We start from the raw sequence: 69,102 nt of genomic DNA on the forward strand, positions 1-69,102 counted from the left end.
TGATTTCAGCAGCTCCCATGGGGACATCCATGGGTGTCCCCAGCACCGGTCCCTGATCCCAAATCCCTCCGTGGAGCGCAGTCACTCAGCTGTGATGGGTTTTTATAGGGCTGAGCTGTGGGGGAGGAGTGTTTTTGGGAAGGAGGAGACCTCCGGGTGCCGGCTGATCCCGGGGAGGCTCTGGGAGAGCCGGGAAGCAGCAGCAGCAGGAGGAGGAGGAGGAGCGGCGAACGAGCCTTGATTGCTCGCTCCAGGCGTGTTGGCTCCGCATGCATAAAAACAATAATTAAACCTAAGATGTGGGAGGATTATTAAAGGTTTTATGGCATCTAATCCTTTTTGAAACCTTTCTGTAGGCTGGAATCTGGGGCTGGAGCAATAAAAATGCAAACTACACCCAGATTCATTCCGGGCACCGTCATTTTCCCTCGGCAGCCCCTGCCCTCGGTGGTTGCGGGCTGTGGGAGCCGGCAGCGGCGTCACCTCGTGCTGCTGGGAGCAGGAGAATGCTGGGTCCCGGTGGGGTCCGAGCTTTGGGAGCCTCGGGGCTCGCATCACACCCAGCAGGATGCGGGACCGCGTGTGTGTGTGTGGAAATGGATCCATGGATGTCCCAATCCCACCTCCCAGCAGAGCCCCTCAGGTGCTCCCATCCCTCCGCAAACTGAACTGAGCGATTCTGGTGCCCCACGAGCCAGAGAGAAAGAAATAATTTTTTTTTTTTTTTTTTTTTTTTTTTTTAAAGCAGGCTTTAGTGCACTACAACAAGGCGCCTTTCGCGGTTCAAAGCCGGGAGGAATTTTTTTTCCTTTCCTTGTTTTTTTCTACCTCCCCTCCTTCGGGATGGCTTATCTCCATGAAATTAGTAATTGGCATTTCTCTCTGAAGCCGGGGAGAGCGCCAGCAGCCAGTAACACCCACGCCACACTCCGCTCTCTGAGCGAGGCCCCGCAGCCAGAGAAGCGAGGCTAATAAAAGTAATAACAAGGAATTAAACGGGAGGGAAAGGGAAAAAAAAAAAAAAAAAATTAAAAAAATAAAAAAAGAGTCAGAAAGCGCTGGAATCAGATTGAACTTTCCCTTTTGCTCCCCGGCCGTGTTTGGGGTGGGTGAGGCCGTGCCAGGGAGGGGCGGCGGGCGGGTTTCGGGCGCCCTTTGGGGAGCAGGGTGAGTCAGGGCGCTGGGCGCTCCCTCCCCTGCCCCAGCCCCGGCTGCAGACGCGGATTTACAAACCCCGTTTCATCGCCGCACAGCCCCGAGGGCGGCAGCCGCAGCCTTCGCCACCATCGCCGCCTCCTCCTCCTCCTCCTCCCCCGGAGCTCCCGGCTCGTCTGGCACGTCGGGGCGGCACCCGCAGCCAAAACAGGTTTGGGTCGATGGTTTCCAGCTGCTCATTAACGCTCCTTGCCTTCATTAGGGGTTTTTTCCATGCGTGCCAGCTCATCCTGTGCGGTGCTCGGAGAGCGCGGAGCCCTCGCAGGGCCTGAAGGGGCTCCAGGAGAGGGACTGGGGACAAGGGATGGAAGGACAGGACACAGGGAATGGCCTCAGAGTGACACAGGGAGTGTTGGGAAGGAACTCCTGGCTGGCAGGGCGGGCAGGCCCTAGCACAGGTGCCCAGAGCAGCCCCTGGATCCCTGGAATGCCCAAGGCCAGGCTGGGCACTGGGGCTGAGAGCACCTGGGACAGTGGGAGCTGTCCCTGTCCATGGGATGCTCTCTGAGGTCCCTTCCAATCCGTACCACGCTGGGATCCCCTGAAATCGGCCTCCTGTGCTTATCCCGGGTTATCCCGGGTGGGTTTGGGGACAGGGACAGCCCCGGGAGCTGAGAGGGGCACAGGGGCCGATACGGGCAGGGTGCGCCCGGTGCCTCATGGGGGTTGCGGCCAATCCCTATCGGGATCCCAAAATCTGGAAAAGCCCCGGGCTCCCAGGGGCCGATCCCTATCGGGAATCCCAAACTCTGGAGAACCCTCGGGGCTGGCGGGGGCCGATCCCTATCGAGAATCCCAAACTCTGGAAAACCCCCGGGCTCCCAGGGGCCGATCCTTATCGAGAATCCCAAACTCTGGAAAACCCTCGGGGCTGCTGGGGGGATGTCGCAGACATTTCTCCACAGAAATCCTTTCTTTCAGATTTCTGTGGAGAAATGTCTGCGACAGGGGGCAATCCTTATCGAGAATCCCAAACTCTGGAGAACCCTCGGGGCTGCTGGGGGGCGATCCTTATCGAGAATCCCAAACTCTGGAAAAGCCCCGGGGCTGCTGGGGGGCGATCCTTATCGAGAATCCCAAACTCTGGAGAACCCCCGGGCTCCCAGGGGCCGATCCTTATCGAGAATCCCAAACTCTGGAGAACCCCCGGGCTCCCAGGGGCCGATCCCTATCGAGAATCCCAAACTCTGGAGAACCCTCGGGGCTGGCGGGACGGGCTCGGTGGTCCCGGACAAGGCTGCCCATCCCCGCCGGCCCCGGAGCCGCGCTGCGGGACACGCCCGCCCGTGGGATCGGTGTGGGAGGTGCAGCCCGGCCCGGCCCGGCCTCCCGAGCCGTCCCCAGCGGACCGAGGCTGCTGCAATCCCGGGATCAGCCCGTCCCGCTCGGTCTGGCTCCGCTGGGTGTCCCAGCAGGGACACTGGGGCAGAATGGGGGGTGCAGAAGGGGCTGGGGGGCTGCGGGGCCGCTCCCGACCCTTCACGGGCTCCTGCTCTGCCCCCGGACCGGTGATTCACGGATCGGTGATTTAGGTGCTTCCCGCACAGCTCCCGGGGCGCGGTCAGTCCCAGGAGAAACAGGAATTCCAGTGGGGATGGAGCACACTGTGGTTTCCAGTAACTCCCAGTAATGGAGCCCCAGCAACTCCCAGTAACTCCCAGTACTGGGGCCCCAGTAACTCCCAGTAACTCCCAGTACTGGGGCCCCAGTAACTCCCAGTAAGCGCTGCTGGCTCTGCAGGGATGGAGGAGGCTGAGCCCTGGGAAGCAGCTGGAGATGCCCCATGCCCTGACCCCATAGTGACACTCCTTCCCGTCCCTTTCCCATCCCTTTCCATCTCTCCCCCAGCCACACAGCAGAGCAGGAGCATCCATGAGAATCCCTCAGGAACTCAGGATTAGTGTGGCTGAGCCCCAGCTCAGGAGCGCAGGCTGTTCCTGGGGTTCCCTGAATCAGGGAGTGGCTGAACAGGTCTGGGTAGAGCCCGGGCTAAAATCCCTCTGGATTTGGGCACAGGCTCGGCACCATCCCAGCTCCCTCCTCCTCCATCCCCGCTTCCCACAGCAGTCAGGCCCAGCAAATCGCTGTAATTTTTACATTTTTATCTTTCCTTTCCCAGCAAAGCCCAGAAATTGCCGTGGATGGATCGGGGGCCCGGCAGTTTGGACAGGTCCCATTTGCAGAGCTCCTCCTGCCCGGTGTCCCCGGCTGCAGCTTCCATCGTCCCATTACACGGCTGCCAGCGGAAGGGAGGAACAAATTACCCCATAAATCAGCTCCTGCCAGGGCAGGGACAGAGCCATTAGGGAGAGGGACGGCACACAGGGGGATGGAGGCGGGATGGGAAGGCTGGAGAGGGCTGGGCTGCACCCCGAGTGTGTGCTGGGCTGGGTCAGTGCAGGGATTGGGCTGGGATAGTCCATGGATTTGGCCTGGAGGTTCCTTGGATCGTGCCTGGATATTCCATGGGCTGGGCCTGGATCCGTGACTTTGCCTGGACACTCTGTGAGCTGTGCTGGGGTTTTCCATGGGCTGAGCCCGGACATTCCATGGATTGTGCCTGGATATTCCTTGGATTGTGCCTGAACACTCCATGGGCCATGCCTGGATGTTCCATGGGCCAACTTTTCCTGGATGTTCCATAATTTTGCCTGGACACTCCATGCCTTTGCCTGGATGTTCCTTGCATTGTGCCTGAACACTCCATGGCTGTGCCTGGGTGCCTGGATATTCCTTGGACTGTGTCTGGACACTCTATGGGCCATGCCTGGATGTTCCATGGGCCAACTTTTCCTGGATTCTCCAAAACTTTGCCTGGATACTCCTTGGATTGTGCCTGGACACTCCACAGGCCATGCCTGGACACTCCATGGGTTGTGCCTGGACATTCCATGTGTTCTGCACCATCTCCTTAGCACTGATCCCACCAGAAGCTCCATGGAGCAACCCCTGGGCACTGGGGCTGGGAGGAAGGCAATGGGGTTGGGGTTCATCCTCCTCTCCCTTTCCCTGAACCCTCCCTGGAGCTCTCCTGACTTCCCTGAGGAATTCCTTGGGCTCAGGGCTGATCCTGCTCCAAATTCAGCTCCTTGCGGCCGGCCCTGATCTCATTGTGGGATCCTAATTAGCCACTACAATGCCATAATTACACACCACTTAACTCCTGGGCTTTAATATCTGCGGGAGGGAGGCAGCACGAGAGGCAGGAGCAGATCCTGGTGATCAGTGAGGGGGATTGGAGAGGGAGGAAGGCCTTCCCAAGGGAGTCATCCTCACATATGGGGATTGGAGAGGGAGGAAGGCCTTCCCAGGGGTGTCATCCTCACATGTGGGGATTGGAGAGGGAGGAAGGCCTTCCCAAGGGAGTCATCCTCACATGTGGGGGTTGGAGAGGGAGGAAGGCCTTCCCAGGGGTGTCATCCTCACATGTGGGTGTTGGAGAGGGAGGAAGGCCTTCCCAAGGGTGTCATCCTCACATGTGGGGGTTGGAGAGGGAGGAAGGCCTTCCCAAGGGAGTCATCCTCACACGTGGCTCCTCCTGCCCTCTCCCAGAGCCGTTCCCATTGTTCCCCGGCCCAGGGCGATGGGCAGGGGAACAAAGGAGGGTGCAGGAAGGAAATGCTTCCCAGCCTTCCGAAGGCTCCTCTCAGCGGCAGGGAGGCTTTTGATTTTATCACTTTTGTCCTTTGAAGTAACCTGCCCTTCACCTCCTGGCTTTTCCCTTGCTGGGACGGGCGACAGGGCTGGCAGTGCTGGCAATCCTGGGCTCCAGGGGCTGCTGGAGAAGCCTGGGGTCTCTTTTGGCATTCCCAGCCCTGTGGCCCATCCGTGTCCTCACCCACAGCAGGAACACCCAAACATTCTGAGGAGCTGCGGGGCTGGGACCATCCCAGGAGAGCCCCGTGCCCTTCCCAGCCCCTGGAATAACCCAAATTTAGGGGTTCTCCTCTGAGTCCACCCCCGTGTCACTCCACGCCCGGAGAGCTGCCCCGCCGCTCGTTATTGTGGATGAATTAAATTGTTGGTAATTGATAAATTATGCACGAGCGCCTGCCAATTCCGAGTGCAGAGCTGATATCAAGCCACCCAGGGGGACTGGCTCTGGTTTTATCTGAGCCCTGCATTGTGCTGGGCCTGCCTGACTGTGTGTTGTATTGATTTAACAAGGCCCCTGGGAATCGGGCTGATTTGCTAATTTTATCCCTGGGCGAGATGGATCAGATTTCCACACAATGGGGGCATTGTGCGCCGGGGGCAGCGGTGACCCCGGCCTGAGAGGGGGCTGTGGTCACCAAGGGGACCTGAAGGCTCATCCCAGCCCCTTCCCCGAGGCTCAGCCCCGCCCTGGCGTCCCCTGAGCTGCTGTCACCGCTCTGGGCTGGTGGCACTTGCTGGAGGTGCTGCCAGGGCTTTTCCTGCCCAATTCCCCCAGCCTGTTCCCAGCAGGAAATGGGAGGTTTGGCTCAGAATCAGAGAATCCTGGAATGGTTCCTGCCATGGCAGGGACACCTCCCACTGTCCCAGGCTGCTCCAACCTGGCCTTGGATGCCTCCAGGGATCCAGGGCCAGCCTCAGGGCCTCACCTCCTTCACAGGGAGGGATTTCTTCCCCAAATCCCACCTAAATCCACCTTCCTGTGGCCTGGTTTGGTAGCAGGGAGCGCTGCTGGAGCTGCACTGGCAGGAGCAGCAATGCCAGGATGGAAAGGAAGCTCAGGAGATTTACAAAGCTGTGTTCTCTCAATGCCTGTTCAGTCCCACACGGAAACAGCCCAGAGAGGGGATAATGGCACAACCTGAGCTGTAGATCTGGTTCATTCTTGCAGCGTCTGTCACAGAAATTCTCATTTTGGAGAACCCAGGGGTGTTCCCGGTTCCCTGGAGCCCCCTGGGTCTCATCTCCCCGTGGGAGGAATTTCCAAAAGCAGCAGCAGCTGGAGCTGGGCACAGCTGTGCCCTGCCAGGACCTCCCTGCCCCACCCTGTCCCCCTCACCTATCAGATAACCGGCACAATTAGGAGCTCATGACCATAAATAATGCAGATTATGCAAGGAAAAGCAGCGGTTGGGATCACACATCCCCACGAGCTGCATCCAGGAGGCTGGGAGAGACCTTTGGCTTCTGGAAGAGGCTCAAAGCCCTGGTTTGGAGGCTGCAGCACCAGCTGGGGCTTTGCTTTATCCCTGCTTTCCTGCCGTGCTTGTGGCTGGATCTCTCCAGGGAGGGATTTTTGTGGAGATTTACCGGAGCTGGTGGAAAACCTCTCAGGATTTCTGGGTGTGGGGTTCCCATCTGTGCTGGGCCCAGCATTCCTCTGGGTCTGGGACCGTTCCCAAACATTCCCCTGGGTGTGGGACCATCTCCATGGGTGTGGGACCATTCCCACCCATTCCTCTGGATGTGGGACCATTCCCCTGAGTGTGGGACCATTCCCAGGCTGCTCCAAGCTCTGTCCATTGCTCTGGAGCATTCCCAGGGATGTGACACCAGTGGAGGAGTGTCTGGAATTGCCAGTCGGGAGCACCAGGAGGGAAGAGCCTGGCATGGGGAGCACCTGACCCACGGGCCAGCAGGGCTCTGCTCCCTCCCACTGCCACCTCTGGGAGTGGTGACACTGCAGGACAGCCCTCCAGGGAGGGGAGAGCCCGGCAGATTTTCCTGGATGAGATGATAAACCCGGAGGAGCCAGCCAGCCCATTGCCATGCAGGAATTCTGCATAACTTGTCTGTGCATATGTTCCAGCGGCCCCCAGGCAGCCAAAAGAAAATTAAAATTAATATACATATATTTTCTTCTAGCTCCTGTTTGAAATGAATGCGCCTGCTTTGCTTACAGCCCTTCCCCCTCCTGCCCTGCAGACCTTCAGGGCTCACGGTGGATTTCCAGAATATGGGAATATGCTAAAGCCATAAATGCATGTTTGGGAGCTGATTTGGCTGCTTGGAAAGGGGTTGGCAGTGGGAGGAAAACGGGTTTGGTGCCTGGGTGGGGAAGTCTCTGCTGGAGCTCCGGTTGGAGCCTCACGAGGGTTTAACTCAGATGGAATTCTGGCTCCCCTTCCCCATGGGAATGTCTGCTGAGGGTCTGCTCCCAGGGATCTGGACAGGGCACGGAGCTCCCTGTGCCCTGGGACCCCAGAATTGTGCTGGGATCCCCTCTCCCCCAGTTCTGGGTCCCTTTCTGCCCCCATTCCTGGAGCCCTTCTCCCCCCAGTTTTGGGTCCTTTCTCCCCCAGTTCTGGACCCTTTCTTCCTCCAGTTTTGGGTCTCTTCTCCCCCCATTCCTGAGGCCCTTCTCCCCCCAGTTTTGGATCCCTTCTCCCCCCAGTTTTGGGTCCCTGCTCCCCCTAATTCTGGATCCTTTCTCCTCCAATTTTGGGTCCCTTCTCCCCCAGTTCTGGATCTCTTCCCCAGTTTTGGGTCCCTTCTCCCCCCATTCCTGAGGCCCCTTCTCCCTCCAGTTCTGAATCCCTTCTCCCCCAGTTCTGGGTCCTTTCTCCCCCAATTTTGGGTCCCTTCTTCCCCCATTCCTGGGGCCCTTCTCCCCCCAATTTTGGGTCCCTCCTCCCCCAGTTCTGGATCCTTTCTCCTCCAGTTTTGGGTCCCTTTTCCCCCCAGTTTTGGATCCCTTCTGCCCCCAGTCCTGGATCCCTTCTTCCCCCAGTTTTGAGTCCCTTCTCTTTTGGGTCCCCTCTCCCCCAGTTTTGGGTCCCTTCTCCCCATCCCTCCCAGACCAGGGAATCTCTTCTCTCTCCCCAATCCATCCCTGCCATTCCTGCCACGGAGCTCATTGGGAAAACAAAAGTGCTTTTCCCACTCGCTGGCTGCCCTTTTATTTTTGGAAGCCACACATGCAATCAGAGGCACATGGCCTCAGCAATTAGGGAGAAAAGCACTTTTCTTCTGCAGGCCCAATTACCCATCCTCTAATTGACGTAATTATTATCTTGCGCTTTTCTAATAATATTTATTGAACGCCACAAATCCTCGCTGGCAGCGGAGCTCGGCAATTTTCCCTCCTGACAGGGGCCGGGCTGGAAGGGGAGATCAATAGGGTGAGGAACAGGGGAGGAATTCCTCAGGCCCTGGCACGGGATTTCCATGGAATTGGCTGCTCCTGCATCCCGGGAGTGTCCAAGGCGGTTGGATGGGGTTGAAGGAGCCTGGAATGGGGAGAGGCGCCCGTGCCACCTCAGGGCTGGATCTGGATGGGCTTTGGGCTCCTTTCCAACCCAGCCATTCCCTGATTCCATGGATGCTCCCGGTGATTCCCAGCAGGGCCAGCCAGGGTGGCCACCACCATCACCATCCCTCACGGTCCCCTGGCGCTCCCCTGGGGCTTTTGTTTTCACTCAGTGGTAAATAAAAGTATAAAAGCGGCTGTGATCCCGGCGGGAGGATGGATGGGGTGGAGGAGGCTCGGCGGGAAGGCAGCGCTGATTTATTTTCTCCTTGCCGGAGCCGCCGCTGGGGCTGTTTGGGTGAATGTGTCTGCTCCGAGCCCTCCGGAGCCGCCTGGAGCTCGGCACGGCCCCACGGCTCGGGCTGGATCCTGCTGGGAGCCCAGAGCGGGGGCACTGTGCCAGGGGTGGGTTTGGGGGGCTCTGCTGATCCACCCTATGGTTTTCCCCATGGGATGGAGGCTTTGCCCGGTGCCAGGAGGAGCTGGGAGTGCTCAGCCTGTGGTTTGGGCCGTGGGACAATGCCAGGGCTGGGGACCCTGCCCTTGGGCTGCCATGGATCCGGGCTGTCCCAGGCCTCCAGGTCATGGATCCAGGGTATCCGAGACCTCCGGGCTGTCCCAGACCACCAGCACACCCCGATATCCTCCCTGGCAGCTCCAGGGCACCCTCAGGCTGCTGAGCCCCCTCAGGGTGCCTGGCAGAGGTGCCCCGGATCTCGGGGACACCTCCCAAAAACCCTCCGGAGCTCCCTATCCCGGTTCCCTTCCCGCATCCAGGGGCACAGCAAGGTTGGCAGCCTGAGCTCGGGGCGAGGCCCAGCCCGTCCCGGGGGCTGCAGGGGTGGCACCGAGGGCACAGCACGCCCCGGGGTGCCCAAGCCTGCCCGCAGCCATCCTCTGGGAGCAGGTCCCAGGGTGTTCTCCAGCCCCCGGGACATGCCCAGCTCCCGGAATGTTCCTCAGCTCCCGGGATGTGCCCGGTTCGGGGATGTTCCCATCTCCCGGGGTGTGCCCTGTTCCCATCCCCTCGGCGCTCCTCTCCCCGAACCCGTCTGCCGCCGAGCCCATCTGTTTGCCTGGAGAAGGCGAGGTTTATTTTCCTCCCCCTGCACTATAAATAGACATTTCAGCACCGCTCCCGCTGCCAGCTCTCCGTCGGCACATCCCCATTTCCATAATTACCGCCGCGAATCCCCAGTCCCGGCAGGAGCCGCGCAGGTTCGAGCAGCGGAGCCGGCTCCTAAACGGGTGTAATTTGGGTCTTTAGTCAAGTGACAGATCTGCGGGCGAATCGCAGCGGCGAGCCGGGACCCTCCCGGAATTCTCAGCCCCGACCGCTCCGGAGCGCGGCGGTGACAGGCGAGGTGGGAACGATGAATTATCCGAGCCACGAATCCCAGGGGAGCGGCTGGATGCGCTGCCGGGAGAGCCGGGCATCAATCTTTCATCTTGCCTGGTTTGTTTGCAAATGGCCCTGAAGGACGGCGCTGGAGCCGCGCCAGGACTGGCACTGGGGTTGTTCCGGAGCCTTTCCAGCTGCCGGCTCTGACAGCTTTCCGGGGAGCTGCTCATCCTGGGGGTGATGCCCGACCCTGCCGTGTCCCCAGGATGTGCCACAGCGGGCTTGGCACGGCTCGGCCCTGTCCCCGTGTCACCTTCCTTGGGCTGGAGCCACGGGCACAGCAGCGAAGGCACAGAGAGCCACAGCTCTGCCCTGAATCCATGGGATGGCACAGAGAGCCACAGCTCTGCCCTGAATCCATGGGATGGCACAGAGAGCCACAGCTCTGCCCTGAATCCATGGGATCCATGGGATGGCACAGAGAGACACAGCTCTGCCCTGGATCCATGGGATGGCACAGAGAGACACAGCTCTGCCCTGGATCCATGGGATCCATGGGATGGCACAGAGAGACACAGCTCTGCCCTGGATCCATGGGATCCATGGGATGGCACAGAGAGACACAGCTCTGCCCTGAATCCATGGGATCCATGGGATGGCACAGAGAGCCACAGCTCTGCCATGCCATGGGATGGCACAGAGAGACACAGCTCTGCCCTGGATCCATGGGATGGCACAGAGAGACACAGCTCTGCCCTGGATCCATGGGATCCATGGGATGGCACAGAGAGACACAGCTCTGCCCTGGATCCATGGGATGGCACAGAGAGCCACACTTGGGCACTGCCATGGGGTCCATGGAATCAGGCCAGGATCCATGGGATGGCACAGAGAGCCACACCTGTGCCCTGCCCATCCATGGGCTGGAACAGCCCTGTGAACATCACTGAGCCCTGCGCTGCCGTGGTCACCCCCAAACCATGTCCCAAGCGCCACATCCCCATGTTTTTCAGAATGTGTCCCTGTGTCCCTGTGTCCCTGTGTCCCTCCTCAGTGTTCCTGTCACACTGTGCATGGGGACAGGAGCTCCTGAGTGTTCCTGTCACACTGTCCATGGGGACAGGATCTCCTCAGTGTTCCTGTCACACCGTGCATGGGGACAGGAGCTCCTCAGTGTTCCTGTCACACTGTGCATGGGGACAGGAGCTCCTGAGTGTTCCTGTCACACCTTCCATGGGGACAGGAGCTCCTGAGTGTTCCTGGGAGCCACACAAGCCCTCAGCTGCAGCATTTCCAGGCCTCACAGCCCCATCCCACTGCAATTCCAGCTGCAGCCCGGTGGCTCCATGCCTGGGGATCAGGATGGGGCAGAGGGACTGCAGAGTGTGTGGGGAGGCTGGGCTGGGCTTGGTTTGTTTTCCTGAGGAAGAAGACAGGAGGGAGCCTTCAAAATGCTGCTGGGATGCTCCCTGGGGATGTTCCTGCTCCCAGCATCCCTCCCATCCCTCGCTGTGCCAGCTGTGGTCCCCCTGGCACGCAGGAGCAGCAGGAGCCTTATCTCCTGTCCCCAGCACCCCAAATCCCGAGGGGATGGAGCTGGAGCCGCCTTTGCCGCACGTTTGGTGGGGATGCCTGGCAGAAACCCGCTCAAATCTTCATCACTTTGATTCCCAACAAAGGCAAGGAGCCGGCTGAGCTAAATGCCTTCCCTCTGATGTGCTGTTTAGTTGTTTTGCTTTCAAGAGAAATAAATCCCCCCTCGGCGTGTTTGCAGAGCTGATTTGGGGCCGCAAACACGCCGCGATTGGAGGGCGAGAAAGGGGCAGGAAAACAGGGATGGAGAGGGCACTGGGGGCTGGAATGGGGCTGGAATGGGGCTGGAATGGGGCAGGAGGGGCCCTGGGGGTTGTTCTTGGGGAGGGAAACCCCAGCTAGGCTTGGAGATCCCTGCGTCCCTCTGTGTACCCCTGTCCCCCTGGTGTCCCCTGTGACCCCGGTGTCCCCCAGGCCCCCCTGCAGCCCTCTGCCTGCCCGAGGCTCCCCATTTGCATTGGTTTGCATCCGCCCTTGGCTCCATTTGGGTTTGGTTTACATCCAGCCCCGGCTCCCCCCGGGTGTGGCTGCCCCTCCCCGTGCAGATGTGCCAGATGTGCCAGATGTGCCAGATGTTGGTCCCCAGGGATGGGGCAGGGATGGGGTAAGGATGGAGCAGGGATGGAGTAAGGATGGGCCAGGAATGGAGCAGGGATGGGGCAGGGATGGAGCAGGGATGGAGTAAGGATGGAGCAGGGATGGAGTAAGGATGGGGCAGGGATGGAGCAAAGACAGAACAGGGATGGAGCAGAGACACAACAGTGATGACAATCACGGAGCTCTCCGGGGTTTGAGGGTTGTTTTCCTTCCCCAGGGCTCCCGAGGCTGCGCCAGCGGCTCTGACAGCGGAATCTCCTGCCTGGTGTCATCGCTATGGAAAGGAGCTGTAAATCTTCCCTCGGTGCAGCCCCGGGATGCCTCGGGAGCAGCCGGGCTGGGGAACACCGGCATTGAGACACGGCAAGGGCTCATTTATGGAAGGAGCTGCCCGGGCCGGGGGCTGCCGACCCCTCATGGTCACCTTTTGTATTTTTCTATTTTCCCCCTCGGTTGCTGAGCCGCGGGAGGAAGTGGATGCTGTCCCCAGGAAAAGCCGCTGTTTGGGTATTTCCAGCACGGCTCTGCTGACCCGCAGACACCTTTGCTGGCCGCAGCTCCCAGACCTGTCATCTTCCCACCTGCTCCCGTTTAATGCTGCTCGGGGGGAGCGCTCCGAGGCGCCCCTGCTCCCCTCCGCCAGCCCTTTAATCTCGGCGAGGAGGGGAATTTTCCTCTCCCTCCGACATGCCTGCCTCTCCTGTGAAATGCAAATTAATTAGATTCTAATTACTCGCTGCGCGCCGGAGCTGTTTCCCGCTCGTGTTAGGTTTAGCGGAACATCTTTGTTGTCAGCTGCGCCTTGTAGGTACCGAGCCCATGAAAGCCGAGCCTCGTTGGGCGGGGACGGGCAGAGCAGCAGCGCTTCCCCTGTCGCTGTGCCCTGCCGGCCTTGCCAGCGCTGCCCGGGAAAACTCCCCGCGGTTATTGCTCCCTTTTCCTCCTGGGTCTGGGGAAACACTGGGGAAACACTGGCGAGACACTGGGGAAACATTGGGGAAACACTGGCGAGACATTAGGGAAACATGGAGGAAATATTGAGGGAACATTGAGGAAACGTTGAGGAAACACAGAAGAAACATTGGGGAAACATTGAGGAAATATTGAGGAAATATTGAGGAAACATTGAGGAAACATTGGGGAAACACTGAGGAAACATTGAGGAAGCATTGGGGAAACATTGAGGAAATGTTGAAGAAATATTGAGGAAACATTGGGGAAACATTGAGGAAACATTGAGGAAATATTGGGGAGACATTGGGAAACACCGGGGAAACATTGGGCAAACATTGGGGAAATGTTGAGGGAACATTGAGGAAACACTGAGGAAACATTGGGGAAACATTGAGGAAACATTGAGGAAACATTAGGGGAACATTGAGGGAACATTAAGGAATCATTGGGGAAACATTGAGGGAACATTGGGGGAACATTGGGGGAACATTGGGGGAACATTGGGGAAACATTGGGGAAACATTAAGGAATCATTGAGGAAACACTGAGGAAACATTGAGGAAACATTGAGGGAAGATTGAGGAAACATTGGGGAAACATTGGGGGAACATTGAGGGAACATCGAGGGAACATTGAGGGAACATCGAGGGAACATTGAGGGAACATCGAGGGAACATTGAGGGAACATTGAGGAAACATTGAGGGAACATTGAGGAAACATTGAGGGAACACTGAGGAAACATTGAGGGAACACTGAGGAAACATTGAGGAAACATTGAGGGAACACTGAGGAAACATTGAGGGAACACTGAGGAAACATTGAGGGAACACTGAGGAAACATTGAGGAAACATTGAGGGAACATTGAGGAAACATTGAGGGAACACTGAGGAAACATTGAGGGAACACTGAGGAAACATTGAGGGAACATTGAGGAAACATTGAGGGAACACTGAGGACCCCCAGCTGGCCCTGCTGGGCTTTGCTCCACATGGGGTCTGTGGGGTCCTGGGCATGGGGAGAGCCCCTGGGACCCCAAAGTGAGACAGGGGCTCCTGCCTGGGACCTGGGACCCCTGACAGGGACCCCGATTCAGGACCTTGGACCCCTGTCCAGGACATGGAGTCTCCAGCTGGGATCCCGTTCAGGACCTGGCACCTCTCCATGTCCCCCCATCCCACACCTGGTCCCCTCCATCTCTGCCCGGGGTGTTTGGGGGGGATGCTGCTGTTTGGGGATGGTGCTGGTGCTGGGGCTGGTGCTGATATTTGGGAATGATGTCAGTGTTCGGGGGTGATGCTGATATTTGGAAATGATATCAGTGTTTGAGGTGATGCTGCTGTTTGGGGTGGTGCTGCTGTTTGGAGATCTCGCTGGTATTTAGGGATGGTGCTGATATTTCAGGGTGTTGGTGGATTTGGAGGATGATGCAGATATTTTGGGATGATGACAGTGTTTGGGAGGGATGATATTTGGGGATGACACTGATGTTTAGAGATGATGCTGATATTTAGGATTGATGCTGGTATTTAGAGATGATGGTGGTGTTTGGGGGTGATGCTGATATTTGGGAATGATGCTGATATTTGGGGGTGATACAGATGCTTGGGAATGATGCTGATGTTTGGGGATTATGCTGAAATTTGGGAATGATGAAGATGTTTGGGATGATACTGATATTTGGGGGTGATGCTAATATTGGGGGTGATGCTGATATTTGGGGGTGATGCAGATGTTGGGGATGATGCAGATGTTTGGGAATTATTCTGATATTTGGGGTGATGCTGATATTTGGGATTGATGCTGATATTTCAGGATGATGCTGATATTTGGGATTGATGCTGGTATTTGGGAATGACACTGATATTTGGGGATGATGCTGATGTTTGGGAATGACACTGATATTTGGGATTGATGCTGGTATTTGGGGATGATGCTGGTATTTGGGAATGACACTGATATTTGGGGGTGACGCTGATGTTTGGGGGTGACACCGCCGTGGCCACAGCTCTCTGGCAATGCCCACAGCACCCACCACCCCTGGGGGAATTTGGGAACCATCCCAGTGGGAGAAACCTCAGTGGGAAGTTGGGATGAGCCCCCAGAACCAGCATTTATCCCCTGCCCCGGGATCCCTGCTGCTGTGGGAGGGCTGGGGACAGGCAGAGCTCCCTCCTGCCCCACACCTGGCACCCCACATCCCTCTGTTCCCACAGCTCCGGGTTCTTCCCTGTGATGTGGGGCTGGGCTGGGAGCGCTCCCGTTCCCGCAGCTCCTCCCGCCCTGCCCTCGGCTCGGGAACTCTGCTGAGAATTTGCATGGGGCCGTCATTAGGCTGTAAGTCTCATTTCAGGCAATAGAGGTGCTTAATTTCACAGGGAAAAACCTAATGGAGCCCTCGGTTCCCAGGCGCTGCTCCCCTGACATTTCACAGCCTTTGGAATCGGCGCTTAATGACGGCCACAATCCCGGATCCCGCGTTCTCCCGACCCTCAGGAAACAAAATAAATCTGCTTGGAGGGGGAAAAACACAACCCAACAGCAAAAAACAACGGAGCAGGTGTTGTGGAAAAGTCGGGAGATGCAAATTCCTCCTCCTCATTAATGAGTGTATTTATTCCACGATTCCACCTGTCCGGGTGACGTCTCTCCCTCCCGGAGCCTTCTCACAGCAGATTAAAGCGCGCTTTTATCACCATCCTGAAAGGCATTTCAGGAGGGAACATTAGTTCTCCTACATTATTCCCGCATGTTAGAAAAAGTGTCTTTTTAAAATATTAGACAGCGATCGAGGTTAATTTAAACCACATCAAACACGCGCGGCTGCTCTGCCGGAATCCTCCCCCTGTGCCGGCAGCTCCGGGATGCTCCGGCCGCAGGCACCGGGAGAGGCAGGACAGGGGAGGGGGAACCCAAAATCCGCACAGGGGAGTGCGGAGAGGGCCCGGAGCATCGGGGCAAAATCCTTCGGGTGCCGATGGAAAATGCATGCGGCGCCTTGGCAGCTCATCCAGGTGTCTGCCCATCCAGGGGTGCCCTTCATCCAGGTGTCTGCTCATCCAGGTGTCCCTCATCCAGGTGTCTGTTCATCCAGGTGTCCCCTCATCCAGGTGTGCCTTCATCGAAGTGTCTCTTCATCCAGGTGTCCCCTCATCCAGGTGTCTTTTCATCCAGATGTCCACTCATCCAGGTGTGCCCTCATCCAGGTGTCTCCTCATCCAGGTGTCTGCTCATCCAGGTGTCTGCTCATCCAGGTGTCTGCTCATCCAGGTGTTCCCTCATCCAGGTGTGCCTTCATCCAGGTGTACCTTCATCGAAGTGTCTCTTCATCCAGGTGTCCCCTCATCCAGGTGTCCCCTCATCCAGATGTCCATCCGTCCAGGTGTCCCCTCATCCCGAGGGCAGGGCTGGATGGGATTTTGGCCAGGAATTCCTGCCTGGGAGGGGATGAGGCCCTGGCACAGGTGCCCAGAGCAGCTGGGGCTGCCCCTGGATCCCTGGCAGTGGCCCAGGCCAGGCTGGAGCAGCCTGGGACAGTGGGAGCTCTCCTTTTCCATGGAACAGGACAAGATTTAATGTCCCGTTCCAGCACAACCCATGTCTCCCATCCCATCCCATCCCATCCCATCCCATCCATGGGGATGTGAAGCTGCTCTGCCACCAAAGTTTTCAGGGCAGCCCTTTCATCTGGTGAATAATTCCTTGTGGATTTGCATGAGGGCTCAGCTCCTGAGCCGGGCCTGCTTCAAAGGCTCAGAGTGGGAACTCTGCATCCTCGGAGCAGCCCGTAACCAGTCTGCCCTGTTTGGGAATGCCAGCACCTTCCGAGCTGCTTATTTAAGGCTTTAAAAAGCACCCGACTTCCTTGAAGTCATTAAAGCCTAACCTTTAAACTCCAGGAGTCTAATGGTTCAAGCCAAGCATAATGTTGAGGCACATCTGTGATAAATCTGCTTTTAATCTGCACGGAGTGCTTTCCGTGGGTTCCGAGGTGAACGTATGAGGTGTTGGCTGAGCACACTGAGTGCCAGTAAAGCCCCCCCGATCGTAATCTATTACCTTTTACACAAAGCAGCATTTAGTTTTATTAACTACTGAAATATACTGAAAACTGTTAAGAAAGCAGCGTGTAAATCTCGGAGATTCATGCTGCTTGATTTTATGGAGGCCTAATTCCTCGCCGGAGCAGCAGCCAAGCGCTGGGGCCAATGGCTTAATGGTTTGTAGCTGATTAACAGCGACCTCCCGCCTCATCCCGGGGGTGCTGCTGCCTAAGCAGGGGTGGAGGGGGCTCTGGTGGGACCCCCCTGCACCCCAAAATCCTCCCTGCAGAGCCTCAGGTGCGGCCGTACAGGTGGGGATTGGAAACGGGGTGTGCCCGGCTGCAGGTGAGGGCTGGAATTTGGGATGATGCTGATATTTGGGGTGATGCTGATATTTGGGAGGGCTGGAATCCTGGGATGGTCGGGGTGGGAAGGGGCCTGAATGTCACCCAGTGCCACCCCTGGCGTGGCAGGGACACCTCGCAGTGTCCCAGGGTGATCACAGCAGAGAGGTTTGGGCTGCGGTGCTGAGCTCCATCCCTGATCCCTGATTCTCAGCTAATTGTCAGGGAAAAACAGGGGGAAAACAGGCAGCAAACCCCAAGCATGGGAATAATTAACAGATAGAGAAAGTCAGCACAGGGGTGGGTGATGGCGGGACGTGCCCGGGGCTCTCTCAGGGGCAGGGGTGTCACTCGGGGTGCCAGCAGCAGAGCAGGAGCTGCAGAGCCGGGCACGGCCCTGGCAGGAGGAGGCAGCTCCGCACGGATTTGCCAGGGCACGGCTTGATTTTAATAAAAAGCTAAATTGAAAGGGGGTTGTTGGGAAAGCTGCTCCAGATCCAGAGGGAAATAACTCCGGCTCAGGGCTGAGGAAGCCAAAATGTGTTTTGGTTCTTTCCGCTTTTGGAAGAACTGTCGAGTGTTGTCGGGTTTTGGGGTTTTTTTTTCTTTTTTCTCTCGCTCTCTCCCCGTTCCTCCCCCTCCTGTGATTATTCAATTTGCCATGAAAGCTGGGACCAAACCAAACCCTCGGTGCCAAAACCTCCGCGCTTGGAGAACATTTGGGCCCGGAGCTGGAGCTTAAATTACACCTCGCACATGGCCCCAGCCGCAGCGGCTTCCCGTCCAAGACACACACGGGTCCCTGGTTGCTGGAACCCGGCTCTGAAGGAGCCGCTCTCCGCCCGGGGGGGTCACTGCCTTCCCAAAGCCAGGGCAAAAATAAAATCTTTTGCATCAAGCTGGGGCTCCCATCGCCCGCAGCCCCAGCGGCGTGTGCGGGCACGCTGCGGGCTCCGGGCCCGGCTCTGGGCCAGCAGCGATCCCGGGCCGGGCCGGGCCGAGCCGTGCCAGCCCCGCTCGCCTTTGAACGCGCTCGTCCCAGTTATCCCCGATCCCCAGGAGCCAGACAGCTTTGAACCTGCGGGAGGATTTGTGCCGGTTCCAGGCGGGAGCAGCCCCAGCCACATGAAAAAAAAAAAAAAAAAAAAAAAAAAAAAAAAAAAAAAAAAAAAGGTATTTCTGGAGCTATTAAAGAAGTGCCTTTTAATGGTTTAATGAAATAACAGTGCGGGAACGAGGCCTCTCTGATGTCCAGAGCGGATTCCTCCAGAGCATCGTCCGGGAAGGATTTTCCAAGCCTGGGATGTCCCTAACGAGGGAGCTGAAAGGGACCCGGGAGGCTCCTCACGGTCACTCTGAGCCCGCCCAGAAGGACGAGGTGAGGGAGCATCCGAAGGTGGAACAGCAGGGCTGTAATCCCTTTTATTTTGGGATTTATCTGGGGCTGTCTGGTGCCCCTTTGCAGGCGCCCCTGATAAATGCTGGCTCGGACAGCTTTCATTGCTCTCTCAAAGCAAGAAATAGGAACATTCATCATCCAAGCAGGAATTTCTCGTGCTCCAGAGGCATCATTCGGTGTTTTACCCTTTCCCTCGGGTTTGGGGGCCATGCAGGTTGGGTTCCAAACCTCCTCAATGAGCTGGAACTGAGGAGACAGAGCTGTTGGAGGGGCTGACGGTGCCACAGCACGAGGGTGATGGGACCTAAAGGGAGACCCCAAAGAGCCCAGCAGCTCCAGTGAGCCCAGAGCCCTCAGAGAAGCCACCCTGGCCCTGGCGAGGAGCAGGGCTCCCCTTGGAATCCCAGAATCCCGGAATGCTTTGGGTTGGAAGGGAAATCCAAAGGCCTCCCAGCGCGCCCAGGGACCCCTTCCCCAGCCCAGGCTGTGACTGCCCACCCTGGAAATGTTCCAGGCCAGGCTGGCCAGGGCTTGGAGCAGCCTGGGACAGCGAGAGGTGTCCCTGCCATGGCACGGATGGGATGGGACGCGCTTTAATGCCCCTTTCCACCCAAACCATTGGGAATCCCACGATGCTGTGACTCGACACAGACCGGAGAGCCCTGGCTGCTCAGGAGCTGCTCCCAAACACCGCAGGGAGAGGCAGCTGCTGCCCTTCCAGAGGCGGGCACGGCCTCCGTGGCCGGGATGATTCACTGGGAGCTGGGCTGGGCCCTGGGGCCGGGGCTGCTCCGCAGGCTGGGCTCAGCTCCTGCTGCAGCATCACCCACGGGCCCCGAGGAGCTCCCGGCCCTGCCTCTCCAGGCTGCCATTCCCCGGGCTGTTCCCCTGGGAATTCCCATCCAGGCCGGGCTGGGCCGTGCCAGAGCCCCCATGGAAAGCTCCTGGCGTTGGGCTGGCACGGTGGCTCCCAGGCTCCTCGGGGATGCCACGGGGATTCCTGTGCTCCCAAACCCGTTTCTAGCAGTGTCCTGTCCTTCCCAAACTCCCCGGCTGGCTGACAAAGCTCTCTGGGATGCAGCACTCGTGAGGATCTGCTGGATATTCCCAGAATGGCCCCACACAGTCACTGCCCTCAGAGAGAGGGGACAGAGGGGAGCACAGAGGGCAGAGCAGGCTGCTCCCTCCCTCAGCTGACAAGTGCCAGCCGTGCTGCCAAATCCCCAGGCCTGGCATTCTCCGCAGTGCTGGTCACACGCTGAAATCCATTCATTTGCCCAAAAACAACCCCGCAGGGCTCTCCTCGTCCCACAAGGGGACAAAGCCACTCCCTGTCTGCTCCCGGTGCTCTCCCCACGGTGACAGCGGGCACAGCCGCCTGCCAGCCCCACAGATGGCACTGGGGGATGTTGTGCTGCCCACCTGGATGGATGGATGGATGGATGGATGGATGGATGGATGGATGGATGGATGGATGATGGATGGATGGATGATGGATGGATGGATGGATGGATGGATGGATGGATGGATGGATGGATGCCCTAATCCCAGCAGTGCTGGCTTTGGATGAGCCATGGGATCAGTGCTACCAGCTCCACAGTAGCAATCCCCCAACAGAGAGATTCCCAAGGAGCCCAGCGGGTCCCGGGAGCAGGAACAGAGACCCAAAGGAGCCCAGCGGGTCCCGGGAGCAGGAACAGAGACCCCAAGGAGCCCAGCGGGTTCCGGGAGCAGGAACAGAGACCCCAAGGAGCCCAGCGGGTCCCGGGAGCAGGAACAGAGACCCCAAGGAGCCCAGCGGGTCCCGGGAGCAGCGCTGAGCCCGGGCCGCTCCCGCTGCCGGCACTCTCGTGTGTCGGCGGTGAATGTCTTCCTGCTTAAAAGCTCTCCAAATCGCAGGGGCAGCTTGTTTTGACATTTGATTAGCCACAGAGCACAACTCGAGAGTGCTTGAGTGACGGAGGGAGGGAGCGGAGCGCCCCGGGAGCGGCACCGGGCAGGGGCGGCGGGCACCGCTCCAGGCCGGGATCAGCGCGGCTGCCGGGAGAGGCGAGGGCGACGAGAGGAAGTGGTGAGTGAAGTCAGCTGAAAACAGTTTCTTCTGCTCGCTCTGACTCAGAAATTTCATTAATACCCAGGCAGCAGCAGCAGCATCCCCCCAGCCTCGCACACAGCCGGAGCGGGATCCAGGATGGAAACCCCGCTAAGCCGAGGGGCGACATCCCTGTCCCGATGCCCCTGTCCCGACCCCCTGTCCCGACCTCCCGTTGGCCTCCGCAGGTCCTTGAGCGTGTCCACCTCGTGTCTACCTCGTGTCCACCTCGTGTCCGGCCGCCCCTGGGCCGGGAGGGGGGTGGGATCGTCCCCCCTCCCCGCAGCCCCGGGGTTTGTTTTCCTTCTCTGCCCAGACGTACAACAAGTTGTGTCAGGCCGCTGGTGACACTGCAGGGCTGTTTTGCTTTCCCTCGCTATCATCGCTATCAAGCAGGAGTTAACAGCTCTTGTTTATACAATGCCTATCTGGCCAGGGGCTGATTTAATACCTCCCACTTCTTTTAAGTGCAAATAGACTCTAATGTGTGTATTAGGCTACTTGAGCGGCTGTTCTGCTGGAATACTCGCTTTCCAAATAACTTATCGGCAGTTAATGCCGGCCAGAGGAGAAGAGCAAACTCCTTAAGAATTTAGCAATAAGAAAAAGAAAACAATCGCTTTAATATTGCCCCCGTCCCCGGGCTCAGCCTTTGGCCGCACGGAGCTCGCTGGGATTTCTCGGGCGGGATCCTGGGATGGTTCAGGGGTCACAGCCCCGATGCGGCTCGTCCCGAGCATCCCGAACCCGCTCGGGGACGCGGAGCTGGGGATGCGGTCCCGGCCCCGGCCCCGCCGTCCCGCAGCCCTGCCCGCCGCTCAGGCAGCGTCCGCAGCCACGCTTGGCAGGAGAGACAAAGAGAAACCTCATCCCTGAGCGAAACTGCGGAGTTTCTGCTGAGTCACAGCCACCGGGGAACGGGGAGAGCAATTACAGCCGAAAACTGGGAAGGCATCCCAAACAAATTGGTGATAATTAACAAGTAGAAGAATAACACCAGTAATACCATTAGCAGGCCCAAAAGCCATTTGCAATATAATATCTATAATTAGACAGAGCTCAGCAAAAGCCGGGGCTGAGCTGTTTGCCCCGGCAGGGGAGGGAGGGAGGGCAGGTGAGCCTGAGGGACCGCGGGCCGGGATCCGGGGGCGGCGGGCACGGGACAGCACCCAGGAGCACCCAGGAGCGGCCAGGAGCATTCGGGACCGTCCAGGAGCTCCCAGGAACAGCCAGGGGCAGCCAGAAGGATCCAGGAACATCCGAGAGTACCCAGGAGGATCCAGGAACATCCAGGAGGATCCAGGAACATCCCGGCCCACCCAGGAGGATCCAGGAGCACCCAGGAATGTCTAGGAACACCCAGGAGGTTTCAGGAACACCCAGGAGCTCCCAGGAGCATCCATGAGGATCCCAGAGTGCCCTGGCTCCAGCCACAGGGCATGAGTGGGATGTGCAGGGCACAGCTAAACCTGCCTTCCTCTCCCACATCCTCAAGAGGATTTAACATTCCCATCCCTGGAATGTCCCAGGCCAAGCTGCCCGAGGCTCGGAACGCCCTGGGACACTGGGAGGTGTCCCTGCCATGGTGGCACTGGATGGGCTTTCCAACCCAAACTGAGCTGCTGGGATGGGACCCGGGCTGCAGTGTGAGTCCTGGGCAGATCCCCCTCCCTGCCGTCTCCCATCCTGGGCAGAACTTTGCAATTCCAGCTCTTTGGAGCGGGAATATCCAGGCAGAGAAGTGTCGGGTTTGGTGCCGGGGGCTCGGGGGGTTCCGGGGGGTCCCGGGCCGGGGTGCTGCCCCCAGGGCCCCCCCGGGCCGTGCGGAGCAGCCGGGCCGGGCCGGGCTCTGGCGTTGCTCAAGCAAACCCGCGGCTGAGGGCGAGGTCCGGGCAGCCGGGCTTGTGAAAGCAATCGGGGCCTGTTGTGGCAACGGCGGCACCCGCCTGGAGACCTCGGCATGCTCCGGGGGGAAGGGGCCCCAAAGGGCTCGGCCAGCCCCTGGCACGGGCAGAGACATCGCCCTGCGAGCGTGCTGCTCCTGCCCCGTCCCGGTGCCACCACCGAGCCCCGGGGCCAGAGGGGCGCAGGGCTGAGCCCTCTCTGCCAGGGGAGCTGGAAAACCTCGGTGCCGAGAGCAGAGACAGCGCAGCTCCCCGCAAAGCCAACTATCCAAATACCCAAATACCCAAATATGCGAATACCCAAATATCCCAATATCCAAATATCCAAATATCCCAATATCCAAATATCCAAATATCCCAATATCCCAATATCCCAATATCCAAATATCCAAATAACCAAATATCCAAATAACCAAATATCCAAATACCCAAATATCCCAATATCCAAATATCCAAATATCCAAATATCCCAATATCCAAATATCCGAATATCCGAATATCCGAATACCCCAATATCCAAATATCCAAATAAATACCCAAATAAATATCCAAATAAATATCCAAATATCCAAATAAAAATCCAAATCTCCGGGCTCGCAGGCTCCCGAGCGCCGCGCTGCCTGCCCGCTGCGAACTCCCTGTTTAGATAAACGTGCAAGCTGAAGGGAGTTTGGCAGGCAGGGTCCTGCCCTGCGCGGAGGGCAGAGAGTGTCACCTGCAGTGTAAACACACACCGGTGACCGGGGCTGGCACCGCCTCGTCAGCGATAAAGTCACCTCTGGGGCGGCTCCCGTCACGCCGGGCTGCGCCTCGGGGAGGAGGGGACACCAGGGGACACCGGGGACACACGTGGGAGCGGCTGGGAGCGGTGTCTGTGCGCACACGTGTGCGCCCGGGCAGCGCCTCCGGCCCCGCGACCCCGCAGCGCAACGGGGAGATGCAGCTCCTTTGTGAGCCGCGGGGACATTCCGGGGGTCCCGTGGGACAGGGACATTTCAGGGGTCCTGTGACACAGGGACATTCCGGGGGTCCTGTATGACAGGGACATCCCCGGGGGTCCCGTGGGACAGGGACATTTCAGGGGTCCTGTATGACAGGGACATTCCGGGGGTCCTGTATGACAGGGACATTTCGGGGGTCCTGTGACACAGGGACATTTCGGGGGTCCTGTGACACAGGGACATTTCAGGGGTCCTGTGACACGGGGACATTTCGGGGGTCCTGTGACACAGGGACATTCCGGGGTCCTGTATGACAGGGACATTCCGGGGGTCCCGTGGGACAGGGACATTTCAGGGGTCCTGTGACACAGGGACATTTCGGGGGTCCTGTGGCACGGGGACATTTCGGGGGTCCTGTATGACAGGGACATTTCGGGGGTCCTGTGACACAGGGACATTCTGGGGGTCCTGTGACACAGGGACATTTCAGGGGTCCTGTGACACAGGGACATTCCGGGGGTCCTGTATGACAGGGACATTCCGGGGGTCCTGTGGCACGGGGACATTTCGGGGGTCCTGTGACACAGGGACATTTCGGGGGTCCTGTGACACAGGGACATTCCGGGGGTCCTGTATGACAGGGACATTTCGGGGGTCCTGTATGACAGGGACATTTCAGGGGTCCTGTGGCACGGGGACATTTCGGGGGTCCTGTGACACGGGGACATTCCGGGGGTCCTGTGACACAGGGACATTCTGGGGGTCCTGTATGACAGGGACAGTCCGGGGGTCCTGTATGACAGGGACATTTCAGGGGTCCTGTGACACGGGGACATTCCGGGGGTCCCGTCCTGACCCGTGTCCCGCAGGATGAGGGGGTGGCGGTGGCTGTGCGGATGTTCGCACCCTTCCCAAAGTCCCTGCCCTCATCCCGAGGGATTCTCCCTCCCTTGTGTCCCTCCTGGGTTTTGGGGGGCTGTGACACCCCCGGGGGTGGCAGTGGCAGTGCCAGGGACGATGGGGACAGTGGCTGGTCCCACAGAGGGGTTTCGGGAAGGGCAAGGAAGGGGAAGGAAGGACAGCTCGGGCGGTTTCCCCGAAAGGCTGCTGGGGACAGGACGGCGTCACCAAGTGTCACAACACCCCGCACCAGCAGCTGAGCCCGAGGTTTCTCCCCGGATGTGGAGAGGGAACATCTCCCGCTTCCTTTCCTGGCTGTGCCGCCTCACAGGGCCACCCTTGGAGCTGTGACATCCCCACATCGTCCCCAAACCCCCAATCCTGCTCTCCATGGGGACACCATCCCATGGGGAGCTGCTCCTTGCACAGCGAGGTGATGGTGACACTGAGCACCGCTCAAAGCCTTCATCCTCATCCTCATCCCCACCTGGAGGGGGCTCCATCCTCCAGACAGGGGGACACCATGTCCCCACTGATGTCCACACTCGAGGCCAGCTGGGAGAGGACACAGCAGCTTCTCCCTCTGAGGCTTCTCCCAAGATCCCTCCTAAGAAAAAGAAAACCCAACTCAGAAAAAGAGAAATAAGTTCTGGGAAAAGATCACGGGTTTCTAATTGGGATGTGCAAATATCAATTTAAGCAGACCTTAAATCAATATGAACCAGAACGTTTCCTTTCACCCCTAATCGTTCTTTTGATTTTTTTCTTTCCCCCAACCAGGTGAGTTTTAATAAGCTAAAATAAAACATCTCCTCCTTCAGTGCAGTCCCAGCATGAGGAATATCAATTAACAGAGCCATCCTCGGCCCTTGGAGTTCACCACAACAGCGCTGGAGCTGCGGCTCGATGGGAATGGGAAGAAAATTACAACCTTTTCAGGGAAACCATTAAGTAAAAATCAGAATTTGTCCATAAGTACCACAGGGGGAGGGGCACAGCCCAGCTAATGGATTCTATTTTGAGCAATAAAGCGAATTTTCAGTGCAAAATCGCCGCTTTCTGTTCCTCTCCCAGTGGCCTCACGTCCCCTGAGTCTGGCCCCGGAAAGTCCCTGGGACAGAGAGTCTGGCTCAGGCCCACCACGGGAATCACCCCCTTTTCCACATCTTCCAGCTCAGGGGGCACAGAGTGAGGACTGGTCAGAATTCCAGCCCAGCCAGGAATTCCCAATTCCCAATATCCCAATAACCATCCCTGCCCTGTGGCAGTGGGAGCCATTCCCTGCGTCCTGTCCCTCCATCCTTGTCCCCTCTGCAGCTCTCCTGGAGCCCCTGCAGGCCCTGAGCTCTCCCCGGATCCCTCCCTTCTCCAGGGGAACATCCCCATCTCTCCCAGTTTGGCTCCAAAGGAGCTCCAGCCCTGCAGCAGCTCCGTGGCCTCCTCAGGAGTTGCTGCAGCAGCTCCAGGTCCCTCGGATGTTGGGATCCAGTGAGGTCTCAGGGGGACGATGCCCCCTTTCCTGTCAGGAATGAGCTGGGAGAAGGGCAGCGTGTCCCAATCCTGGGCCTGTCCAAGGAGAGGATTCCCAGCTGCTGTTCCCTTTGGGATGTCCTGGGAGCGATGGCAGTGTGTGACACCGGGAGCTCGGCCACGTCCCCCCACGAAATCCCTGTCACCTCGGGCCCCCTCGGAAAGGGCACTGTGCAGGGGGAATGACCATGAAGGTTTCCAGGCTTGCTCCTTGCCATTAATTTCGGTTGTTTCTCCAGCACCTCCAGGAGCTGCTCCTGCTCCGAGTTCTTCGGGGAGCTGTGCTCCCACACTATCCCAGCCCCAGCATCTGCCCGACGGGGGAGATTTGCTCCACGATGGGGTCCTGATGGGTCATTTGAAGGACACCAGTGGACATCTTGGTGGAAACCACAATGGACACTCAATGTCCATCCTGAGGGGTGCTCTAATGGACACCCCAAGGGATGGACAACCTTATGTCCATTCTGACGGGTGTTCCAATGGACACCCCAAGGGATGGAACCCCAATGGACACCCCAATGTCCATCCTGATGGGTGCCCCTGTGGATACTTCAAGGGATGGACACCCCAATGTCCATCCTGATGGGTGCCCCTGTGGATACTTCAAGGGATGGACACCCCAATGTCCATCCTGATGGGTGCCCCTGTGGATACTTCAAGGGATGGACACCCCAATGTCCATCCTGATGGGTGCCCCTGTGGATACTTCAAGGGATGGACACCCCAGTGTCCATTCTGATGGGTCATCCAACGGATAGCCCAAGGGATGGACACCCCAACGGACAACCAATGACCATCCCGATGGGTGATCCTGTGGATACCCCAATGGATCCCCCAACATCACCCCAATGTACCCCGTGCAGTGCAGGGGATTCACAAAGAGCCCCTGCCTGGACAGATGAAAAGCCCCCCAAAAAAGCCGAAAAGCGGCAAAATGAGGGAATTGGGAAGAGCTGGGAATGGCAGAGGCGGCGGGAAGGTTGCGGGGGCAGCGGCCGCACGGTGACTCCGCTCCGCGCTCAATCCGCTCCGCGTTTTGCGGCGCTCCGGCCGCGCCCCACGTGGGGCAGGGGCGTGGCCGGGAGGCAGCAGCCAATGGGCAGCGCCGGGCGCTGACAGCGCTCGTCACGTCAACAACCGGAACGCGCCCAATTAGCGGTGGGCGGGGGGGGGTGAGGCTGAGGGGGGGGGCCGGGGCACCCCCGTTCCGCACCCGGGGGTCAGCGGGGCGCTCGCCCCCCCGCGCCGGGGAGCGAGGAGCGGGGCGGCGTTCGGGGCGCTTTGCCCGTTGCTGTTTGTTATTTAAGCGGCGGCGTTTCATTCTTGTCGAGAGCGCGGCGAGGCGCGGCGTTGCCGCAGAGATCGCGGCGGTGCCGCGGCCCGCCCGGCTCGGCGGTGACAGATTGTTTGAGCTGGAGGAAGCGCCGGCCCGGGCTAATTACGCCGCCATGGCGGGCGGGCGGCGGGCGGGGGCTGCGAGCCGGCGGCCCCGCGTGGCTTTGATTGACAGCGCCGCTCCCTCCGACCAATAGCGTTGGAGCGGCGGCCCGCTCCGCGCCCTGATTGGAGGAGAGCCGCTGAGCGACGCGCGGCCCCACGTGGGGCGGAGGCTCCGTCTGACGCGCGGGCGAGCGGCCATTTTGTGCGCTGGGCCGGGCCCGGCCCGCCCGTGGGGCCGCCGGTGCTGCGGCCCCGCTCCCTCCGGCCCGCCGGGACCGGGGCTGCTCCCACTCCGCTGCGGCGGCCGTGGAGTCCCCGCTGGGGGCCGGGTGTCCCGCGGGCGCGGCGGGAGGGTCTGACGTTAACGCCATTACCCGTGTTCCTCGTTAAAGCCCCTCAGGCGTGAGGGGAGGCGCGGAGGGGGAACAGCGCGGCCCTCACGACACATCAAAGGGGCCGCGCGGCCGCCGGGGGTGGCTGGGCGGCTTTGCCGCCGCCCGCCGGTTCGGGGGGCTCGTACCGAGCGCTTTCCCGGTGCGGAGCGGAGGCGTTCCGCTGCCAAAGCGCCCGTGTTTGTTTTACCGCCCGAACCGGGCCGCCAGAGCGGGGTTACGGCAGCGCCGGGCCCGAGTCACGGCCGGGCCGGGGGGCGCGGGGCAGGGCGGGGCCTGCGCGGGGCGGGGCCCGCGGTGGGCGTGGCTGGCGGCCGCCCCTCCGTCAGACACAAGCTGCCATTGTGACGTTACGCCACCGCCGCCCAATCAGCACCCGCCGGCGGCGGCCCCACGTGGGCGAGGCGCTCTCCGATTGGCTGTCGGCGGCGAGGCCGCCCGGGTTTTGTCCCCCGCCCGCCGCCCCGCTCCGCCCGGGCGCTGTGGCGGCACCGCGTGCTCGGGCGCCGCTGCCCCGCTCCGCGATGGCTCCCGGAGTTACGGCGATCCCGGCTGGACGCAGCTGAACGGCCGCCCCCGGGCGGGGGACCCGCTCGCACCTCGCATGTCCGCGGCGCCCGGGAAGTCGGATGTGTACGGCCTTCCTCCCCCTCCTCCTCTCCTCCATGGCCGTCGTGCTCCGGCGTTAGTTCCTGGCTTTGCTTCCCCTTCTCCCGGCCGCAGGAATACCGCGGGACCCTCCTCCCGCCGCCGCGTTGTTGTTGTTGTCGCTGTGGCTTTTTGATCTATTTTTTTTTCTTTTTTTTTTTCTCCGGGGAGGGGGGGGGTTGATTTTTCTCCTTTTTTTTTTTTTTTTTTTTTTTTTATTTTTTTATTTTCCGCCAGCGAGTGCCGGAAGGAGGGGGGGGGTGAGGAAGCGGAGGCCCGCGGAGCGCGGCGGCCGGGGGGGGTCGGCACCTGGCCCCGGCGCTGCGGGGCTGGGCTCGGCTCCGCGGGCGCCTCCCCGGCGGTGCGGGGCCGGGCTGGGGGGGGGGGGGGGGAACGTGCGGGGGGAACCGGCCGGGCCCGCTCCCCCCCCACCCCTCCGCCCTCCCTCCTCCGCCCCCCGCACGGACTTTCCTCTCGTCCCTTTGTTCAGTTCTCGGCCTCTCCGGGAGCGCTCCGAGGCCGGCGGGCAGCAGCGGCAGCTCCGCACGTCGCGATCTCCGTAGCGAGGCTCGGCGCGGCTGCTTCCAGTGACCGCGCCCCAGCCCGGCCATGTACCCCCAGGGCCGGCACCCGGTGAGTCCCGGTACCCCCCGCCGCCCCCCGGTGTGCGCCCCCCCCCCTCGTGGTAACCCCCCCGGTAACCCCCGCGGCCGCTTCCCGCAGGCTCCGCACCAGCCGGGCCAACCGGGCTTCAAATTCACCGTGGCCGAGTCCTGCGACCGGATCAAGGACGAGTTCCAGTTCCTGCAGGCCCAGTACCACAGGTGAGCCCGGGGGCACCCCCGGCCGCCCCCCCCCCCGCCCCGAGCCCCCCGGTTCCGCGGGGTCTCACCGTGCGCTCTCATCCCCCCCCAGCCTCAAAGTGGAGTATGACAAGCTGGCGAACGAGAAGACCGAAATGCAGCGCCATTACGTTATGGTGAGAGACTTTAATCAGATTTCGGATCAGCCTGCAAATGTCATTAGCTGCGAGCCGGCGAACGGAGGGGAGCGGGGGAACCCCCCCCGGCACGGGCACCGCCTGCCCGGGGACCCCCGGGCCGGGGGGGCGGCGGTGCCCGGCGCTCCGAGCCCCCGAGGCTGCGAGCGCCATCCCAAGTTTCCTGTTAACCCCTTTGGAGCGGGGCTGCGGCCGCGGGGGGGCTGCAGCGGTGACCCCGAGCTCGGGGGGGGATCCCCGGTGCTGGTGGGGGTCCCCCCCTTGCTCGCCCCGAGGCCACCCGGGAGCCATGGCAGCTCCTCCCCCGCTCCTGTTCATCCTTCCCGAGGGAAATGGGCACTTTTGTTACCACAAAACGCTCTGTTTAAAGCTAAATTAGCATGGCGGGCCCCCGGGTGGGCTCCTTGGGGGTTCTGGTGGGTTTGGCCGGGCCCTGCACCCCCTTTCCCGGCCGCTCCCCAGGTCCCTGGGGGGGGAACAAATCACCAAATCACCCCCCCCCCCCCCGGTGAGAAGCTGGGTTTTTGGCCAGACTCCGGGCTGTACCTGTTCTGCCAGGGCTGAGCAGACGCCTGTCACCCAGCTCTGCGCCTCTTTGTTTTTCTAAGTAGCTTAGGAGGAGAAAACAGGAGTCAAAAGGAGTGTCCCCTCGTTAAGTGCCTGCCAGTTAAACCCATAAACATCTGCTTATTATAAGGTGTAATTTCCTTGGCTACCCGTGCTTTAAGCCCAGTTTTGCCCAGGATGCTTTTTGGTAATGACCTTATGCAAATGCCTTCTGTGAATTGAATTCAAATTCTCCTTGGCTCTGGTGTTTAATTGAATTTATTTCTATTTTTTTCTCTCCTTCCCCAGTACTACGAAATGTCGTACGGTTTGAATATTGAAATGCACAAACAGGTGAGTAATTTCGAGGGGGGAAGTTGTGATTGATTGATTGATTGATCTCCTGTTGCCCTTTTCCTCCACCTGAGGTAAAATCGGCCCTGATTGCACTAAATAGGGAATAAGTGCTGGAGGCAGGGATGTGACTCCAGGTGGGATCCCGCGGCCCGGCTGTTAAATTGGCAGCCGCAGGTTGATGGCGCTCGGTGGGGTTATTTCGTCGATATTGACGAGGAATTTCGGTTTTAGGCAGAGTGTTTGTGCAGGGAGGTGAGAACAGCCTCGCCTCCCGTGCGGGGAGGTCAATACCTGGAATAGCGCGTTCCCAGGGCTCGGAAAACACTGATAGGGGCTGCTGCGCCGGCCTCTGCTCGTGTTGTGGGTACAGCAGGGCTGTTTGTAAGGTCGTCCCCTGCTCCCGGCCCTGCCGGAGCGTGAGACCGAGCCGGGAATTATCTCCAGAGCTCACCGCGTGTTGCTCAATGGCACGGACTTGTCTTTGCATCTGGGAAGTGAAGCAATGTTTGGGGCTGATTGGGGTTTTGGTTTTGTTGGTTGTTTTTTGTTTTTTTTTTTACCCCTCCCTTCCAGTCTTCTCTAATGTGTAACTTGCCTGAAGGAAAAAATAGAGAAGGCCCCAGCAGAATGTGGTGTGCTACCTTGATAAGATTATCGGTAAAGAGCCTAAAGGCTGCGCACATGATGGTAAAACTTAAAGGAATAAAGTTATTATTGAGATTAGACCTGATTATTTGTGCTGCTGCTGCTTACTGGTTTTAGAAGGAGTTCTAATTAAGAACTTAGGGCAGATAGAAGTTGACATCAACTTTGCCGCTCGCAAATCAGCCCCATTCAACTCCAAAGTGGTTTGGCTTAATAGCGGCATCGCCCTCCTCCTCCTCGGAGGCTCGCAGGGCGCTGATGAGATGCAAAGCAGCGTCTCTGAATGCGCCTCTCTCTTCCTCCCCTCGCCTTGCTGCACCGTAGTCACGGGGCAGCGAAAATAATTCCTGCTTAGTCTTCAGTTTTATATAAATATCTCCTTCCACGCAGATAATCCCGACTCTGCGCTCGGGGGCCGCTGCCCGGCCCCGGGGTCCTTGTGCAGGGGCTGTGGGACCCCCGAGCTCGGGGGAACTCTGCCAGCTTTGGGCTGGGGTGCTGGGGAACACCCCAGAATTGGGGACTGGGGGCTAGGCCCGGCCTCCTGCCCGGAGGGGACGGCGTTGGTGTGGCCGCAGGGACACGGAGCCCCACGGCCACCTCAGCAACACCTGGGGGACTCTGGGGTCACCTGGAGGGACCCCAGCCCAGGCTCCTGGGGCAGAGGGTCTCCTGTGCCCACCCTCCTCCTACCTGGGTGCTGGACGGCTCTGCTCGGTGCTGGGAGATCCTGGAATGATGGCCTGGGACATGCTGGGTTGGTTCCCTCGCTGGGAGATCCTGGAATGATGGCCTGGGATGCTAGGGGAGATGCTGGAATGACTCTCCAAGATACTGGGTTGGTTTCCTCACCAGGAGATGCTGGAATGATGGCGTGAGAGGTGCTGGGTTGGTTCCTTCACTGGGGGATGCTGGAGTTGGTTTCCTCACCAGGAGATGCTGGGTTGGTTCCTTCACTGGGGGATGCTGGAGTTGGTTTCCTCACCAGGAGATGCTGGGTTGGTTCCCTCACCAGGAGATGTTGGAGTTGGTTTCCTCGCCAGGAGATGCTGGGTTGGTTCCTTCACTGGGAGATGCTGGAATGACGCTCTGGGATGCTGTGTTGGATCCCTCGCTGGGAGGTGCTGCAGTTATGGCCTGGGAGATGCTGGGTTGGTTTCCTCACCAGGAGATGCTGGAATGACACTCTGGGATGCGGTGTTGGTTCCCTCGCTGGCAGATGCCATTCCCAGGACGTTCCCCGGTGTTCTCCCCGGGTGCATCCCGAGGTTTGGCAGCGCTGGGAGGTGCGGGTGGAGCAGCCCCTCCTCCGTGTGCCGCGGGGGTCTCGGGGCTGCCCCGGGAGCCGCAGAACTCCCGGTGCGGCTCGGTCCCCGCCTGTCCCGGTGGTTCCCGGTGCCGGCCGGCCCGGCGCGGTGCCCGCTCTGCCGGGAGCCGTGCGAGCCATTCCCGCAAGCATCCCGTGCCCGCCCGGGCCGTGCTGCCCGGTGCCATCTGCTGCGTGCCCGCTGCCGGGAGCCGGGGGAAGCCGGAGCCGTCTCCCTCTCTAATTGACAGCAAACAAACAAAGCAGCCCGGGCCGCAGGCGCAAATGGGGCGAGGGGGAGCCCGGGCAGGGCTTTCCCCCCTCCGCGGGCCGCAGCATCCCTGGGCAGCATCCCCCCGGCAGGCATCCCGCAAGGCATCCCGCTAATTGCGGCGTGGTCCTGCCGGCATCTGGCTGAGGGTGGCTGGTCCTGAACAAACAAGTTTATCAGCTGACCTGTTTAGCGGTTGACTTGTGTTTATCTGCACACAATCAAGTAGACTGAAGTGCTTGAATTATTCATGCAGTGTCCTGCCCTCCAGACTTGACTGCTTGTGATTACATCTGCTCCAGACAAACATTGATGGATACTTCATCTTTAAGCAAAAGGGGATTGTCTGTCTGTGGGCTTATATAACAGATTATCTCTTCCACGCTGAATATTAAGTGTGTGCATATGTGGCTGCGTGTGGGGTTGGGTGTTTTTTTTTTTTTTTTTGGCCTTCCTCCCCCCCCCCCCCCCCTTTCTTCTCGTTTTTGTTTCTCGTTAGGAAAAAAACGGAGTTTCATAAACAACTCCATATGCAAGGAAATATTTAGGAAGTGATTCCCCAGTCGGTTGCAGTGAATTGCTCCTTACATAGTCTTCCTGCTGAACTCAACTCCTTCCCCGGGCTCAGCTTTCCTAAACCCGGCTCCAATCAGGAGTTTTCTTTTGAAACCCCGACAAAACTTTTTCTTCTTTTTTTTTTTTTTTTTTCGGTCGGGTTAATTGATTTTTCCAAAAGAAACTTCCCTTCCCCTGTCGGTCGCGCATTGTTTCTGTGCAGATCCCCGTGGATAATCGCCGAGGGCAATAACCATTCCAAAAGGAAAACTCATTTTGCGTGGGGAAACGGGACACCTCGGAGGACAGAACCTTTGTGCTGCCTTTGATTCCTTGTTATGGCTGAGAACGCTCCACAGAAGCGCTTCTTGTTTCCCTGCCTAATGCTTGGAACGAGCCTGAACCCCCCAACACTTCCAGGGGAGAGAGGCAGCTTTTTGTGTGTGTGTGCGTTTCTAGAATATTCCAGGAACACAATATCCTTTCTGTCGTGCTCGTTAGCAAGGAGTGCCAGGTAATAATTTGCTAAATACTTCAGAAGCCGAGTAATTTGTGAGCTGTGCTCTCAGCACTCCCAAGGCAGAGGGGAATTCTTTCTTCCCTGGTTGAGTTTTGGGGGTTCCTGGGTGAATTCTGGGGGCTCCTGGCTGAGTTTTGGGGGTCTCTGCGAGCTTTACCCCGTGGCTGGTGGTAATTCCCTAATGAGGGGCTGTGTCCTGCCCCTCCACACCCCCGCCCTGAATTTAATTCTCATCAGCCAGGCTCTCCACTTTGCTAATAACGATAGCAGCCACAAATAGCTTTCAACATGCCATTGACAGCCCGCTTGGAGAGAGCACTTGAAATAGTGGTAGACAGCTGAAAGTACCCATAATTGTGCGCCCGAGTGAGAACCACACTGCTCAAGGGCCTGATTTTCATGTGCTTAAAGAGACAATATCCTGGTTTCAACAAATGCTGCTGGTGCTTCACGCCTCGTGTGATTTACTCCTCCTGCTGCCGGGGGAGGAGGCTCTGGGGGGGTCTGCAGGGGGCTGTGGGGTGCAGAGCCTCTGGGGCATCACCGCGGGCTCTTTGTGCTGTGGGGATGGGGAGAAGGCTGGGGCTCTGTGAATGGGAGCTGTGCTCCTGCAGCCCCTGCAGGGGTTTAGGGTGCCCTGTAGGTGGATTTGTTATTTCCCAGGGAATGGTCGCATTCCCAAGGCTGCCAGAGCTCCAGGAGCGTTTGGACAACGCTCTGGGGCACAGGGTGGGATTGGTGGGGTGTCTGTGCAGGGCCTTGGATAATCCTGGTGTTCCCTCCCACCTATGGAGAGTCCTGGATTTGAGGCTGTAAGTATGTTATACATGTTTTGGGGTGTTTTGCAGTGTTCTGTGTTCAGCACCCACCTCTGGAGATTCCAGGATTTGAGGATATAAGTATATTATATAAGTTTTGGGGTGTTCTGTGTTCAGCACCCACCTCTGGAGATTCCAGGATTTGAGGATATAAGTATATTATGTATGTTTTGGGGTGTTGTGCAGTGTTCTGTGTCCGGCACCTTCTCCCCATCCTTCATCCCGCAGCATAAACCCAGCAGCAAGGGCAGGCTGGACTTGGGGCTGACGTGGCCCAAAATCTCCACCTGCCATGGCCTGGTGGGATTCCCTTCCCCACGGAGAATATTTTCCATTTGGGGGAGAGCTTGAGGGCTGTATGATGTGTGCAGGGGCTTTTGGGGTTGTCTTGTGCAGGATGTTTTGGGGTTGTCCTGTGCAGGTTTTTTGGGGTGTCCTGTGCAGGGTGTTTTGGGGTTGTCCTGTGCAGGGTGTTTTGGGGTTGTCCTGTGCTGGGTTTTTTGGGGTTGTCCTGTGCAGGTTTTTTTGGGGTTGTCCTGTGCAGGGTGTTTTGGGGTTGTCCTGTGCAGGGTGTTTTGGGGTTGTCCTGTGCAGGTTTTTTTTTTGGTGTGTTCTCTGCTGTTTAGGGTTTTTTTGAGGTGTCCTGTGCAAGGTTTTTTGGGATGCTGAGCCATGCCTGTGGGGCTGGTTCCTGCAGACAGCTCCATCCTCCCAGGAGCAGGGAGCCAGGAGGGATCTGTGTCCTGTCCTGTGCCATGGGGGGGATGCTGGGACCTGTCTGGGGGGGTCACCCCGGGTCTGGCACATCCCTGCAGCTCCCATTTGCCTCCTGGACATCCCAAGCTGAGACAATTTGGCACCAGGAGCGTCCCCAGTGCCCAGAGCCCTGTCTGGGGTGTCCCCCCCACACCCTGGATCCAGCCTGGAGCTCTGCACTCCCAGCTTTTGGGTCAGTTTTGAGGCTGCTCTGCCTCTCCCATGACTGACATCCGGGGGGTTATTTTTAAACTCCCTCTGCCCCATCCAGGTGTAGGGACGGGAGCGCAGGAGCTGCGGGGCCCGGCCAGCCCCAGCTATTTAACACCGAGCTGCCACCTCTCCCAGGCAGTGCCAGCAGCAGCTCCCCGTGTCCCCGAGTGCTTGGGATGCTGCTGGTGGCTCTGGCCCTTTTGAGAGCAGGTGACAGGAGCCTCATTTGGGGCCGAGCGGTGCCGCGTTGATTTATCACCGGTGCAGATGTTTTCTCTGGTTTCGCTGACACCCCACGCCGGGAGGCTCCGGGCAGGGAGCAGGGCACATTCCTGGCAGGGGCACGCAGCGAGGGAGGGGGATCAGCTGCGATTGCAGCTCCTCCCGACTCCTTGCCCTTTTTAACAGCCAGGAGGTGTTTGGGAGCCTCTCCCGTGCCCCCTCCTTGTGTCTGGTCCGCCCTGGTCCAGGGAGGATGCAGGGCAGCGGAAGGGGATGCGGAGCTGGGATTGCCATGGCAACCCGCGGTGGGAATGGAGCTTTCCTTGGCAGGAGCAGCTGAGGTGGGGCTCGGGGCTCTGGGCAAGGTGATGGATGAGCCCTCGGAAGGGGAAGGTCGGGCAGGGAGCCCTCCCCTGTTCCCAGTGTTCCAGAGAATCCCCTTCCCTCCCAGTTCAAGTTTTAATGGGGGCAACTGGAGTTTAATGTGCCAGGGAATGGGAAGAGGGGAAGTGAGCAAATATTTGAAGACGATTGAATCTCGTGTTCACAGGAAACCTGACGGTTGTAAACATAATATTTTGGACATCCAATATCTCTGTGCCTGATCCCACGTGGGGAAGTCTCTTTCTGTGTGGAACGGAGAGTTTGGCTTCACGTCTCGCTTGGAAATTTTGCATTTAGAGGTGGAAGCATCACGTGTGCTGCTGGTCTGGGGAAAACCCAGCTCCTTCCCTTCCTGCTCCATGGAATCAGCCTGGCTGGATGCTGTGCTGTTCCAGGGTGCAGCCGAGGGAGGCTGGCTGGTGTTGTCCCCTGGAACACGGATCAGATTTGTTCTAGAACCCGGGAGCTGCCAGGGCAGAGCTCCTGGAGCAGCGGCTGCACTCGCTGCATCCCAATCCAAGGGCTGGAGCTGGAGGAATAAATCTTTAATGCAGCTGCAGCTAAATATAATCTGATCAAAGTGCCAGTGCCAAAGAGCCTGGAAGGAGCTTTTCCCGTGGCAGGGCACGGCGGTGGCACCGCGGGGGCTGGTGGCACTCGTGGTGCCAGCCTGGCTGCTCAGCCACGGCGCCAGGGCTGGGCTGGGTTTGGCACTTGGAGCTTGCAGCCCGGGTGTTGTGGGAGTGTTGGGTACTGCAAACGCTGTGCTGGCCAGAGCCTGGGGATGGGGTCACCATGGCAGTGTCCCTGCAGTGATGGGACACAGGGAGTGGCTTCTCTGTGCCAAGGGCAGGGACAGGCAGGATCCTGGGAAGGAGCCCTTCCCTGGAAGGGGCTGGGACACTGGTGCCTGTGACTGCCCCATTCCTGGAAGAGTCCAAAGGCAGGTCGGAGCAATCTGGGCTCCTAGAAGGTGCAGGGAGTGGAACTGGATGAGCTTTGAAGTCCCATCTGAGCAAACCGTTCCAGGAGACCATGATCCCTGGCTGACTGCTGGATCCGTGCATCCTCACGCTCGGGGCCATGGTGATCCCACTGACTGGTGGCTGTGGCCAGGGTACCTGAGTCCAAGTCGTGGTCACTTCCAGCCGTCCCTGCCTTGGCACGGTGTGCCAGCACGCTCCCTGCCTCTGGAATTGCTAAGAAAAGCATCAGGTGTAACCCAATCACCGGGAGTGCTTCTGGAGAACAGGATGGCCAGGAGTGTTCCTGTGGCTTTGCAGCCCATGGGGGGCTCTCTGGGGACCCCTTGGAGCAGGACCCGGGGTCTGTGGGGCTGTTCCCTCTATGGGGGTGACTCCAGGCTGGGGCAGGTCAGGATTTTCCTGGTGTCTCCTTGCTTATGGTGCTGCTGGGAATGTTGATGGTGCTTGTTGTGCTGTTCGTGCGGCAGGAGCAGTGACACCCAGCAAGGACTCGGTGTCCATTGGGATTTCACCCCCAAATTAGGATATTTGGGGATCTTCCTTGGAGTGCTCAAGAGCAGGTGGAGCTGAGTGCTCCTTTGGTTTGGCTGGGCTTAAACTGCAGAGGTTCCGTAGGAGCTGAGCTGCGTGATCCGCAGGGTGGATTTGGGGTGATGCGGGGAGCACGGGGGCTTTGGGAGCAGGGCTGGCTGTCCTGGGAAGGAGCTCCCTGCCAGCAGGAGGCCGGAGCTCTCCCGGTTAATCACTCGTGCTGTTGATAAGGAGCTGCTGGGGCTGGCGGAAGGAATTTCGGGGCGTTTGATTCCCGGCCAGCGCTCGGCCCCGGCCATTGTTGTGGCGCTGCATCCTCGCGGCCGCTCCGCCGTGTTTGACTTGGAGCTGGAGCTGTTTTCACAGCTGCCTCGGCCAGGAGCAGCCTGGGTTAACCCCTGGGAGCCAGGACACGGCCGTCCTGCTGGGAACGTCCCTGGAGAGGGACATGGTCATCCTGCTGGGAACGTCCCTGGGCTGGGACACGGCCATCCCACTGGGAGCATCCCTGGAAGCTCCCACAGAGCTAATTCCTAAGAAAGCATCAGGTGCACCCCAATCTCCAGAAGTGTTTCTGGAGAACAGGATGGCCAGGAACGTTCTTGTGGCTTTGCAGCCCGTGGGGAGCTCTCTAGGGACCCCTTGGAGCAGAACCCAGAGCTCTGGGGTCTGTGGGGCTGTTCCCTCCGTGCTGGGGCAGATCAGGATTTTCCTGGTGTCTCCATTCCCTGGTGCCACTGGGAATGTTGGTGGTGCTCGTTGTGTTGTTTGTGTAGCAGGAGCAGCGTGTCCCAGCCATCCCCAGCAAGGGCTGGGTGTCCTTTGGGGCTTTTCCCCCAGTTTAGCCCCATCAGGGTGCAGCTGGCAGGTGTTGGTGCATCCAGGGCTGTTTCCAGAGCAGGATGTGAGGCTGGCAAAGGGAATGCCACCCATGGGCAGGGAGCAGAGCAGAGCCCCAGCCCTGGTGAGGTCTGAGCTCCCTGCACAGGGCAGGTGGCCTTGCCAAGATGTGTTTTGGGGAAACCAAACCCGCACTGCTGCCCTGGGAGATGGAGGGGCCACCAAACCCTGGATTTCCTGGGATGCAGCAGCTGCTCCCAGAGTGAGCCTGGCTGTTTGCTTGGAGCCAGGGCAGGCCAGGCTGGTGTGACACTGCCAGGACACTCATCCCGTGATGGGAAGGGCATGGAGGTGTCCCAGGGAGGCAGGGAAGTGTCCCTGGGCTGGGGAGCTTGAGGGGACAGGGGGGAGATTTTGGAAAGGGACAGGGAGAGGGGACAGAGAGGGGATTTTAGAAAGGGACAGGGAGAGGATCAGTGGCAGGGGACGGAGAGAGGGGATTTTGGGAGGGGACAGGGAGGGGCTTTTTGGGAAGGGACAGGCAGGGGACACAGCTCTGCTGCCAGGAAGCCTCGTGGCACCCGTGGGAGGCTGCTGCCGGGTGCTGACTGCTGCTTTTCCTTCTTCCCTTTTTTCAGACAGAAATTGCTAAAAGACTGAACACGATTTTAGCCCAGATCATGCCTTTTCTGTCACAAGAGGTAAGTGAGGACTTTTTCCACACCCTCTTTGAGGGGGTGCAGCTTCTCCCAGGGGTTTTCCCTCCCTCACAGGCAGTGCTGGGTGGGGGTTGGATGTGAGAAATGGGATTTAAATCCTGCCTGAATGCTGGAGAACCTTTGGGATGGGCAGAGCTGGGCCCTGCAGGGGCTCTGCTCCGCCTGGGGGACTGCACTGAGCCCAAAAAGCTGCGAGGGGCTTCTCCTTTTCCCTGAGGAACTGGGAGATGCTCCTGGGCTGCTGCACACAAAATAGGGCAAAAAATCAGGGAAAAATAGGGCAAAAAATCAGGGAAAAATAGGGCAAAAAATCAGGGAAAAATAGGGCAAAAAATTAGGGGAAAATGGGCAAAAAATTAAGGAAAAACAGGCAAAAAATTAGGGGAAAACAGGAAAAATAGGGCCCAAAAGCAGGTGAACCATGCCTGGAGGTTCCTGCAGCTGGGCTGTGGCTGACCCAGGCCCTGTGTCCCCACAGCACCAACAGCAGGTGGCCCAGGCTGTTGAACGTGCCAAGCAAGTGACAATGACGGAGTTGAATGCTATCATCGGGGTACGTGGACTTCCCAATCTGCCTCTCACCGTGTGTATTCCCCTTTTATTCCTATCATTTACCATATCCAGAGGCAACCCTGCGCTCAGGAGGGCACCCAGGGCGGCTCCCAGACCCCAGCCATCCCAAAACCCCAAAAGTGCCCCAATCCCAGAGCTCCTGGCTGTCCCAAAACCCCAAAACTGCCCCAATCCCATAGCTTCTGGCTGTCCCAGCACCCCAAAACTGCCCCAATCTGGCCCCCATCAAGACATCTGCTCCCTGGCAGCTCCAGATTGCAGGGGGATGTTCCTGGGGGGATTTGGGGTGGGAGCCTCCCCAGCCCCTGAGGCCAGGCTTGTCTCTGCAGGGCTGTTGGTGTGCAATGTGCTGTGCCCTCGGCAGAGTTGTTGTTCCATGCATTGACCCTTTCCCCGCACAGATTGAGGGGTTCTGATTGAAAATTAACAATTCTGATCGTTTCTGTACCTGCTGTCACTGCCTTGGTCCTGCAGCAAACCCCGGGACATCGAATTCCCCATCCGCATCCTGGGCAGGTGGCTCCAGAGCTCATCTGGCTTTGTTTCCCAGAAAATACTGATTTATAATTATTTGTATTTTTTGATAACGATTTACACTTTGTAGGCTTCAAGGATCTTTGTAATTCTCTGTGTCTAACTTGCTCTTCCATCCATTTTCCTGTGTTGTGTGGGTGTCACCCACTGTGGAATCGTGCCCTGGGCTCCTGCAGTTTTTGGGAATGAGGAAGCAGCTGGATCCCTCATGGTGGGGCTGGTGCCACTTGGGAAATGCCCCAGGAATGGCAGCTGAGTTTTGGGGTGACACTGCACCCTCGTGCTGCTGCTCACCCATTCAGGGTGGGCTGGGGATGGAGAGGAGCTGCTGCAAGTGGCAGATATTGGAATTCAGTTAAGGTGGATGGGGAGCCCGTGACCCCCATTCCCTGGATAATTGCTTGCCTGGGTCACAGCGAGGCCCTGCTGTCATTAACAGCCAGCCCAGCCCTGCAATCACCTCCCTGACGAGGAATCACTGGCATCTCCCCTGGGCTGGCCCAGCAGGGAGGGACATGCTGCTGCTCACCGGTCCCACGGCCTCCCATGGCTTGGCCAGAGATGGGGAGTGGGTTTGGGTGCTGGGTCTGTGCTCCTGCACCTGCTGCAGGGCAGAAAACCCAGAGGATTTTGCCTTTTTCCCTCCCCTCTGTGCATGGAGTGGTTTGTTACTGTAGGGTTGCTGCAGGCAGGAGGGGATGGTGATTCCATAGTTTGAGGGGATGGTGTTTCCTTGGCCTCCCGTGGTTTTTGGAGATGGTTCCAGGCTCCTCCTGGAGCATGGGGCTGATTTGGGTGGCAGCTCCAGCCCAAATCCCCAAAATGCAGAGGATTTGGTGTTTTGCCCTGCCCTCAGCAGGTTGTTTTTGTAGGGCTGCCCACATGGACACATCCCTGGCTCGGATTGCTCAGCACTGGGGTGTCCTGGTGTCCCTGGGTGTCCCCACTGTCCCCAGCCTGCCCCAACACCCCAGTGCAGATGCTACAGCACCCAAACTCCCCCCCAAACGGTGCAAAGCTCCTTTTTTGCCCCTTTTGAGGTCAAGATCTGTTAATTTTATGCATCTGGGCCATTGTCTCTCAGCTCCTGCGCTCGAGGCTGGGCTGAAATGGAGCCTTGATTTGGTTGTAGCCCTGGAAATGATTAAACTCCGTCACTAAATTTAACGCCGGCGCTGAACTGAAGTGCTGAACCATTAAATCGGGAACAAAGGCATGGAGCGTGATGGACATAATCCAATTAAAGCCACTCCACCAGCAGACACTCCCTGCCAGCCTTCCTCCCAAATTTGGAGCCTCTTCCCATGTCCCCATCTCTGTGTGACACCGCTGAGGAGCTCCGAGGGCGCTGCCCCGGGCTGGGTGTGCAGGGATCGATATCTGGGATTGCTATCCCTCCCCAGCCCCTGTTTCCTGGGACTCTGGGGACATCACTCCCTGCCGGGGTCCTGCCAGCACAGGAGGAGCCCAAACTGCTGCTGGATTTCAGCTGGAGCCCCAGGGCAGCACCCTGAGGGATCTGATTGTGGATGGGCTCAGTCACTCCATGGTCCTGGAATGCTGCTCCAAACCTTGTCCTTGTGTGCCACTTGTCCAGCAGGACCTCATCCCTGGGCAGGGGGGTTTGGGGTTCCCAAAGAGCCTCCCCATCCCTGGAATGCTGCTCCAAACCTTTGTCCTTGTGTGTCCAGCAGGACCTCAGTGCCTGGGCAGGGGGATTTGGGGTTCCCAAAGAGCCTCCACATCCCTGGAATGCTGCAGGAAGCCCTCACCCCGTGGTGCTGTTGGAACCCAGCATTTCCAGGGATGGGATAAGGGATGGGAAGGGAGGGATGGGCCCTTTCCAGCAGGGGACACTGGGGACAGGCAGGAGCTCTGTGCCACCGGTGCCAGGTGGGCTGTGTGCCCCCTCTGGGAGCCTCCAGGACGTGGTTCCAGAGGGATGTGCAGGAAGGATGGTGCACTGGGAACCTGGAATTCTGCAGCACCACCCTAGGATGAACCCCAGGCTGCTTGGCTCCTCACCCTGCTCTCCTTGCCATGGAATGACCTGCCTGGGACACGGATGGAGCTCTGCAGCCCTGCTTTGGGACCTTGGCTACCCCAGGACACGGGGATGAGGCTTCAGGACATCCCACAGGGATTCTGCTCTCGCTGCCAGAGGGGAGGAAACCAAACCCACCTGGAGATGTTGCTGTGGGCCACCAGGGATGCTGTGTCCAGCGAGGGGCTGTTCCTCACCGAGCCCGTGGATGGATTTACCTGTGAAGAAATCCCAGTTTGTTCTTCTCTGCTGGAGCAGCTCCAGATGCTGATTCTTCTCTGCACGGTGCTGCTGCCTCGCTCCTGGTGGGGCTGTGCTGTGCCCTGGGCTGCTCCAGGGCTGGAATTGCCATCCACACCCTGGGAATTGGAGTGCTGCTGTTCCACAAGGCCACGTCCCTTTTTTTGGGTGGAAAGCTGCTGGGATGAGTTACAGCCTGCAGATGTTTGTGGAAGCTGGAGATGGCTGAGGATAAACCAGTGGATCTTGGTGTGTTCCAGGGATGGGATATGGAAATACCAATGGAGAGCTCCCAGGAGAGCACTGTGGGAATGTTGGAGGTGCTGGAAAACCACCCGGGGCCGTTCTCTGGGATGCTGCTCTGCTACAATGGCCCTGCCTCTCCCTCAGATGGGTGGAAATGCTGTGAAATGGGGATTGGGAAGAGCCCCAGGGATCTGTTCCGTTTGTTTTGGTGCCAGAGGATTGATCCTGGCACTGAGGGACCGACCTTGTGCCCCTCATCCCCAGCTGTGCTCCGTGTTTGGGGACACTGTGGAATGTCCATCCTGAGGATGCTTCCCATCCTGCTGGCAGAACCAATCCTGCTTTGGAAGGCTCAGGGATTTATGGATTTCTGCAGCAGAGGCCAATGGCCTTCTCCGTGTGGCTCCTGCTGCAGCTGGGATATCAGAGCTGCTTCCATGGATCTGCTGTGCCTGGGGCTGCCCTCAGCTCCCACCTGGAATCTTCTTCTGCATGGGGATTTCCCTCTCCATCCCAAAGCAGCTCTGGAAGGGGTGGGTGACCCAGCCAGGGCCTGCTCCATCTGCTGTGTCCATGGAGTGGGACAGGACATCACCTTCTGCTGCCCAGAATGGGTCCTTGCATCGGGAACGGGTCAGGGCTGTTCCCCCAAAACCTGGACTTGATGTGGGGATACTTATCATGGAATCATGGAGTGGTTTGGGGTTAAAGCCCCCCCAGTGCCACCCGTGCCCTGGCAGGGACACCTCCCACTGTCCCAGATACTCCAAGCCCTTTCCAACGTGGCCTGGGGCACTGCCAGGGATCCAGGGGCACCTGGGTGCACCTTCTGCAGCTCTGGGCAAGATGTGCTGGAAATTTCTGTGATGGAATTGGTGGGAACACGGATGGAGCCCTCCATCCCTGGGCGTGCTGCTTTGGGGTGTTTTGGGCTGCATCCCTGGGGGTGTTGTTTTGGGGATCCCTCCATCCCCAGGGGTGGTTTTGGTGTTCCTGGGGTGTCCATTGGGCTGGCCCTTGTGCCAGCAGGTCCTGCTGTCCATCCCTGCCTCTCAGAGTGCCCTGGGACAAATCCTGATCCAGGCTGGTTGTGGGCACCTGGGGGGCTCTGCTGCAGCCCGGGTGTCCCCTCATTCCAGGTGTCCCCTCACTCTGGGTGTCCCCAGCCCGTGGTTCCCATTGTGCTCAGATGCCCAAATGCGATTTCCCTGGGATGCTGCAGGAGGGGCTGTGGGTGCAGGCAGGAGGGTCCCAGGCAGGAGCAGCAGCTCCAGGACCCTCCTGGCTGCACCAGGGCGGGCCTGGGGCCTCTCTGAAGTGGCTCCTTGGATCCCAGCTGGTTTTCTTCCAGGACTGTGTGTGAAGCAGGGAGTGTGTCTGGTTTTCCCTTCTCTCCCCAGAGCTGCAGTTCAGCTTTTCCCAGCTCAGCTGCAGCAGGCAGTGGATCTCCATGGCTGGGGGAGTGCTGGGATGGACGGGATTCACTCCCAAAAACCCCTGGGAGCAGCTGGGAGCCCTGAGCCATCCTGGCTGGGCTGCAGCTCCAGGGAATGTGGGGGGTTATATCCAACCCCACTGTGGGAATGGGGGATCCCTGCAGGATTTCTGGTTTCAGAAGGGGCTGGGAGCAGCAGGGTCCTGGGATGGGACCAAGCCATTGTGTGGAGTTTTCCTCCCCCCATGAAGCACCTGGAAGCTGCTCCTGACCAAATGGGCAGAACTTCCCGTGCTGAGCTGCCTGGGAGGCTCCTGGCTGCTGGAATTTCCTCCCTCTGACTGGTTTAGCTGCTGCCCTCCAGCCATGGTGTATTTCTGTCTCCTGGGTGGGGATTCCGGGGGGGGTTTCTATCCTTTTTACTGCTGGAAAAGCCAAACTAACCATGTCCTTGGGGATGAGCATTCCGGGAACGCAGGATTGTCCTGGGAAGAGGGCTGTGTGTGCTCTGCCACCAGCTGTGCTCTGCCACGGGCTGTGCTGTGTCCTGGGGACATCCCTGGATGGCTCTGCCCTCCTGCTAACCACATGGATCATCCCTGGGCACCTGTGCCTCCTGCTAAGGCCTGGGGACACCCCTGGGCACCTCTGTGCCCCTGGTAAGGCCTGGGTACATCCCTGGGCACCTGTGCCCTCCTGGTAAGGCCTGGGTACATCCCTGGGCACCTCTGTGCCCCTGGTAAGGCCTGGGTACATCCCTGGGCACCTGTGCCCTCCTGGTAAGGCCTGGGTACATCCCTGGCCCCCTGTGCCCTCCTGGTAAGGCCTGGGTACATCCCTGGCCCCCTGTGCCCTCCTGGTAAGGCCTGGGTACATCCCTGGGCACCTCTGTGCCCCTGGTAAGGCCTGGGTACATCCCTGGGCCCCTGTGCCCTCCTGGTAAGGCCTGGGTACATCCCTGGGCACCTCTGTGCCCCTGGTAAGGCCTGGGTACATCCCTGGGCCCCTGTGCCCTCCTGGTAAGGCCTGGGTACATCCCTGGGCCCCTGTGCCCTCCTGCTAACGGGGCTTCTCCTTCCAGGCATCCGGCGGGGCGGCTCCCGGTGCGTCCCATCCCGGAGCATCCCTTCCATCCCCCCCGTCCCGTTCCCCCCCAGCTCACTGGCGCTTTCGTTGCAGCAGCAGCAGCTCCAGGCCCAGCACCTGTCCCACGCTGCCCACGGCCCCCCGGTGCAGCTGCCGCCGCACCCGTCGGGGCTGCAGCCGCCCGGCATCCCGCCCGTCACCGGCACCAGCTCGGGGCTGCTGGCCCTCGGCGCCCTGGGCAGCCAGGCACACCTGGCCGTCAAGGACGAGAAGAACCACCACGACCTGGACCACAGAGGTGAGGAGGGGGGCTGCTGTTCCTGCAGTCACAGCCGTGGCGTGGGGCGGTTGGAAGGGAGGGCAAGGTTAAACGTGACACCGGGGGGGCTCCGAGCTGGGTTGAGGCAAAGGGAAAATTTTCCAGAGTAGAAATCCGTTTTGATTTAGGTGAAATGTGCGTCTTTGAGTCTGTACTTAAAGAACATAGCTATGTAGCCTGAGTGCAAGGCCTAGGCTCAGGGATACTGATTCAGTGAAGGACAGAGATGGAGGAGGGGGAGACAGAGGGACCGCTGTGAGAGCAGGCCAGCCTGACCTAGGAATTCTTTCTGATAAAGAGCTAGCAGCAAATGTCATGCAAAATTCATAAAAATGAATATGTATGACCCCATCGTGAAATTGCATGTATATGTATTTGAGAGGGGGATAAAAAGGGACCTGAAGTTCCCAGGGTACACAAGTCATTTTAGGGGAATGATTCCCACATGTCTCCAGCACTGTAATAAACATACCAGCTTTACAACTTTCACAAAGTTGTGATTTTGGTTATCTCCACAAAACAGGGTTTGGACACTCAGGGATCCAGCTCCTCTGGGCACCCTGTGCCAGGGTCTCACCACCCTCACAAGGGACAATTAATTCCCAATATCCCACCCAAATCTCCACTTCTCCACTATGAAGCCATTCCTGGTCTCCTGTCCCTTGTCCCAATCCCTCTAGGATAGTTAGTAAGAAGAGAACTAGTAGAGTTAGGAGTGAAACTGCTGGTGTTGTGGAGAATAGGGCTGTAGAGATGAGTTGGATGAGAAGGTGGCCCTGCTGTGAGGTTGGCTTGTCCCAGTCCCTCTCCAGCTCTCCTGGAGCCCCTTCAGGCCCTGCAAGGGGCTCTGAGCTCTCCATGGAGCCTTCTCTTCTCCAGGTGAACATTCCCAGCTCTCCTAGCCCTTGGAGTAGCTCTGTGACCTCCTCAGGAGTTGCTCCAGTTCCCTCAGATGTTGGGGGATCACCTTGGTCGTGTTGTGACTCATTTCCCACCACCCCATCCCTCGGGTCAGCTGCCTTCAGATCATGGGATTGCCCTCTTAGGGATGCAGAATTCCCTAAAATGATGCTCAGCCTTTGGTGGGGCCCAGCTGCAATTCCTGTGCTGTGCCTTAATGGGAAAGCAGCCTTCACCGTCCTCCTCTTCCTCCTCCTCTCCCTCACGGTGAGGGATCCAGCTCTGTGCAGCAGGAACTTGGTGCTTTTTCCCATTATTTGGGATCTGAGCATTTGTTAGCAGATAGAAGGATCTGTGGATCCAGCTGCAAACCAGGATTGTCCTGGCAGATCCCCCTGCCCACCAGCACAGGAGGGTTTGGGATATTTCCACTCTCCCATTGGCAGGGCAGGTTCCCACAGCCCCTCTGAGCTGTTGGGCTCTGCTGGGGGATTTGGGGTGGAAAAAGAGCAGTGAGACAGAACTGTGGGTAGCAGTGCTCCTGCTCCATTCCTTCTCCTGCACGGATTCAGATTGCAGAGATCCCAGGGGAAATGGGCAGTCTGGGTACAGAGGAAGGGCTGAACCACCTCCTGGCTGTGGAGCTGTGACTCCAGGGACAGACACCTGGGGCTGCTGCCTTTCCCTGTGCATCCAGGGCATTTCCAGCTGTGTTTGGCCAGATAAATCACATGGACAAAAAGGGCAGGAATTGGTTGGGAGAGATGGATGGAGGGTGATTCTAAAGCTGGAGAGAGCCCAGACAGGGCTGGAGTTTAAGGGTTTAAGAGCACGAGGAGGTTCTGGGTTTATTTTTCTGGTTTAAGGCTTATCCTAACTTGCTTTATTTTCCTGTCTCTGTTTTGGCTGTGCCCTCCCCTGTGCCCTGGCATCTCCTGAAGAGCGAGACTCAAGTGCAGTAAGTGCCATTCCTTCCTTTTGCTCCCACTTTCTGCTGGCTGAGTTTTATTTATCCCTTAAAAACCCACCTGGTGGCTGGGAGCTGCAGGGCTGCCTTTGGCACAGGTCTTACTAAATAATAAACCAGGCAATAAAATCCCTCATCCTGCCCGGAAGAGCTGTGCTGGGGTGAGAGGAATCACCTTCTCCGTGGTGGCGGTTTGGAAATGTGATTTAAATCCCTTTGCTTGTGGCAAAGAACATCAGGAAATTCCATCATTTAGGCTGAGTGAGCGTGGTCAGACCAGATCCCCTGGGTGGTCAGGGGAGCTGCTTCATTCCTGATCATTCCCCCATACTCTGGGATGGGGTTGGTTATTTCTCCAAAGTATGCAGGACTTGGAAGCTCAAGCAGCTCCCAACCAGGGAAATCCCTGGATTTTGGAGCCACCTTGGAGGCTGCCCTTGGGATGGATTCCCTGGGAGCAGGGAGTGCTGCTCTTGGGATGGAGAGGATGTGGAGGGAGGCAGGAGCGAGGTGGAAGCTGCCTTGCTCCTGGCATGGGGCTGAGCCAGCACCTCCCAGCCCAGTGTCAGGGAAAATGGGACATCAGGAGGAATTCCTGCATGGAAAGGGCTGTGAAACATGGGAAGGGGCAGCACAGGGAGGCTCTGCAGGTGTCCAAGCAGGGCCTGGACGTGTCCCTGAGCTCTCTGTGGTGCTGATGAGGTGGGGCCGGGTCCAGGTGGGGCTTGGCCACGCCGGAGCTCGTTCCCCAGCGCAGCATTCCGTGTGAAAAGCTGCCAGGACACAAAGGGCGGCTGAGCTGCGGCTTGGCAGCGATTTCCTGCCAGCCCCGAGCCCACAAACGGCCCTTTGGAGAGCGGGGAAGGGAAGTGCTCTGCAAAGGGGGAGGCAGAGGGGAATTGGGCATCATTAACCCGCTCCTGGGGCGGGCAGGGGGCCGTCGGAGCCGGGCAGCTTCCCAATCCATAAACGGCGAGCCGGGGTATTCCCCGTGGAGGTTTAATGTGTGCGATAATCAGCGTTAGTCATTCATATTTTCCCCAGCCTTTGCCTGTGCAATAAAAAATATTTAGTTCCTTGGCGGCGGGCCAGGAGCGGGGCTGAATGGATCGATGCCTCTAAATGCCTGACATGATTCTCTGGGAGCTGCGAGGGTTTTCAGCATGACTGCCTGGGAAGAAAGAGCTCCGTGTTATCCAAAGCTGCTTAGTGGGGACCGAGGAGAAACATGAACTGCTTTGGTTCTCCCTTTCAGCAGGGGAAGAAAGGCGGGCACGGCTCGGGAGCGGCGGGGCTGGCAGGCTGGGGGAGCAGGGAATGTGCAGGGATGGAGCAGGGAATGTGCAGGGATGGAGCAGGGATGGATCCTGCTGATGCCAGGGACTGGGGAGAGGGAATGTGCAGGATCGGGGCCAGGCATCCTCCTTGTTGTGCTGCTGTGTTTTCCTTCATTGTTCCCTGGGAATGCTGGCATCTCCCAGGCTTTGCTGCTTGGAGCAAGGGCAGAATTCCCCCTGTGCCATGGTGCTCCTGGTCACGTGGGTTTTCCAGGACGTTTTGTGGATGTCCTGTGGCTCCAGGGCTGGGATGCAGCCATTCCTTTGCTCCTCCTGGCTGAGGCTCCCATCTCTGCCAGAGGGAGAACTCCTGGGCTCTGGAGCTTTCCTGGGAATGCCAGCATGTCCTGGGCTTTGCTGCTTGAGGCAAGGACAGAATTCCCAGTGAGCAGAGCTGTGCTATGGGCACTGGGCTCTGCCATTCCTGGCCATGTGGCTTTTCCCAGATGCTTCTATAAACAACCTTCTCCTGCATTTTCCTGCTATTGCAGCAAAGGAGCTCAGGTGTCCCTGGGCATCCTCACAGCATTCCCAGTGCTCCCAGCAAGGCTGATGTTGAGCTGTCCCCTGTGGATCTGGATCCTGTGGCATGGGGGGACCAGGGGGTCTCATCCCTGCTGGGACAGGGCTGTGCTGCTGGTGGAGCCTCATTTCCTTCTGTTCCCCTTCAAAGCTTCTCCCATCCCCACAGAATAATTCCGTGTCCCCCTCGGAGAGCCTGCGGGCCAGCGAGAAGCACCGGAGCTCCACAGACTACAGCATCGACTCCAAGAAGAGGAAAGCGGAGGAGAAGGACAGCATGAGCCGATATGTGAGTGACAGGGACAGCTCTGAGGCCACGGGGACACCTGGGGCAGCACCTGGGGGCAGAAAGCGGGATTGGGGTGGTGCTTTCCTGCTGTGGTGTGGGTCAGCTGGGGCAGAGAACCGTGGCATCATTCAGGCTGTAAAAGGCCTTGGAGACCATGGCGTCCTACTGCCCCCCAGCATTGTCAAGGCCATCATAATCCACGTCCCCAAGTGCCACATCCACTCCCCTGGCTGACTGCACCCTGCCCGGGGCAGCCCCTTCCAACACCTGACCACCTTTTCCACAGAAGAATTTCCCCTGATCTCCAGCCCAAGTGTCCTGCTGCTGTTGGGGGTGGTTTGGCTCCTCAGGGGAGTAGTTTTTGGAGCTCTCTGCGGGGTGTGACACGCTTTGTGTTCCAGGACAGCGATGGTGACAAGAGCGATGACCTGGTGGTCGATGTCTCCAATGAGGTGAGCTCTGGGTTTGGGATGCGGGAGGTGAGCGGCCTCAAGGGGAAGCCAGGAGGGAAGGAGGGAGCCCTTCCTTCCCCCTGTGGCAATTCCAAGGCTTTTCCCCCCTCCCAGGACCCTGCCACCCCCCGGGTGAGCCCGGCCCATTCGCCCCCGGAGAACGGCCTGGACAAAGCGCGCGGGCTGAAGAAGGGCGACGCTCCCAACAGCCCGGCCTCGGTGGCCTCCTCCAGCAGCACTCCCTCCTCCAAGACCAAGGACCTGGGCCACGTACGTCCCCTCTGGGGTGCCTGGGGCAGGCTGTGGCTCCCAGCAGCTGGAGCTCACCCCTCCTTATCCATCCCTTCTCCCCGCAGAACGACAAATCCTCCACGCCCGGCCTCAAGTCCAACACTCCGACGCCCAGGAACGACGCTCCCACCCCGGGCACCAGCAGCACCCCGGGGCTGCGGCCCATGCCCGGCAAACCCAGCGGCATGGACCCCCTGGGTGGGTACCAGTGTCACTGCAGTGTCACCAGTGTCCCCAGCACAGCTTGGGCTCGTCCCTGTCCACAGGGAGCAGCAGCTCTGGGGGGGATTGCATTTATGGGGAGTCAGGTTTATGGGGGACCTAATCCAATGGGGTGGGGAGGGAGGTCTGGTCATGGAGTGAGCAGTGTTGGGATGAGGGAACACAGCCTCAAGCTGTGCTAGAGGAAGTTCAGGTTGGACGTCAGGAGGAATTTCTTTGAGAAAGAGGTGGTAGAGAGCCCATCCCTGGAGGTGTCAAGGGAATCCTGGGATGTGGCACTCAGTGCTCTGGGATGGGAGGAAGGTGGTGTTGGGCCAGGGATTGGACTCCGTGGCGTTGGGTTTTTCTGTGGCTGTGCTCTGTTCCCTGCCCATGTGTCCCCAGCCATGCCCTGCCCCTGTCCCCAGCCCTGACCGTGTCCCCGCTCTCACAGCCTCGGCCCTGCGGACGCCCATCTCCATCGCGGGCTCATACGCAGCGCCCTTTGCCATGATGGGGCACCACGAGATGAACGGGTCCCTGACGAGCCCCGGCGCCTACGCGGGGCTGCACAACCTCCCCCCGCAGATGAGCGCGGCCGCCGCCGCCGCCGCTGCCTACGGCCGGTCGCCAATGGTGAGCTTTGGAGCTGTACGTAGCACTTTTAGCTCCTTTCTCACTGGGGGGAGGCCTGGGGGGGCTCCTGGGGCTGGGAGGCTGGGGCTGCTCCTCAGAGCCAGCTGTGCTTTGGATTGAGGGGGTGGGGATGGAGATGCTTCTTCATGGGGTGATGTGCATGTGCCACTGGGTTGGGGTTTCTCCTTCCCCTTCCTTGGCCCCTTATCCCATTCCTCAACCCCCTTCCCATTCCTCTCACTAAACTCCTCTTTTAAGGCAGAACAAGGAGTCAAACATTGCCATTAAAGCAGAGACTGGGGTCTCTGCCATTAAAGCAGTGATTGGGGTTTCTACCCTCAGGGTGCCAGGCACAAGGTGGTTGATCCCATCCCTGGTGGCTTGGGAACGACACAGGGAGGAGGGAGCGTGTGTCACCTGGTTCTTGCAGACCCCTTTGGCTGGTTCCCCTTCCTGCCAGGGGGAAATGCCAGTTAGCTTTGAGCAGCAGGGGAAGAGCAGGAGCTGCCCAGTGTCCCCAGGGGTCATGGATGGGAAGCCGTGTGGCATTCCCGGCCTCACCCGTGTCCGTGCATCTCTTGGCAGGTCGGGTTTGACCCTCACCCACCCATGCGAGCCCCGGGCCTGCCCTCCAGCCTGGCGTCCATCCCCGGAGGGAAACCGTAAGTCCCGCTTGGATTTTTGTGGGATCGGAGGGGACGAGCGGCCGGGAGGGAGACGAGGGCGGCCTTCACCCAGGGCTGGCACTGCGAGCACGGTGCGACAGCCCCCAGGAGCCCCATCCCTGGCGCTGAGCCCCTTTCCCACCCCGGCAGGGCGTACTCGTTCCACGTGAGCGCGGACGGGCAGATGCAGCCGGTGCCGTTCCCGCACGACGCGCTGGCGGGGCCGGGCATCCCGCGGCACGCGCGGCAGATCAACACGCTGAGCCACGGCGAGGTGGTGTGCGCCGTCACCATCAGCAACCCCACCCGCCACGTCTACACCGGCGGCAAGGGCTGCGTCAAGATCTGGGACATCAGCCAGCCCGGCAGCAAGAGCCCCATCTCACAGCTGGACTGCCTGGTGAGGGCTGCAGCCCCTGTCACCGCTGTGTACCCTGCCCCCACTCACCTCTGATGCTGTTAATCATCTTTGCCCCATTAACACCAACATCTCTTCCCCACATTGCCATCTATGTTTCCTTTTTACCCCCACTGCCCTCCCTTTCTTTTTCCTCACTTAACATCCTGTTGCTCTTTCCCATTGCCAACTCCTTGTCTTCTGTTATTGTCTTATTCCTCTTCTCGTTATCTCTCTTTCTACCTTTAAATTTCGCTTTTCCTCTTTCCCCATCATCGTCCCTTTTCCTCTTTCCCCATCAACATCCCTGCTCTTCTGCCCATCAATGTCCCTTTTTCTCTCTCCACATCAGCATCCCTTTTATTCTTTCCCCATCAAACGTCCCTTTTCCTCAAATGTGCCTTTTCCTCTTTCCTCATCAACGTCCCTTTTCCTCTTTCCTCATCAACGTCCCTTTTCCTGATTCCCCTGTCAACGTCCCTGTTCCTCTTTTCCCACCGCCTTGCGCTCCCTTTCCTCTTCCCTCTCCACGCCCCTTTTCCTCTTCCTTTTGTCCCTGACGGTCCCTTGTGTCCCCAGAACAGGGATAACTACATCCGCTCCTGCAAGCTGCTGCCGGACGGCCGCACGCTGATCGTGGGGGGCGAGGCCAGCACGCTGACCATCTGGGACCTGGCGTCGCCCACGCCGCGCATCAAGGCCGAGCTGACGTCCTCGGCGCCCGCCTGCTACGCGCTGGCCATCAGCCCCGACGCCAAGGTGTGCTTCTCGTGCTGCAGCGACGGCAACATCGCCGTCTGGGACCTGCACAACCAGACCCTCGTCAGGTGAGCCCCGACGGGTCCTGCTGCTCGGGGTCCGGGTGTAGGATGGGGTGGGAAGGACCTTAAAGGTTGTTTTTTATCCCGTCATGCTCCTTTTTGTCTTCTGTCGGTGTTCCTGTTCCCTTTCCTCTTTCCCTACAATGTTCCTTTTCTTCTGTTTTTGCCAGTGTTCCTTTACCCCTTCCTCCACAACGTCCCTTTTCCTCTTCCTGCCATCAATGTCTCTTTCCCTCTTCTTTTTCTCAACATCTCTTTTCCTTTTGTCAGTTTTCCGTTTGTCAGTGTCCCTTTTCCTCTTCCGTCAACATCCCTTTTCCCTTTGTCAGTGTCCCACTTCCTTTTCTTTTGTCAACATTCCTTTTCCTCTTCCTTCCATCAGTGTCTCTTTCCTGCTTCTTTTTGTCAATGTCCCTTTTCCTATTTTGTCAACATCCCTTTTCCTCTACCTTCCATCAGTGTCTCTTTTCCTCTTTCCCCACCCCATTGCCATCTCTTTCCTCTTCTTTCTGTCACGGTCCTTTTTCCTCTTCCCCCCCATCAATGTCCCTTTCCTCTTTTTTTTGGGCAAAACCACCTTCCAGTATCCCAGGTTGCTCCAAGCCCCGTCCAACCTGGCCTTAAACTTCCAGGGACAGGGAGTCCCCCACCCTCTCAGGGCAGAAGCCAGGAACACCCTCTGGTGATGCTGCACCATCTCCTGCTGCTCATCCCTAAACCAGCCCAGTCCTTGGCCAGGCTGGTGCTCCTCAGCTCACGATGTTCCTGGATGGATTTTCAGAAATACTTGTTGTGGACGAGCCACATAAACATCATCTGAGCACCTTAAATGCAGCTCTGTGCCCTTTCTAGCACCGCCCTTGCAGAATTCCATGATTTTTTTTTTGCTCCCAAGGCAATTCCAAGGGCACACGGACGGGGCCAGCTGCATAGACATCTCCCACGATGGTACGAAGCTGTGGACAGGGGGCCTGGACAACACGGTGCGCTCCTGGGACCTGCGGGAAGGGCGACAGCTGCAGCAGCACGACTTCACCTCCCAGGTGGGCAGGGGAAGGGGACACAGGGGTACAGGGGGCAGGGATCCATCCCCATGGGAAACAGGGGTTCCTGTGTGGCCCCTGGCTGCTGGGAGGGGCTTTTCCTGCTGGGAAAACAGCCCTGGGAGCTCCAAGCGTGGCTGTTCCCACTGGTTTCGGGGTGGCCCGGGAATGCTGGGGCTGCCCGGATCTTGCGCCAGCTCCTCTTTTCCATCCTTGCAGGATGAGGCTGCTGTTGAGGAAGCAGCTGTTTTCATAGGATACCTGTGGGTGTAACAGGGTTCTCTGGGTGCCCTTGGGTGGGATGAGAGCAGGGATCAGAGATCAGGATCCTGCCTCCTCCCAGCAGAGCCTGATCCAGAGGGGCGGAGCTGGAACGTGGTGTCCCATTGGCAAGGGCAGCAGTATCCATGGGGATGGAGCCATCCCAGCCCAGGGATCTGCCTCTCCCCGCCTGCTCCATCCATCTGGGGCTGGCCAGCAGCTCCAGCAGATCCCAGAATGATTGGGCTGGGAGAGGCACCTTGAGGATCTCTCATCCCACCCTTCTGTAGGGGGCCAGGAATTGCCACTGATCTCCCCATATCCCACTTCCACCCGCAGATCTTCTCCCTGGGATACTGCCCAACGGGCGAGTGGCTGGCGGTGGGCATGGAGAGCAGCAACGTGGAGGTGCTGCACCACACCAAGCCCGACAAGTACCAGCTGCACCTGCACGAGAGCTGCGTGCTCTCCCTCAAATTCGCCTACTGCGGTGAGCAGCAGGGCAGGGACGGGCACCCTGCACTCCTGGGCTGGGCTGGGCTGGGCTGGGTTGGGAGAGACCTTAAAGCTCATCCCTGGGGCACCTCCCACCTGACCCCACCCCACGACATCCTCATGGATGGCGATCGTGGAATCATGGAATGTTTGTGGTTGGAAGGAACCTTAAACTGGGATACCTCTCGCCATCCCACGGTGCTCCAAGCCCCATCCAGCCTGGCCATGGACACTTCCAGGGATGGGAGACACGGATGGCCATGAACTGCAGGAAGGGACCATGCTCAATGCAGCTAGAGGGGCTGAGCATGGATGTTTCCAGCAGGATCCATCCCATGGATGCTGCACTTGGGGTTTATTCCCATAAACCCATCCCAGTTGCGGTGGGGGTTATTCCTATAAACCCATCCTGGTTTTGGCAGGGCTTCTTCCCTGGGTTATTCCCATAAACCCATCCTGGCTGTGGTGGGGGTTATTCCTGTAAACTCATCTTAGTTTTGGCAGGGTCTATTCTCATAAACCCATCCTGGTTTTGGCAGGGTTATTCCCATGATCCCATCCTGGTTTTGGCAGGGTTTATTCCAATAAACCCATCCTGGTTTTGGCAGGGTTATTCCCATAAACCCATCCTGGTTTTGGCTGCAGCCAGCCATGGAGCACCACTGGAGGTGGGAAGCAGCACTTGGATTGTCCCAGCAGAGTAGGGCTGGGCAGGGAACCTCCAGGTTTTCCTATTTCTCCCAAATCTCTGGGCTCAGACAGACTTGAGGGGACAGGGCAGGGTTGGGGAGGTGGCACCAGCAGGGTTCAGCTGCTGATCCCAAATTCCCAACGCAGGGAAGTGGTTTGTGAGCACTGGGAAGGACAACCTGCTCAACGCCTGGAGGACGCCCTACGGAGCCAGCATCTTCCAGGTGGGAGAGCCTGGGAAGGGCACGGGGTGGGGGCTGCTCCCGGGTTCCCATTCCTGGAGAGGGAATGGGGATCCTTTGGGATGGCCAGATTGGTGTCAGGGTGCGGGATAATGGTGCTGACACCAGCATGGATGCTGCTGGGAGCATGGAGCATCCATCCCACCTCCTGGGTTCTCTGTCTGTCCCACCCTGCTGGGTTCTCTCTCTGTCCCACCCTGCTGGGTTCTCTCTCTGTCCCACCCTGCTGGGTTCTGTCTGTCCCACCCTGATGGGTTCTCTCTGTCCCCAACCCTGCTGGGTTTTCTCTCCTACCCTGTTGGGTTTTCTGTCTCCCATCCTGCTGGGTTTTCTCTCCTACCCTGTTGGGTTTTCTGTCTCCCATCCTGCTGGGTTTTCTCTCTCTCACCCTCCTGGGTTTTCTCTCTCTATCCCACCTTGCTGGATTCTCTGTTCCACCCTGCTGGGTTCTGTCTCCCACCCTGATGGTTTCTCTCCTGCTTTTCCCAGTCCAAGGAATCCTCGTCCGTGCTGAGCTGTGACATCTCAGCGGATGACAAGTACATCGTCACGGGCTCTGGGGACAAGAAGGCCACGGTCTACGAGGTCATCTACTGATGCTGGGACGTGCAGCCCTCAGAACGCTCCAGGAACGCCCAGGGGAGGCCCCGGGCCGGCCCAGCTGCGCCCGGCACCCGCCACACTCGGATTTATTTGGAGATCTGCAACAACTCTGGCACACATGGAAGCCCTAAACGGATTTTTATTTGGTTTTACGGTTATGGGGTTCCTTTTGATTTTTTTTTGTGTTTTTTTTTTTGTTTTTTTTTTGTTTTTTTTTTTTGTTTTTTGTTTTTTTTTTTGTTTTTTTTTGTTTTCCGGTTCTTTCCGCTTTGGTGGCACTATAAAGGACTCCTTTTTTTATTGGGACTTTTTTTTTGTGCATCCTGCATAAGACTTGTGAAAAATGTAAATACTGGACTAGGAAATAGCGTGGGAAGGGGGGACCCTCCCAGTACACTTAGTTGTGTATTTTTGTCTGCTGTAATTGTATTCCACTGATGGTTTTGGTGGTGGCAATTTTATTCTGGGGGTTTTTTTGGTTGGTTTTTTTTTTTTTTTTTTGGGTTTTTTTTTTTGTTTTTTGGGGGTTTTTCCCCCCTTTTCCTTCCCCCCTCCGGAAGTGTCCGTGGGGACTTTGCCATCCAGGCTGAGCAGAGATGTCCACTGGTGAAAAGTTGTTCCTCCTGTCGTGCGTCGTGTGTTAGTGATGGTGGGGAATCGCTCGGATCCTCAGCTACTGACGGGACATCAACACAATCACCTTGGGGTTTGTTTTTTATAGATGGATTTATGGATTTATCCTTTTTTTTTTTTCCGTGCTTGGATGTTTGAAGAAAAGGGGAAGCCCACGCAAGCCCTTCTTGGTCTTCGGACAGAAGCAAATGAGGAGTGATTTCAAAGAAAGCTTAGAAAATTCAGCTCAGGGAGCCACGAAAGATAATAGCAAACTTATGTGTTTTGTATTCAAATGAAAGTAAAGAATTAGAATTGATAACCTTGAAAAAAAAAAAAAGACAAAAAAAAAAGTACAGTTTTTTTTAAAAGCGAAAAGTTTACTAACAAGTAGGGTTTGTGTGTGGTGGGGGGCTGTTTGTGGTCCTTGTGGGCTTTATGGTCTTGTGTCTTCTGGTTTTATGGAGCAACTCCCTCCCCCCACAGGCCTTTTGTACTAAAGGGTTCCAAAAAGGACAAAAAAAAAAAAAAAAAAAGACAAAAAAAAGCAAAACGAAGACCTAACGGGAAAATAAAAGTATTTGTGTAGCAGAAGTGCTCACCTGTATCGTAGCACACGGCAGAGGATTTTTATACCACATTTTTATGGATTATTTTTGGCGAGTTGGATCTGGTCCAAAAGGTAAAAGAAAACAAATGGTTCTTTTGTTGAGGGGTTGAGGGGAGAATGGTTTGGAGAGGGGGGAGAGGAGGATGGAGAGGTGGGACCTGGAACTGCAGCCCTCCCAGGAGCCCCCATGCCATCCCATCCCTCGGAGGGACCCATCCCTTCCCATCCCTCTGACGGCCCCCAGGGCGGGCAGAGGAGCTGGGAAAGGAGGAGCAGAGCTCTCCTGCTGTTCCTCTCTGGTGTTCCCATCACCATGAGAGGGTTCTCAGCTGACCTGGAGGAATGTTCCAGACCGGGGGTGGCTGCGTGAGAGGGTGGGATCAGTTTGGGGCACTGGTGATCCAAGAAGGGAAAAGTTCTCGAAAGCTGCTTTTAGGGAAAGGCATTTTAGGGTGATTTGGCTGAGATTAACCACACCCCTGGGACCAGCAGAGCCTTGGAGGGGTCCAGGGGTGTTTTGGGGTCGGTTTTTGGGATTGGGGGGGCAGCTCTGCCCCTTTTTGCCCCCTGGCCCTGGGCGCGGCATTCCCGGCTCCGCACGGATGGGGCTGTGCTGGGAAGGGCTGGGGGGCTCTGCCCTGTGCCCAGGGCCCCCCTGGCATGGGCCACCCCCAGCTCGTGTCCCCCAGGCTCCCTTTAGGGCCCTGCAGCTCGGATTTTCCCCCCCGGAATGGCAGGAGTGAAATGCAGGAATTGCGTGTCCGGAGCCGCCCGGAGCCAGGCTCTCAACTTCACACCAAAGTATGTAGCAGAATCTGTACAGCTGTTAATAACTACCACTGGTTTTTGTAAAAAAGGGCCAAAAAGAGGAAAAAAAAAAAAAAAAAGAATAAAAAGTCAATGTACTGAAGCTCTACCGCAAGCAAAGTGTCTCTAAACCCTCTGATCCATGGAATTTCACTGAGGGGTGGGAAAGGCAGGAGAGGGGAGGGTTGGGGGCCACAGGACAGCCCTGACAGGCACCCCCGAGTTTGGGGGTGATGCTGGAGGTGGGATGGAGCTCAGCATGGATGGGGGAGGAATTCCCAGCCCTCGGCATCTCCCCCATGGCGTGGGATCCCAAAGCCCATCCCTCCCTTTCCGGCACTTCGCTCCTGCCGGGATTTGGGATGCAGGAGAGGGCTCCTCTCCGTCCCCTTCCCATTCTTTCCATCCCTACCAATCCCTTTCCCATCCCTTCCACTCTTTTCCCATCCCCTCCCCATCCCTCCCCTCCGTCCCCAGCCCGCTTTCCCGGGTGCCACCCCGGCTTGGGGACAGATGGTGGCGGCGCTCGGGGACCCCCTCAGCTGCCGCTGCCGCTGCTGCTGGCACCGCTCCCCTCGGCGGCTCTGCCTCTGCAGCTTTAATTGCAGTAATTGAGCCGTAATGAGCGATTGTGCGGGGCCGCGCTGCTTTGTTCGGGCTCCGGGGGTGGCATCGCCTCCAGAGGCTCCCCCGGCCCTGCCGTGCCTGCCCTCGCATCCTCACCGTGCCCGGGATCCCGCTGGAACACGGCGGGGAAGGGGCAAAACCCCTTTGGCTTCATCCAAAATGGAAAATATAAAAATATCAACAAGCGGAGCCGGGGAGGAAAGAGAAACAGCAGGAAAAAAAACCAAAAAAAACCAAAAAAAAACCAGGAAAAATCCCAACCCTGCTGGAAAAATCCAAACTGGGGCTGGCACGGAGGGCTGGTGGCACTGGGGACACGGGACGGGACACAGGGAATGGCTTCCCACTCCGAAAGGCAGGGAGGGATGGGATTTTGGGAATTAGGGATTGTTCCCTGGCAGAGTGGGAAGGGCTGGGATGGAATTCCCAGAGGAGCTGTGGCTGCCCCTGGGTCCCTGGCAGTGCCCAAGGGACACCCTGGCACAGTGGGAGCTGTCCCTGCCATGGGCCTGGATGTCCTTCCATGTCCAGGATTCCGTGATCCACCCACCAAAAACCCGCTTTTCCCTGGATTCCTGTCCCTGGCATTGCCCCTCCTGTCCCCAGGGCTGTCCCCTGACATTCCAGGCTCTTGTCCCGTGTCCCACCCTGCTCAGGGGGTTGGATTTGCCCTAAATCCTCTGTTCTGTCCCCAGCCCACGTGGGACGAGCCTCCCTCATCCTGCTGAGCCCGGAGCATCCCGGGTTTGTGCCTGGCATTGCCCACGCAGGGTTTGGGAATGCTGATAAGATTGGGATGGGTTTGGGGGCACCTCTTGGAGAGCCCCAAGTGCAGCCCCGCTCTCACCCCTGGGGTATTTAATTTTGGGGGTTTTTGGCTTTTCTGGGCAACAATAAAAACTTTCATTGGAGCAGAACCTCACTTGGCCAAGAGGAGCCTCGTTAATTCCAGGGAATTGTTTCATCTCGGCTCAACAGGAATAATGAATCAATGAATCTTTTTGTTTTTACTATTATTATTTTTATATTTTTTTTTACAAGATGAGTTGGTGAACAGCCAACTTCCTCCGGGGGAATTCCTGGGGAGTGTTGATCCCAGCTGGAATTCACCTCGGGGAGGGAAAAAAAATATTAAAAAAATGAGAAAAAAAGAGGGGGAAAAAATAAAAAGCGAAGGTTTTAAAGGCTCAAACGCTGCTATTCATAACAACGTGCGATTGAGCTCAGCCTTTTCCTGACAGCTCCCAGATGGAGCCAAGGCTTTTCCACAACACCCTCACACAACACTTCCCTCCGGAGCCAGCTCCAGCCCCGAACAGAAACCGGGAGCACACAGAGGCCTCGTTATCCTCGGGAAAACCAGGGAGCCCCAGAGGCTGCAGGGACAGCCCCGAGCTGGGAAACCCAGCCCAGGTGCCTCTGTCACCCTGTGGGGGTGAGCCCAGGGCGTTTGGGGTGTCCCCAGGGCTGAGCAGTTCAGTGTTGATCAAAAAGATAAAAAATGGCATTAAAACACTGCTGGGGCTGCGGGGGCAGCTGGGCCTTAATGAGATCTGGGAGATTTTTATGATTTAATGAAACTCTGTGCTTTTCCAGGCCGGGAGAGCAGCCAGGGCAGGGGCTGGTGGCACCTGGCTGGCGCCGTGTCCCCTCTGCTTCCCCCGGCATGTGCAGGGATGGGCGTGGGGTATTCCAGATGGAAAGGGCCAGGATGGAAAGGAGCAGCAGATCCATGGGTTTGGGGAGGCTGGGAATGCAGGGTGGAAGGGCAGAGCCGGGAGTGAATGGAGAATCCCAGCCCTGCATCCCCATCCCTGTCCCTCCCCAGCTCTCCTGGAGCCCTGCAGGCCCTGCAAGGGCTCTGAGCTCCCCCTGGATCCCTGGATCCATTCCCAGCTCTCCCATCCCGGCTCCAGAGCAGCTCCAGGGCCTCTGGAATGGCTCCAGGTGCTCCTGCTGTTGGCAATGCCACCCAAGCCCTGCTGAAGCTGGGGCTGGGGACAGGGACACCGAGGGACAGCCCAGGAGCTGCTCCCAGGGCCTGGGCGCACCTGGAATGCTGCAGGAGGAGAACGGGGGCTGATGGATGACTGGGAATTCCTGGGCTGCGTCCACAGCACCTGCTGGGCATGGCATTCCCGGTATGGCATTCCCAATATGGAATTCCCAGGCACAGCATTCCCAAAGGGACCGGGAGCACAGGGACGGGTTTGGGGACAATCCCGGGAGCGGATCCCCGGCAGCCCAGGGATCCCTCCTGTTACATCACTTGTGGAAAGATCACACTGTGAGTATCTGATGTGAAAAGATGCAATAAATTATACATATTTGAATAAAGAAATAAAATAAGAAAAAATAAGAAATAAATAAGAAATAAAAATGCTGTAGGATTCAGAGTAAAAATCTGTAGGTTTGGCCATTAAAAAAAAAAAAAAAAAAAAAAACAAAAACCAACAACAAACCAAAACCCCAAAAAATAAAACTAAAAAAAAACCCCCAAAACAAACAAAACCCCTCCAAATAAATAGCCATTGAGTGCAATGCGGGGCTCTCCAGCCCTCCCCGAACCCGCCGCTCTCCCCTCCCCTTTCCCAAGGCTTCACCCCGGATCCTCCCCCTGGAGGCGGCGGCTCTGGCCGCGCTCCCCGGACCACCCTGGGAAGCAAATCCCGGTAATTTATGGCGAGGCTCAGCTGGAGCCTGCCTGGGTTTGGTTTTTGGTTTTTTCTTTCCTTCCCCTTTTTTCCTTTCTGTCCCGACCATAAATTTTTCATGGAATTTACAGAGCACCAGCAAATCTCCAGGGAAGCCGGTGGCACCAGGGACACTCCTGGAACCTCAATGGGACTCGGAGAATCCAAGGATGTGCCCGGAGGGGCAGCGGGGGACAGCAGCATTTCCCTGGGAATTCCCATGGAGCTGGGAATGCAGAATCCACCTGGGAATCCTCCTGGAGCTGGGAATGCAGCATTCCTGGGAATTGTCCTGGAGCTGGGAATGCAGCATCCTCTGCCTCACCAGGGGCACATCCAGGAGGACACAGCGTCCCACAGCCAGCCCAGCTTTGGGGACACGCGGGGACAGAGCAGCTCCAGGCTGGGACGAGCCAGGCCCTGCCTGTCCCCATCCCAAACATCCCCAAATCCCCATTTCCCACATCCTCCCGGCCCGGGAAAAAGAAAGGAGAGGAGAGAAAAAAAAAAAAAAAAAACCCAAAAACAACCAAAACCCACCCCAAATCTTATCTTTGATTCGGGGAAACGAAGGGGAGAGCTCGGCGCTCTGCCCTGCCTGCCTGGCTGGCTCATCCCGCGCTCCGGGAGCCGGGGATGCTCCGTTTGCAGCTGGGTGCGGCAGCTGGGGCAGCACCGGAGCGCTCGGTGCCCGGATTGCCCGGGGGCATCGGGCTGGAGAGCAGGGACAGCACCCGGGGTGCCCCCACTGAGGCCTGGGGGATGCCAGCATTGCCAGGGGAGGTGCCGGAGGCATCGGGAGGACGCTGGAGCAGCTGGGGGAGATGCTGGGATGCCTGGAAGAGACGCCAGGGTACCCAGGGAGTGCCAGGGTACCCAGAGAGGATGCCAGGGTACCAGGGGCAGGCGCTGGGGCTGCAGGGGAGGATGCCAGGCCTGGAGAGGATGCCAGGGGAGGATGCCAGGGCTGCCTGGAGAAGATGCTGTGGCTGCCGAAGAAGATGCGGAGCGCCCATGGAAGGCGCTGGCACCGCTGGGGCGGGCGTTGGGGTACCCAGGGAAGGATGCCGAGGTACCCGGGCAGATCCGGGGCCGGTGCCAGCGATTTTGGGGCTGCCGGGCCGGCTGCCGGGGCTCCGGGAACGCTGCCAGCTCCGGCGGGGAGGACGCCGGGGCTGCGGCTCGGAGCCATCCATTGCGGCTGCCGAAAAATGTTTCGGAATCAGCCGTTTAACGAGAACAAAAGAAATTAATTGGTGGTTTAGGCCTAATGAGACCGCCGCGCAAATTAACAGCCCTCATCAGCAGAAACAAACAGACTCCTTAAAGGCATCGCTGCCGTCCTTCCGGGGGGGGCGCGGCACCATCTGCGCCCCCGGCCGAGCCCCCGCGGCCCCGGGCGGCGATCGCAGCTTGACAGCGGCGGCTCGGAGCGGGATAAAGGCGAGCCCCGGGATTTGCATGAGAAAGGGGCGAGACGCGGCCCCGGGCTCGCGTTTAGCCCCCATTGAGGCCGCACAAAGGGGCCCCCCCGCGCCCTCACACTGCCCGTTTGTTCCCGCTGTTTACTTAAGACGTTCCTCAATTCCCAGCGAGGATTTGGATTTCGGGGCTTGGTTTACTTTCTGCCGGCCGAAAAAAAAAAAAAAAATAGGAGGAGGAGGAGGAGGGGAAAGAAAGAAGAAAAAAAAAAAATCTGTCTGATCTTTAATAATCAAAGTAATTAGAATAATCCTTTCAGGGCTGAATGGGGGATTATTTCTTCGTGTCATTTTAGTTTCATCCTCATTTTGGGCTCCTAAAACGTGGAAAAAGCACTTCAAAAGGCCCACTGTAGTCGCGGGCCCTCTCGGCGCTCCTGGAAATTCCCAGCCAGGCGCCCGTTCTCAGGCGAAAGCGCCTGTTTGGCTGCGGCCGATTTATTTACTTCGGGCCTGGTCAAATAAACAGCGGGGCCGGCGAGATTTGGGGCTCGTTTGTTGTTCGGCTGTCTCGGGCAGATAAGGAAGCCTTTGATGGAGAGCAGGGACTTTGTGTGTCTAATCTGAGCCCGGCAGCGCCGCCGAAACGCGGCCGAGCCTGCGGGGAGCAGTAATTACATCGGGGGATTAAAAGGTCCGAAACCTCACCTATATTTCACTTTTGTAAACCAGCGAGGAACAAAGAATCCTTGGCTCGCCCCGAGGAAAGAATAATTGACACAATTCGCAGGCTCGGGATGATTATAATGTAAATAAACGCGGCGAGGAGGAGGAGGACGGGGCTCGTTTAGCGCTGAAAGTTTTCAGCTGGGTTTTAACGAGGGGATAAACACGGCTTCAAAAACAGCCCCAAAAAAAGGCCCCAAAATCCCTCCTTTTCCCCCCATTTCCCGCTCGGGGGGCAGCAGGGGGAGGAATCCCACCAGGAGCATCGCCCGTGGCTGTTCCAGGAGGGAAATGGCCGGGAATTGCGGCAGGCAGCGAGCAGCAGGTACCCGGCCCTGTAAGGAATGGTTAAAATCGTGGAATTCGGGAATTATTCCTCCGAGAGCCTCCATTCCAACGTTCCCCCAGCACTGTCAAGGCGCCTCCCCTGTGCCACATCCACACGGCTGCTGCTGCTGGAATTAGACAGCAACAGGGCCGGGAAAACCCCTAGAATATAAATAATAATTATAAAAAAATATTACTTTTTTTTATTTTTTTGGGCCAGCTTGACTCCTGATTTCAGGCAGGAAAAGGGAGTAAGCTGCCATTGGAAGCTGAAAGGCAGGAAGCGTTTAAGGGGTGCAGGGATGATCCCAAATCCAGTCTGAGAAGGGTTTGAGGGGTGTAGGGACGATCCCGACTCCATCCCAGGAAGGGTTTAAAGGGTGCAGATGATCCCAAATCCATCCCAGGAAGGGTTTAAGGGGTGCAGATGATCCCAAATCCATCCCAGGAAGGGTTTAAGGGGTGCAGATGATCCCAAATCCATCCCAGGAAGGGTTTAAGGGGTGCAGGGATGATCCCAAATCCAGTCTGGGAAGAGTTTGAGGGGTGTAGGGACGATCCCGACTCCATCCCAGGAGGTTTTTAAGGGGTGCAGATGATCCCGACTCCATCCCTGGAGGTTTTTAAGGGGTGCAGGGTTGATCCTGACTCCTCTGGGGTCTCGGAGCCCGGGATGAATTTCCCAAGCACTCATCCCCCTCCATGGAGCTCGGGCTCTTTCCCCTTGGAGAATCCGGGCTGGAAAAGCAGGGGGCTGTGAGGATCCTGGTGTTTCTCCCGGGTTTTTCCAGGCACGGGGACACACTCCGGGTTCGGGGCTTGGAACCATCCCGAGTTCCCGGCGGGGAAAGGGCAGGAACGGGAAATGGAGGCGGGGGCCAAATGCCGGCCATAAATGCATTCCTATTAGGAAGTCAATACCCGGCTGGCAGCTCCTGTCTGTGCCGATCCCTCATTAGACAAAGCCTTGACCTTGACCTCATTGTCCCGTTCTGCCGGCAGCCAGAATCCCGGGACAACTCGCATTGGCGCGCTAATCCATAAATATTGATTCATTGTTTGCGGTGTAATTTAAATGTCAGTTATAAGCCCGGGGCAGATAAAGATCTGTATCAACAATAAACTGGAGAGGCCATAAATCCCTCGGGCTTCCAATGGAGCTGCAGCGCCGGCGGCCCGCGAGGGGAAAGGCAAAAACAAAGGGAAAAGCCTCCCCAAAGCCCCGGTTCCTGCGGGTCGGAAGGAGGGAGGACATCGATTATCCGGGGGCAGCCCCGAGCTGGGTGGCCCCGTGGCCATTCCCGGTGTCCGAGGGGAAATTCCAGATCCCAAATTCTGCTGAGCCCAAATTCTGCTGATCCCAAATTCTGTTGATCCAAAATTCTGCTGAGCTCTCGTCCCTCCTCCTCCTCCTCGTTTTTGTCCTCTTCCTTCCTCTTCCTTCCTCTTGCCCTTCTTGCCCTTCTTCTTCCTCCTCTTCCTCCTTCCCTTTCCTCTTTCTCCTTCCCCTTCCTCTTCTACTTCTCCTCCTCCTCCTCCAAGTCCTTCTTCTTCTCCCACAAACACCCTAAATCTCATTGATTTTCTGTCCCCTCTCAGGAGGATGGGGATAAACCTCCACCCATAATTTGGGATCTGCCCCAAACCCGGAGAACCCCAAGGTTTTGCCAGCAATGCAGTTTTTGGGGTTATTTTCCCTTTCAGTAACAACCCCTGGGATGTTTGTTCTGCTCCCCTATCTCCTGGAAGCAGCCCCGCAGCTCGTTGTGTTTGAGCTCTATCGGTGACTTTAGAGGGAATCTTTTCCATCAGATTTGCAGTGGGATAATCTCCTTACTCTGCTTGACAGCAGGAAAAACCACAGCTCGGAGACTTCACTGCTGCTGGGGCCAAAAAACGACATTTTTCCAGGGCTGGAGGGGAAAATCCTGGAGATTGGAGGGAATGGTGGGGCCAGGAGCTTATTCCCACCTTCCCAAGGGATGGGGAATTGGGATAGCCAGGATATTGGGAAGGAATCCTTCCCTGGGGGGGGCTGGGGTGGAATTCCCAGAGAAACCGTGGCTGCTCCATCCCTGGGATGGTGGGAGGTGTCCCCGCATCCCAGGGCAGATTCCAGCCACGTTTTATGGGGAGTCTGAAAGGATTTGGGTCCTGGAAGGGCAAAACCAGCCCCAAATCCAACCCCAAATCCAACCCCACCCCCGTGTGAGCGCTTTGGTGGGATCAGGGAATCCAAGGGGGGTTTGCTGATCCCGTTGGGGTTTGGAATCCCAAAATTGCTCCGAGCACCTCGGGATAGGCCTGGCTGGTGGGAATTCCCCCTCTGGAGTGGCCACGGGAAAAGTTTCCGGTTCCCAAAGTTTGAACCCTGATTCCCAGGGGAAAATCAGATCTGGGCTGGAATTTGTGTCTCGTGATTTCATTTAATCCTCACGGGATTAAATTCTCTCAGGGAGAGGGACAGCAGGAATTATCCCAGGACAGTGGGAATTATCCGAGGGTAGCAGGAATTGTCCTGGGAGAGCAGAAATTATCCTGGGACAGTAGGAATTATCCCGGGACAGCAGGAATTATCCCGGGACAGCGGGAATTATCCCAGGACAGCAGTGGTTATCCCAGACAAGAGGATCCTCAGGATCTGAAATTCCTTTCTCCAGCAAATCCCAAACCTGGAATTAGTTCCCTTCCTGCCCTATCCCATCACCAGGACAGGGTGAGGAGAGTGCAGCCCCAGCCCCACTGGATCCTTCCAAACTCCTGGAGCAGAGGGAATCCCCAGGATTTGAGTCCTTGCCTTGCTTTCCAGCCTATCCCAAATCTATTGGGAATTTCACCCCCTCCTGAAGGACATCCCCAGGGATGTGCTCAGCTCCCCGTGCTTTCCAGGATGGATCAATCCCAAAATTCCCTCGGAGCAGGGAAGCCAGGCAGGGCTCTTCGTCCATTAGTGGAGCATTCCCAAGGCCTCAAGGCTCCCTCCTGGATGTGTCCCTATAATTACAGGCAAAGCTCCTCCTTTATAACGATCACATCCAGATCAATCCATGACCTATTTTCCAATCAGCCCTCCAGAAAAAAAAACAAAACCCCACACCAAATCCACAAAAACACTTTAAAAATTATTTGTTGTGATCGCCTGGCTCTCCCAAATCCCCCCAAGTATTCCAATCCCTCCTTCCCAATCCTTTATCCCTTAAGGTTCTTTCTGTTTCCATGGCCAGGATTCCCAGTCCCGGATCAGCCAGGGGGGGAATTCCGGCGCCGCCGTTCCCAGAGCTCTCCCAAAGCCCCCCCCTGGTTAAGCCGTGTGGGATTACAGCCCTGTAATCTTTGGGAACACATGTTGGCAAGGATAAAAGCAATTTTGTTGGGAAAACCGAAGGCCACGTTCAGCCGGAATCAGCTCCGGCTGCGCGGAGCTCTCACCCCTCGCAGGCCCCGTGGGAGGAGGGAATTAAGGGAAATAAAACCCCAAAAAAGCTGAATTTTGGCCGTTTTCCCCCGGATCGGTCCAATTTGCCGATGTGTGCCTGGGCAATAATTCCAGCCTGGGGTTTTCTCGGGCTCGGAGCTAATCTGGATGTAATTCCCGAGGCCCAGCCGGGGATTAGGGGTTATATAAATGTAATTTCCTAATTAATCAGCGCGGGGCCAGCCCCACGCGGGGTTTGTCACCAGCGGCGGCACCTGGAGCGCAGCGGGAGCCAGGGAGGGGTTACATAACCGGGAAAGATCCGGAAAATCCACGGCCATTCCCACCGCTCCCGGCCAAAAGGAGAGAGAGAGACCAGAGAGACCCCAAAAGGATCAGGACACCCCAAATCACCGGGATCTGAGCCTTTCCTGGAGATCCCAACGTCTGAAAGAAAGAGGATTTGGTTTTCTTCCCCAGTATCCCATGGAAAAACTCGTTCCAACGGCTCCTGGAAAATAAACCGAAGCGTTCCGTGGCTGCCCTATTTTTCCAGGTGTGTTCCACCAGCACTAATTAACTAATTAACTCTCAGGTAGATTGGAGCACTCCAGCCTCCAAATGCCAAAACAAATCCTGCCATAATTCCCAGGAACCCTTTTCATTAGCGGCTGCCTAATTATCCCATTAATAGCGCATCCCGGGAGACGGTGTTCGCTTGGCAGGCAAATATTTGGGATGAAATGAGCAAACACGGAGACAAACAGCTCTGTTTGCCCAGGGATCTGGGAATGCCAAAGGGGTCAATTCCCAGAAAAAAAATGGTCATCCATGGAAAAACCAATGTTTGGTCCAGGGGGGGCTCAAGGACAAAGAGGGGGCACAGCTGGGCCCGTGTTGATGTCCCTTGGGGAAGGATGTGATTCCCTGAAAATGGGGATGGGAAAGCAAAGATGACGTCATGGCAGGAGGATGATGTCACAGATGGATGATGTCATGGTGGGGAGATTGCATCACGCCTGAAGGATGATGTCATTGCACTAAAATGGTGTTGTGGTGGGATGATGTCATGGCAGAAAGATGATGTCACAGAGGCAGGATGATGTGTAGGATTATGTCATGGTGGAGGATGATGTCATGATTGGGATGATGGTGTCATGGTGGATGATGATGTCATGGTACGAGGATGTTGTTGGGGATGATGTCATCGGGAGAAGATGATGTCACAGCAGGAGGAAGATTTCATGGCAGGATGATGGTGATGATGTCATGGCAGGGTTATGATGATGTCACAGCAAGAAGATGATGATGACAGTGATGACAATTATGATGATAATGATGTCACAGCATTATGATGATGTCACAGCAGGATTATGACAATGATTAC

The 69,102-nt window shown here is 57.8% G+C and overlaps 1 protein-coding gene across 6 annotated transcripts; it reads left to right on the forward strand.

The window, feature by feature from the left end:
• Positions 1-28,537: 28,537 nt before the first annotated feature.
• TLE3 (TLE family member 3, transcriptional corepressor) lies at positions 28,538-56,725 on the forward strand. Of its 6 annotated transcripts, XM_059482044.1 has the most exons (21): positions 28,538-28,555; positions 29,010-29,152; positions 29,243-29,343; positions 29,435-29,498; positions 30,375-30,419; positions 39,108-39,170; positions 39,667-39,741; positions 45,440-45,644; positions 47,507-47,523; positions 49,561-49,680; positions 50,082-50,132; positions 50,247-50,402; positions 50,489-50,621; positions 51,079-51,260; positions 51,846-51,922; positions 52,076-52,325; positions 52,902-53,149; positions 54,039-54,186; positions 54,787-54,937; positions 55,780-55,856; positions 56,364-56,725. In XM_059482044.1, exons 2-21 carry the CDS (start codon positions 29,129-29,131, stop codon positions 56,469-56,471), a joined length of 2,295 nt encoding a protein of 764 aa, XP_059338027.1. In that variant the 5' UTR covers positions 28,538-28,555; positions 29,010-29,128; the 3' UTR covers positions 56,472-56,725. The 6 variants fall into 6 exon arrangements, with proteins under 6 accessions (XP_059338027.1, XP_059338033.1, XP_059338028.1 ...); XM_059482050.1 differs by lacking the exons at positions 28,538-28,555; positions 29,010-29,152 and having other exon boundaries at positions 29,251-29,343; positions 45,443-45,644; positions 49,543-49,680; XM_059482045.1 differs by lacking the exons at positions 28,538-28,555; positions 29,010-29,152; positions 29,243-29,343; positions 47,507-47,523 and having other exon boundaries at positions 29,429-29,498; positions 39,667-39,771; positions 51,079-51,275.
• The last annotated feature ends 12,377 nt before the right edge of the window (positions 56,726-69,102 follow it).

The sequence above is a fragment of the Ammospiza nelsoni genome, chromosome 14 (assembly GCF_027579445.1).
Source record: "Ammospiza nelsoni isolate bAmmNel1 chromosome 14, bAmmNel1.pri, whole genome shotgun sequence".
NCBI lineage: Eukaryota > Metazoa > Chordata > Aves > Passeriformes > Passerellidae > Ammospiza > Ammospiza nelsoni.

Excerpts from the sequence above, each read along its gene's own strand:
- TLE3 (XM_059482044.1), top strand. The coding sequence starts at position 29,129 with ATGTACCCCCAGGGCCGGCACCCG. Across the intron at positions 50,622-51,078 it reads CAGCGGCATGGACCCCCTGG|CCTCGGCCCTGCGGACGCCC; the intron begins GTGGGTACCAGT and ends CCGCTCTCACAG. Across the intron at positions 51,261-51,845 it reads CCTACGGCCGGTCGCCAATG|GTCGGGTTTGACCCTCACCC; the intron begins GTGAGCTTTGGA and ends ATCTCTTGGCAG.